Below are 72,089 nucleotides of genomic sequence, written 5' to 3' on the forward strand. Positions count from 1 at the left end.
TTTTAAAATTTCACCCCCCTTTTCACCCCCTTAGCGACGGAATATCCAAAAATCCTCTCTTAGCGAGCACCTACATCTTAATATGAATATATCTCCAAAATTTCATTTCTTTATGTCCAGTAGTTTTGGCTCGGCGATGATGAATCAGTCAGTCAGTCAGGACAAGCTACTTTATATATATAGATGTAATATATTTCGATGCGAATCTAGTTCCTAGCATTAATTCTACTGTATAGTTTGGCTTTGCTGTGTAATCAACAACAATACTAGTACGTAAAGTGTACGCCAGATGTCGCACAGGGATGCAGAAGCGATTCATAGTTTGTGTTTCAAAGGTTGCCAATATGAATCTCGAAGATTGCCGAGGTTGACCTATTCAGCATTAGGATGTTGTATTGGAACTGGGTGTTAGTTAAATACCGAGCCCAATCAAATATCAAGAATAAGAAGAATTAGGGTGTCCATCTATCACAAAAAAATGTGCGAGTATATACTTCACTTCAGTGTTCCTATTAACTTTTGTCTCGTTACGCAAGATCCTGAATTGCTCGTAATCACCTGAGGGGTATGTTTTAATACATTTTTTCCTGGCTCTGTCCCGTTTACTTACAATTCCTTAATATTATCCTTATTGAACTATGGTGTTCTCTTTAGGGGCGTATGCATGTCACAGAGAGAAAGTACAAAGCTGTTGAAGAGAGAGACTTTTTCATCTACGTTATTGGACTGAAAAAACACATTCCAGGGCAATAATTTAGCGTCAAGACGGAAATTGTTTACGTGAAATTTACTGAAGTCTCGAACAAAAATTGTTTGAGGAATTTGTTTTTGCGTGGATAAAGTGAATACAGCATAGAGCAAGTCAAGACCAGAAAAACCGGCAGCCGGTTCCAGCCCATATTCTACATTGCAGTTGGATGAGATTATGTCGAGAGTGTTATCGGAAACGGCAGTATTAAAGGCTGGATTGAATGGAAGACCGTCGTGGTTTTCGATTTCAAACGTCCCAGTACCGAATCGAGCATTAACGCCGCCCACAACAAATATATATATTTATATTTCACAACATGGGAATGTCCGCCTCTACGGTGTAGTGGTTAGTGTGATTAGATGCTACCCCCGGAGACCCGGGTTCGATTCCCGGCTCGGCCACGAAATTTGGAAGGTGATACGAGGGCTGGAACGGGCTGGAACCTCAGCCATCCTGGAAGTGGTTTCCCACTTCTCCGTCAGGCAAATGCCGCTTCCTTTTCTTTTCCTTGCCTGTCGTTTCCAGTCTTCATATCCCCCACCAAGGCCCCTGTTCAACATAGCAGGTAAGGCCGCCTGGGCGAGGTACTGGTCATTCTCCCCCGTTGTATCCCCCGACCCAATGTCTCATGCTCTAGGACACTGCCCTTGAGGCGGTAGAGGTGGCATCCCTCGCTGAGTCCGAGGGAAAAACCGACCCTGCAGGGTGAACAGATTAAGAAGAAGAATGAGTGAGAGAGAGAGAGAGAGAGAGAGAGAGAGAGATTTGTCAAGTAAGAGTGCAAGACCAATATTGGTAGTGGAAGAAATTCTCTCGCTGGTGTGGTGACGCAATGGAGCGGATGACCTGCATAGCTTTAAAACGCTAAAACTTCATCTGAAGCATTGTTGTCTGAAGCATCGGTGGTTCAGTGGTAGAATGCTCGCCTGCCACGCGGGCGGCCCGGGTTCGATTCCCGGCCGATGCAGACATTCTTAAGTACTGACATGGCTATTTTTAATATTAATTTTGGTTTCTGTATCTTGCGCTTACCTGGCTACTACATCCTGTTTGTTGAAAACCCCAGTCTGCAGGCTATATTTTATTTTATTAGCACACATACGTTTTCTTTCTTTCTTTCTTTCCTTCTTAATCCGTTTACCCTCCAGGGTTGGGTTTCCCTCGGACTCAGCGAGGGATCCCGCCTCTACCGCCTCAAGAGCAGTATCGTGGAGTGTGAGACTTTGGGTTGGGGGATACAACTGGGGAAGAGGACTAGTACTTCGCCCAGGTGGCCTCACCTGCTATACTCAACGGGGTCTTGTGGGGGGATGGGAAGATTGGAAAGGATAAACAAGGAAGAGGAAAGAAAGCGGCGGTGGCCTTACGTTAAGTAACATACCGGCATATGCCTGGAGGAGAAGTGGGAAACCACGGAAAACCACTTCGAGGATGGCTGAGGAGGGAATCGAACACCCCTCGACTCAGTTGACCTCCCGCAGCTGAGTGGACACCGCACCAGCCCTCGTAACATTTTCCTCAATTTCCGTGGCAGAGCCGGGAATCGAACCCGGGCCTCCGGGGGTGCACATAATACTGTCAACTCTTTTTATTTCAATTGGCTTTACGTCACACAGACACACATAGGTCTTACGGCAACTGAGGGATAGGAGAAGTATAGGGATGGGAAGGAAGTGACCATAGTTAAGGTACATCTCCAGCATTTGCCTGATGTGAAAATGGAAAACCAAGGAAAACCATTTTCAGTGCTGCTGACAGTGGGACAAGTAATGTTCATGAAATTTTTAACAGATATTTATGGTAAGTTTAAGTGTAAACTGTATATTCTGTTCTAATTTTAATTGTTCATAACGGTAATTACACATGTGTATGAGTCTTGATAAACAAATCGTATATCTGAGAGAGTAAATTTTCTTCCTATTGTACCCTACCGGGCTTCGAATGGAAGACCCACGCATAATAATGCCTCAGCATAACCTAGTAAATAACCACGGATGAGACTATAGTGAAGAGCGGCCCGAATTGCCAACACGAGCTTCGAACCACTCCCTTCCTACTTTCTGTGCTAGCCTAGGCAACTTGAGCACTTGGGGGGTGGTTACGTTCGAAAGAAGAAAAATACTTATGATGGAGCCTTATCTGATGTGAAAGTAGGATTTCTGGGCTCAACTGTCTACTGGATACTGCTTAACACAGCTAGAAATGACAAGAATCATGTAACGGTTCAAATCCCGTTACAAAGTGATATCTGTATTTTTATTATTATTATTATTATTATTATTATTATTATTATTATTATTATTATTATTATTATTATTATTTCATATGTGATATCATTATTATTATTATTATTGTATCATTATTATTATTATTATTATTATTATTATTATTATTATTATTATTATTATTATTATTATTTTATCTGTGAGATTACTATTATTGCATTATCATTCTTATTCAATTCAATTCTGCAATGCTTGCCGCTTGCATGATTGTAGTTAACTGTATGCATATATAGGTGTGTGTAGATTAACCCTAAAGACATGTACAGTGAGAATTGTTATATATCAGATGTTGGATGTGACATTGTTACATTGTGCAATACTGCTGGAGTAAATGCAGAGTCATTGCTACGTCATGGCTACGTCATCGTGAGCATTTAGCAATGCGTTCAGTTTCTTTGAGTAACCCAAGCCGCCCCGGGCTGTTTCACCATTGTATGCAACAGTTTGAGGCGGGTGGGAGTAGATCATTCTTTCTTTCTGGAGATTACGTATGTGCGTCAACCAATGCCTATATAAGGTGGGTGTATCTTGTAGCGTCAGTCATTATTCGACTGGAAGGAGAGGCACAGTTGGCCATTAAGTGAACGAAGATGGTGTGGCCTCAGTTAGTCAACGGGAGTCAATAGTTAAACGGAAGGTGAAGAGAGAAGAAGTGGATGGTGAACTGATGGAGTCATAGAGGGACACACGTGCAAAGAAGTTATACAATACAGACTTACAAAGAGGTCATATGATATGGAGAAGAAGCAGTCACACGGATATATCACCAAATTAGGCGTGACACATCTACAGTAAACACCAGATTTAAGCAATACGTCGTAATTTCACTCAAAGTGTTGAAGGTACAGTCAAGTGAAACAGTGAGGGATATATTTTGTATAAATTGTTAAATGTCCGGTCAAGAAGAATTCAAATTCATGCCTAATTTCTTACAGTTGCAATGTCATAATTTCATATTTTCATCTGTTTTAATCGCAGCAGTTCTCACTATTTTATATATTGTTTCCAGAATATATTTTGTTCTATCAAATTAATTTAGCTTTTCATTTCTACAGTAAAATTACTTAACCTCAAATTTAATGGGGAAACCGAACGCCAATCTCCTTTTCCCAGAACTTATATGGTATGTTGTCAAAAATAAGCTTATTACCCCACACCCTGTTAGTAATTAGTTTAAGATAATCACAATGGGGTCACGAAGACTAATTTATTCTGAATTGTGACATAAGAGAAACAACCCTATACTATAAATCCTCTGCCTACGGAGGGGGAAGGAAAAAAATAAGTACTTCAATGTAACTCGCCGGAGGGGCGTTCACTGACCTCACTCAGCATAAACTTCATTTAGCGGAAAAAAGTATAATTGTGATCCGGCGATTAATATCGTCTATCTTTCCCTCGTTAATTTCGTACTTCTGTCGTTAGTTTCATTCTTCTGCCGATCACACCGTGTAATATGAGAAGATGTCCCCTACATAATACGTTATATCTTTAGCACGTAATTAACTTGTCCCTACGCTACATAATTGTCACACAAAAAATATTTACACAACACACAAAGAAACACACGACACTGAGCTCAAATCCCCGGACTCCCTAATATGACACCAAGAGAGACAACGTTGGACATCGGTTCTGTTTGAACTCAAAGAAATACACACTTAGCACTAAACACAATCATATGTACACATCATGTATAAATAGGGCCATTCCTGAAAGAAAAACATGACTATCAATTACTTCTGTCCTGGGGAAAGCTTAAGGCAAGCTCGCACAAGCCGGCCCATTCTGACCTGGGCTCAAAATGGGCGCCTTCCGACTGCGAGATACATATCTGAAAATACCTAGACTATCCGTGGTCTCATACTACAGGATATTGGGCGGATATATAATATATTAACTACCATGTAAATCATCGTGATATTATCACTTACACAAGTGTTCTTGGCCCGAACCATTGAAAAATAAGACGCAGTGCGAGATCCAGCGCCCAGAGCCTTTAACTTCAATAAACATGGTATGTAGCCCTCCTACTAACGGAGAAAAAGAGAAAGGGGAGGTCTCTCCTCTATTGTGTGCAACTGCGTCAGCCCATTCTCTGGCCGCGCGGGGTTCGTGACCCTCCACAATTATAACGGCCAATTCCCCTTTTAAGGATACACATATCTCGCCCACTTCATTTGTTTATTCAATTTATTTCATCTTACCGCAGAATTCCCAAGAAATATTATTCATTCTCTGCTCTCTCATTCTTCACGTTGAGCGCCTAACGTGGGGCAACATATCTCATCGGAGACTATTTTGGGCGTTCGGCCCTCTCATTACTCCTCATATCATGTATCCTAATTCCTTGGGGGCATAAGGCTGTTATTATTCCTCTCTCATCCCATCATATTACTTTTTGCTCATCGCAAAAATATTCAGACCACCCCTTCAAGCCTCTGGCACCTCCGCATCTCACACTGGTTACGGATAAAGAACACTCCAGACAAATAATCAAGGGAAATTTGCATATTGTCCCTAAGATAATTGCCCTAAAGAACGCAGTTCTGTATCTCTCTCAGTCAGGACTTCTTCTTTCTGGATGTTCATGCCTTAATTGTACGTATCAGCTACGAGTGCATTGTCTAACTGACCAGTGTTTCTCATACTGGCTAGGATATTATTCATATTAACAATAACTACTACTCACGAAAAACTAATCAAAAAGAAAGAAATGTGTTGTCCGAGGAGTTAGCTCCCTTGAGAGTGTTATCCTTCGATCCTGGCCTGCAACAGTCCATCATCCTGGTTGGCTCGTTCACTGCTACAATCTTAAAGTAATCCAAAGGGGTGTCAACACCAGAACTCGTCACACGTTCCTCGGCCACAGCGACACACACACAGAATTTACACAAGGTTTTTCCTTATTGCAGGCAGGTCATTCTAACCACAAGCGGCACGCATTCACAGAATGAGTCGGGTGGCTCACAGGATTAGAAGAACCCGCACTCTGAATAGCGGATTGGATATCACCAATTTATTGATACCGCCTGCTCATTTAGGCCGGCATTGTTCATAGCCGACTCTCGCTATCCATTAACAAATTTTTCTAGCAGTCTACTTAATTGACACGCGGCACTGAGACATTTGCCTAGACTCGCTTGGCTATTGTTCGACTTCCTAAATACAATTGACAAGATTTTTAGAATTAACGGCCGCGACGGACACAATAACTTTGTCTTTGTAAGCGGTCAATAAACGGTGGACGGTAGACTGTAAAAACTGTAACACAGTGTGACACACTGCCCTCTCTCAACTGCTCCCTATGATCTGCCCTCAGCGAGGGTCGGACCGGCTTATATTGTCTCCGCGCCGGAAGACTGGGGGAGGAGGCCTTTCACGCTTCATTCAGGAAATCGGTTCCGTTCATCACGGGAATTCCAGACATTTAAAGGGCGTGTACTGTGACTCTCGATTTCCTCTTTCACTTGAGCCAGGTGTGATGGGAATCCGGTCGGCAGTTATTAGGTAATCAGTCTCCCGCCTTTAATTATCTCACTCGCGTCCACTCAGGGGAGGAGCTATCTTTGAGCGCAATTTTTTGGCTTGGGAGACGCTCTACATTAACACATGTTAGCAATACATTAGAGCTGGACATCTGGTGACTTCATTTCGCCCATTGAATAAAGTATTCCATATTTTCTGTTTGGGATACGCAGAAAATTCAGCTCTATTCATTGGTGTGCCTCACATAATTTTCCTATGTCAGGATCAAAACTCGACGTTGGCATCCGTGGAACGTGCTTAAAAACCGGATGTTCCTTCTGTTAGTGTGGAACCTGAGAAACTAGGCCACTCTTCTGGGTGTATTAGACTATCGTTGCGCCGCATCGTATCTCCAACTCTGTCTAGAACTTGAGAGGGCTTTTTCTCTAGGGCTTGGCTTAAGCCCCACCTTTTCTTTGTCTGGCAGGCTGTCTTCGCTGGTCTGGTTCTGGCCACACGCCGCTCGAGTCCCAGGGATGTTTCTTTTACCCATCATGCTACAAATAACGCGACTTTTGAAATGCTTTTGAATAGGGTGGAAAGACACTGATGCCATCAATGAGCTGTATAGGACAGTGTACGGTTTCACTATTGTTTCACGTACACCAAGGGTCACATTCGATTCCCTTAAGCAACAGAACATTATCCAACATCCAAATGTATATATTACGTTTTCAACATCTAGCAATATGGACAAGAATCTCCTTCTTTTCTCCCTGGGCTTTACATAAATTACCTGAGGCTAGCTCTATGCGGATTGAGCTCAGTTTTATGGCTGGGTGCCCTTCCTAACACCAACCATATAAGGAGGGTTGTATGTTGTGTGTACGAGCCGCGTAGTTGTTTCGGGAGATAGTAGTCTGTATCTTAATTACGGCCAGAGCCGCTTCCTTACTTGTCCTAGGCCATTTCATCCGATTACATGACAATGCCCCACACTGACACTTCCACACACTGCCAGAAATACTGCCACTTCCCCACATCCCTAGGACGCAGCTATCTGATTAATGACTCAGAAATAATCTCGACTGACAATTCCACACAAATTCCCCCCCCTGCCAGGCTAAAGCATGACGTCCCCCCAAACTACCTCCTGCCGTCCCAAATAAAATAGATTAATAATAGATTATTACGTCCCTCACAATTATACCTAAATAATACATTTATGTGCCTCTCTCAGTCAGGATCCCTTCTCTCTTGCTGCACATGCAATTATTATATGTATAAGTTACGCATGCATCGTCTGACTGACCCATGAGTTTCCTCACCATATCCGATAGCCATCTTGGACATTAACTTACAGCCTTCGGACATGGTTTTCCCTGCTCATCAAGACTATTGTTTCAACCACCCCTAGGGGAACTCAAATATTCTCCTATCCTTGTTTCCCATACTTGCTAGGATATTCTACATATTACTAAGAATAACCACCTCACGATAAACAAATCATTAAGAAAAAAATGGTCGTCTCGGGGAGTTAGCTCCCTTGAATCTACGTTAACATGATAAAGAGCAATAAAATTTCCATATTAGGACATGCATTATTTTACAGCATTTAGGTATTACAAAGGAAAAGCTCATCCTCCGACCCGGTTGTACTATAACGTGCTAAGAAAAATTATATTTTGACATCAACTCATCTGTTTGGTGGCCGTGGTTTTTCCTTCCACGGGAGACCCTAGGCGGAGCTTACTGCTGCATGGCCTCGGCGCTGGAGTCGAGCGTGCTGTCCTTCGATCCTCGTCCACACAAGTCCGTCATCCTGGTTAGCTCGTCCACTGTTGAAATCTTAGAGTAATCCAAAGGATAACACTCCACAACTCGTCACACGGTCCTCTGTTTACCGCGACACACACACAGAATTTACACCATGAACAAGCAGGTCCTTCTAATCACAGCGGGCGCGTTCACAGCATGAATCGGGTGGCTCACGAGACTTGAGAACCCTGATTCAGAGTAGCGATTTGGATGATACCAATTTATTGATATCACGTACTCATCCAGGCCGGCATTGTGCATAGCCGACTCCCGCTACTCATTTATGAATTATGCTCGCGGCTTAATTAATTGACACGCGGCACAGAGACATTTGCCAAGGCTCGCTTGGTTTCCCATCTACACTTCACGAGGCTTTTGTATTTCACGGCCGCGAAGGACACAGTAACACTGTCTTAGTAGGCGGTCAATAGGTTTCGAACTGTAAAAACTGGAACACAATGTAACACACTGTCCTCTCTCAGCGACCCGCTAGGAACTGTCTTCTGCGAGGGCCCGCCCGGCCTTTATTATCTTTACACCGGAAGACTATGGGCGTAACGTTTCACGGTTCATTAAGGACAACAGCTCCTTTCATCCCAGGAATTCCAGACATTTAAATGGTGCGTATTGTAACCCTCTCTTTCCGCTTCTATTTGAACCAGGTGTGATCTACCGACGATCGGCATTCTTACGTAATTTGGTTCCCGCCTTTTAATTATTCCATTAGCGTCTTCTGGTGGGTGGAGTCATCTTTGAGCGCGATTCTTAGCTTGGGGGACGCTTTACATCCACACGTGTTTGCAATCTGTTACCGCTGGACATCTGGTGACCTTTCGTCCCTTGAATAAAGTATTCCATATTTTCAGTCTGGGATACGCAGAAAATTCGGCTCTATTCATTGGTGTGCCTCCCATAATTTTCCCATGTCTGAATCAAAATATCCTATAATTTTTACGCGCCAAATTTCGACGTTGGCACCAGTGAAACGTGCATAAAAAACGGAAGTTCCTTCTGTTAGTTTGGAACCCTGGGAAACTAGGCCACACCTCGGGGCGTGTTTGACTACCGTATCGTCGCGTCATATCTCCTACTCTGTCTGCGTGTTGAGAGGCTTTTTCAAGGGGGCTTGGCTTCTGCCCAAACTTTGCTTTGTTTTCCAGGCGATTTTTCGCGGGTTCCGTTCTGGCCAGACGCTGCTCGATCCCCATCGCCCATCATCCCACAATGACGCGACTTTTAGAAGTGATTTTAATAGGGTAGAAAGGCACCTATGATTTCAATAAGCTGTACAGGACACTGTACGGTTTCAATAGGGCATATTTTTGTCTCATAGTTGCTACTCTCAAAATCGGCATGAGTGGTATATATTTGACTAAACTGCTTGCTTGTGCTCTTGAAAGTACTATCCATAAAAATTGGCAAAAGCACTTCAAAATATCCTTTCCCTTATTGCCGGAAAAAAAACAATTATTCTGTCTTCATTTCAGTTGTCAGCCAAAAGGAAAGACGAACCTTCAATCATAGTCGACGTATCGTTATCAAAACTATATTTTCTCTCTGTTCCGGCTCTTTTGCGTTTCCCTGGGCGTTGCTTCGGTGTCGATACAGTGACCTCATCATAGACTCTGTCTTAGGCATTTCGGTAACGAAGTCATAATCTAAACACAAGCCATATTTAATAAAATCTCTCGGTAGAACTTTCAAAAAAGTATTTTTATATACTTATTTTTTGCTTAAACGATCTAAAATACTCCCATACGTTAAAAAATGATATTATTATGGTTCAAGAACATAGAAAACATCGGAGACTGTCTGAGAAAAAAGTCAAATTTTTAGAAATTTTAGAAATTTTTAGAAATATCAACATACTATTTAAGAGTCTGCAGAGGCTGCTGGCCATGTTGGATTTACCACCATAAGAACAATGCTAGTCCGCCTCTGTGGTGTAGTGGTTAGTGTAATTAGCTGCCACCCAGGGAGGCACGGGTTCGAATCCAGGCTCTGCCATGAAATTTGAAAAAATGGTACGAGGGCTGGAACGGGGTCCACCCAGCCTCGGGAGATCAACTGAGTAGAGGTGGGTTCGATTCCCACCTCAGCCATCCTGGAAGTGCTTTTCCATGGTTTCATACTTCTCCTCCAGTCAAATGCCGGGATGGTAGCTAACTTAAGGCCACGGCCGCTTCCTTCCCTCTTCCTTGTGTATCCCTTTCAATATTCTCATACCCTCGCAAGGCCCCTGTTCAGCAAAACAGGTGAGGCCACCTGGGCGAGGTACTGGTCATCCTCCCCAGTTGTATCCCCGACACAGAGTCTGAAGCTCCAGGACACTGCCCTTAAGGTGGTAGAGGTGGGATCTTCCTCTGAGTCTGAGAAAATAACCGAACCGGGAGAGTAAACAGATTTAGAAGAAGAGGAAGAAGAAGAACAATGCTATATAGTGATCCAAATGACACCGTTATTCATGGTCCAAAATTTGTGATTGAGGCGAATTAACTCAAAAACCCCTGAACCGATTCAGCTGAAACTTTGTATGAAGTTTGATACTAAATATACCAGATGAGTAATTTCAAATTAACAGTTTTTTAAAATTTACATAATATGTGTTGCTTGAATGAGTGTACTAAATTCACTCAGTGGAACAACTAAAACTAATGCTAAGAACACATAGGCCTACCTGTATCATGAAGGTCACCCATGGCATCGTCGTAAATTTGACTAACGCTGGCATCATCTTCACGCGCTCTCTTCACTGCCTTTTTGGACTCGCTTCGAAACCTGTAAATGGGACACATCAGGAAAACCAGACTGATGCTCACTATTTGGTCCTACCGTTTATCTTTGGACTGAATTGATGAATAACTGTTTTTCGAATACTTGAAAACACACGCCCACGTCACAACGCCGCTTTTCACCATTCTTAACCTTCATGGTAAACGCACACCCTTCCCTTAGATGTCCGACCACATTCTAACTCCATAGTAGTCACGATGCTAACAGGGCAGGAATCAAAACGGCAATGCTGGTAGACTGCCTAGATACTCGTTTCCCAAAGAATTTATACCTGCTACCCCACTGGCTAATCCATAACACGGAATGTGACCGCATAATCCAGGAATCCAACAACAACAGCTTACTGCCCCAACCAGAGCGGCATACATTGGTGGCGTGCAGAATGCGCTGAACTTATACACTTCAAACGCTAGTATTGGAGGGAGATCTTGTAAATTTCTCATTTTTAATATAATACTACACATAATAATATATACCTGAAGAATATTAAATAGACGCAGAGATGTGTGTGGAATTGTCAGTCGAGGTTATTTCTGAGTCATTAATCAGGTAGCCGCACCCAAGGGCTGTGGAGAAGTGTTAGTATTTTTTGCAGTGGTGTGGGGAACTGTCCAGACACCTTCCAACCTATCATCACTGAAAATCTGTCTGAATTAATGCAACGTTAAGTACTAGAAAATGAGTCTTCATATGGTTTTGAAAGTATTTAGTGGTTGTAGTAAGGATGTAGTCGGCCTCTGTAATTAGCTGCCACCCCGGAGGCCCGAGTTCGATTCACGGCTCTGCCACGAAATTTGCAAATTGGTAAACGGCTGGAACGGGGTACACTCAGTCTCGGGAGGTCAATTGAATAGACGGGTTCGATTCACACCTCAGCCATCCTCGAAGTGGTTTTTTGTGATTTCACACTTCTGTATCGTTCACTTAAGACCACGACTGCTTCCTTCCCTCTTCCTTGTCTACGAGTCCCCTTTACAGCATAGCAGATGAGGCCGCCTGGGCGAAGTACTGGTCCTCCTCACCAGTTGTATTCCCCAACCAAAAGTCTCACGCTCCAGGGCACTGCCCTTGAAGCGGTAGAGTTGGGATCCCTCGCTGAGTCTGAGGAAAAGGCCAACGCTGGAGGGTAAACAAATTAAGTAAGAAGAAAGAAGTAAGGATGTAAAAGAGAGGGCATACACTGTCTCTGGTAAGACCCCAATTAGAGTAAGATTCCAGTGTATGCGAATCACGAAAACTGGAAAAGATCCATAGGAAAACGGCGCGATATGTCCTGGGTGATTTCCAACAAAAGTGTAGAGTTACGAAAACTTTCTTACCACGAAAAAAAATGTTTTAATCTGCGAAGATGAATGCTATATAATTTGTGTGAATGCTTTGTTGTATTTTCTGTAATATTACTATCATTTGGTTACACGTTTCAAATAGGCTATGCACTAAAATCTACATATAAAAATTATATTTTCACTAATTGAAAATTATATATTCCGCCTCTAGTGGTGTAGTGGTTAGAATAAATAAATTAGTAAAAATTTAATCTGGCGGGATCTCTCACTGAGTCCAAGGGGAAAATAACCTTGGACAGTAAACAGATTAAGAAAGAAAGAAAAAGGATTCCTCATCAGCCTATTTCAATTGTTCTAGATCCTAAGAAACGTCGGAATGTCCCGGAGGAATGTCGCGGTGGATCGATGGCCGAATCATCATCATCAGAGCTGATGAAAATAAACCGAGCTTGTTGCTTTAGGAGGATGTTTATGACGTGACCATAGTCACGGGGTTCTTCAGTTTTGTGTGGAATCCAAACAACCGGGATATGACATTTAATTTCGAAGATCACGAATTGAATTGAATTGAATTGAATTGAATTGAATTTATTGCTTGCTACAGGATTTTCATCTCAATTACAGCAGCATTATTTGCGACACACAGAGAACTTACAATTAATTATTACTTAATATTAACTAGCCTAACGTAGATCTGTTCTAAACTAATCTTAATCTAATCCTTTTTATTGAAAAATTGAACTACTTTCTAGACATTCTACGTTGCCATATGAACAAAGTTGAACTACATAAATTAAAGCATCACAATGAATAACAATAACACAGTATACAGTCTACAGCATTAATATTTGGAAACACGCACACAAAATATTAATCAAAGAACAATACATTGCTTACTAGGACATAAACGGAAATATAAAAGCTGGCCGGTGTGATGCTGCATTCAGACTGTGGGATCAATTAGCTACATGGCCTTTCTTGCTGTCATGAATTCTTTCAAAACTATTGTTATGTTTGTACTGAAATCAAGTATTCTTTTTCCGCGATGGACTGTTATGGATAAGTTACTAGATAGTCTGTAAAGTGGTGAATTTTGATGGGCAGTTGTTCTAGCTTTTTTATTTGAAAATGTAAATGTAATCTTGAATTTGGGCGTGGCACATGGGAATTCAGGAGGGAAAGAACTCAGGATTATCAATTTGCATTGGTGAGAAGAAAGTGGCAATTATTATTATCATCATCATCATCTGTTTACCCTCCAGGTTCGGTTTTTCCCTCGGACTTAGCGAGGGATCCCACCTCTACCGCCTCAAGGGCAGTGTCCTGGAGCTTCAGACTCTTGGTCGGGGGATACAACTGGGGAGTATGACCAGTACCTCGCCCAGGCGGCCTCACCTGCTATGCTGAACAGGGGCCTTGTGGAGGGATGGGAAGATTGGAAGGGATAGGCAAGGAAGAGGGAAGGAAACGGCCGTGGCCTTAAGTTAGGTACCATCCCGGCATTCGCCTGGAGGAGAAGTGGGAAACCACGGAAAACCACTTCGAGGATGGCTGAGGTGGGAATCGAACCCACCTCTACTCAGTTGACCTCCCGAGGCTGAGTGAACCCCGTTCCAGCCCTCGTACCACTTTTCAAATTTCGTGGCAGAGCCGGGAATCGAACCCGGGCCTCCGGGGGTGGCAGCTAATCACGCTAACCACTACACCACAGAGGCGGTAATTATTATTATTATTATTATTATTATTATTATTATTATTATTATTATTATTATCATCCCTCCAGGGTCGGCTTTTCCCTCGGACTCAGCGAGGGATCCCACCTCTACCGCCTCATGGGCAGTGTCCTGGAGCTTCAGACTCTTGGTTGGGGGATACAACTAGGGAAAATGACCAGTACCTCGCCCAGGCGGCCTCACCTGCTATGCTGAACAGGGGCCTTGTGGAGGGATGAGAAGATTGGAAGGGATAGGCAAGGAAGAGGGAAGGAAGCGGCCGTGGCCTTAAGTGAGGTACCATCCCGGCATTCGCCTGGAGGGGAAGTGGGAAACCACGGAACACGGGAATCGAACCCACCTCTACTCAGTTGACCTCCCGAGACTGAGTGGACCCCGTTCCAGCCCTCGTACCACTTTTCAAATTTCGTGGCAGAGCCGGGAATCGAACCCGGGACTCCGCGGGTGGCAGCTAATCACACTAACCACTACACCACAGAGGCGGACCTACACATTACAATAAACAACCAATATTCACTCTCATTTATCCCATTCACACTCAAGAATGTCTGGAAGGGCTTATAGGATGACGCTGGCAAAGGATTTTAAACTTTGTCTTAGATTTAGTTTCCCTGATGTCATTGGGGTAAGCCGGCCCCGTGGAGTAGGGGTAGCGTTCCTGCCTTTTACCCGGAGGCCCCGAGTTCGATTCCCGGCCAGGGCACGGATTTTTACCTGGACCTGAGGGCTGGTGGTTAGAATTGAGGAGCTATCTGACGGTGAGGTAGCGGCCCCGGTCTAGAAAGCCAAGTATAACGGCCGAGAGGATTCGTCGTGCTGACCACACGACACCTCGTAATCTGCAGGCCTCCGGTCTGAGCAGCGGTCGCTTGGTAGGCCAAGGCCCTTCAAGGGCTATAGAGCCATGGGGTTTGGTTTTTGATGTCATTGGGGAGTTCATTCTACCAGCTCGTGGCAGTGATTGTGAACGATCTGTTGTAGGTTGCGGTTCGATACTCTGGAATTTCTAGTGTACAACCTGACCGGGTATTGAACAGATGTAGTGAACTAAGGTAGCGAAATTTGGTCGATAGGTACGGCTGCAATGTCGACAGGCTACAATTTTCTTAATTAAAGTAACGGCATTTCTGAACAATAATGCGTTACACACTGTTTTATGTTCATATTTTCATGAAAAATTTTCATAGTCTAAACGTTTACCTATTGTTAGGGTTAGTAAAAAGCTTTCATACTGTAAAAATCTACCCCGATTTTGATGTAATACCGTGTAAGAAATTTATGAATATCTAAAGTTTCCAGTTCTGTTCTCCTTTATCTGTACGTAGACGTGTTCAACCTGGGCGAGATACTGGTCCTCCTCCACAGTTGTGTTCCCAGGCCCAACGTCTCACGCTCCAGGACTCTTCCCGTGAGGCGGTAGGGGTGGAATGCCTCGTAGAGTCTGAGGGTAAAACCAACTCTGGAGAGTAAACAGATTAAGAAGAAAGAAAGAAAGAAAGAAAGAAAGAAAGACGATATCTGGTAATGCCACTTGCTGCAAATTTAGTCTGACATAAAATCGTTAAATAACAGAGTTTAAAAAATACTGATCTGCCGTGACCAGGATTCGAACCTGGGTTATTGCGGCCACAACGCAATGTCCTAACCACTAGACGATCACGGCTACGAACAATACACTGCATTGAGCTCCTAGTACAGGTATCTCCCTGGACCACTTTCGAATGCTCAATGGCAGACTTCTCGGATGATTGCAGCCAAGCTATGGAACACCAATGCAGCGATTGGGAAAATTGACTGTTGAAGTACGGTAAATCACTTTCATTCGTGGATTCAAACTATAGGTGAGCTCGAAATGTTCTACTTGTCTCCCTTGCAACGTTTCTGTTGTTTCTAGAAGGACCTACTTCCAGCCAAGAATTTAAGGGACTTTTGGCCCCGATAAAATGTATGAACAGTTGACCTCCCGAGACTGAGCGGACCCCGTTCCAGCCTTCGCACAACTTTTCAAATTTCGTGGCAGAGCCGGGAACTGAACCCGGGCCTCCGGGGACGGCAACTAATCACACCGCAGAGGCGGACATACATGAAAATGAAAATCCACAGCCTGTTTCCAGTCATTCGACCGGGTCAGGAATGAAATGAATGAAGCCCCCATCTAGCGGCGAGGATAGGAATTGTGCCGGCTGCCGAAGCCTGTAGGCGGACTTACATACATAATTATCAATATCATTTAATCCGTTTACCATCCAGGGTTGCTTTTTTCCTCTGACTTAAGGAGGGATCCCACCTCTACCGCCTCAAGGGCGTGTTCTAGTGCGTGAGCCATTTAGTCTGAGGTACAACTGGAGAGAAGGACCAGTACCTCTCCCAGGCTGCCTCACTTCCCATGCTGAACAGGGGCCTTGTGGTGTATGGGAAGACTGAAGGGGATGGACAAGGAAGAGGGAAGGAAACGGCCGTGGCGTTAAGTTAGCTATTATCCCGGCATTTGCCGTCGGAAATAATTGAGAAATCGTGGGAACCACTTCGAAGATGGCTGGGGAGGGAATCGAACCCCACTCTACTCAATTGACCTCCCGAGGCTGAGTACATCCCGTTCCAGTCCTCGTACCACTTTTCAAATTTCGTGGGTGGCAGCTAATCTCACTGACAACTACACCACAGAGGCGGACGCTAAACATTTCCCAAATTCGGAGTCGGTATTTGAATTCCAGGTCTGCTAATTGTGCAGCTTCTCATTTTGATCATGAGGTATGACAACAAGACCAATATTTCATGAAAATGCTGATATGCTGATAAACACTTCTAACGACTCTCACGTCTACCACAACACATCAAGAATGCTGAGTAGCCACATTCCCAGCACGAACACGACTACGCTGAAACATGCTACTGTACATGCTTTTAGTCATTAGATTTGTATTTCAAAGAGAGTTATGGGAAGCATCGGTGGTTCAGTGGTAGAATGCTCGCCTGCCACGCGGGCGGCCCGGGTTCGATTCCCGGCCGATGCATTTCATTTTCGACAATTTGTTTGGAATTATGAAAAACAGTCATTTCTTCATAGAGAGTATGTATGTAGTGGTTAGTGTGATTAGTTGCCACCGTCAGAGGCCCGGGTTCGATTCCCGGCTGTGCCACGAAATTTGAAAAGTGGTACGAGGGCTGGAACGAGGCCCACTCAGCCTCTGGAGGTCAACTGAGTAGAGGTGGGTTCGATTCCCACCTCACCGGGCGAGTTGGCCGTGCGCGTAGAGGCGCGTGGCTGTGAGCTTGCATCCGGGAGATCGTGGATACGAGCCCCACTGTCGGCAGCCCTGAAGATGGTTTTCCGTGGTTTACCATTTTCACACCAGGCAAATGCTGGGGCTGTACCTTAATTAAGGCCACGGCCGCTTCCTTCCAACTCCTAGACCTTTCCTATCCCATCGTCGCCATAAGACCTATCTATGTCGGAGCGACGTAAAGTAACTAGCAAAAAAAAAAAAAAAAAAATTCCCACCTCAGCCATCCTGGAAGTGGTTTTCCGTGGTTTCCCACTTCTCCTCCAGGCAAACGCCTGGATGGTACCTAACTTAAGGCCACGGCCGCTTCCTTCCCTCTTCCTTGTCTATCCCTTGCAATCTTTCCATTCCCACGAAGGCCCCTATTCTTCATAGCAGGTGAGGCCGCCTGGGCGTTGTACTGGTCATCCTCCGCTGTTGTAGCCACGGCCCAATGTCTCACGACACTGCCCTTGCGGCGGTAGAGGTGGGATCCCTCCCTGAGTCCGAGGCTAAACCAACCCTGGAGGGTAAGCAGATTAAGAAATAAATAAATAAAAGATTAAACATAGAAATTAAAATGCAGGTACCAAATCCAGTAAAATTAAAACATACATTTTATAATAAGCAAGAAAGTAAAACGTTAAAGCCTATTTAGTACTTTAGACTACAAGAATCTACAGAATCTAAAGCTGAAAAAGAGAGTAAAACAATTTTCTAAGAAATATACATATTTCGCCGCCTCTGTAGTGTATTGGTTAGCGCGATTAGCTGCCACCCCCGGAGGCCCGGGTTCGATTCTCGGCTCTGCCACGAAATTTGAAAAGTGGTACGAGGGCTGGAACAGGGTCCACTCAGCCTCGGGAGGTCAACTGAGTAGAGGTGGGTTCGATTCCCACCTCAGCCATCCTGGAAGTGGTTTTCCGTGGTTTCCCACTTCTAATCCAGGCGAATGCCGGGATGGTACCTAACTTAAGGCCACGGCCGTTTCCTTCCCTCTTCCTTGCCTATCCCTTCCAATCTTCCCATCCCTCCACTAGGCCCCGGTTCAGCATAGCAGGTGAGGCCGCCTGGGCGAGGTAGTGGTCATACTCCCCAGTTGTATCCCCCGACCAAGAGACTGAAGCTCCAGGACACTGCCCTTGAGGCGGTAGAGGTGGGATCCCTCGCTAAGTCCGAGGGAAAAACCGAACCTGGAGGGTAAACAGATGATGATGATGATGATGATATACATATTTCGGGTTGTTAGTCACAAGAATGCCTGATCTCAGTCCCTTGCCTACTCCTCCAGGGAGATAGATGTTAAAGACTGCTTAAATTAAGTACATTTACTGTTATTTGCGAAACGGTGAAGATGAAGACGTTAAAGGTACGTGATCCAGTGCAAACAAAGTATGTATTAAATTTAGTAGTACGATGGAGGGGAATTTGAATTGTAGTTTTTGTACGCCTATTATCTTTGTTATGTATCGAATTCATAGTTTTAAATCTATACATATAAAATAAGGGTTTTGTCTATACATTGCTCAAAATTTGAAAAGATTGGTATATCTGTATCGGCCATGTCCACAGTAACAAGGAAATTCACTTTTTACTTTTCCGTAATTTCTTTCTGTCTGTCTGTCTGTCTGTCTGTCTGTCTGTCTATACGTATGTACACACATCACTAGAAAACGGCTAAAGAGAATGTAATGAAATCGGTATGCAAATTCGCGAATAAGTCGCTGCAATTTAAGCCATGACTAATTTTATTCACGCTGATAGAAATGGTAGTTTAGGGCAAGGCCTAAAATTTAATTCTTAAATATTTACGTTATTAGTAGTACTATGCCATTGAAAACTGGTATACAAAGTCGGAGAATGTACAACTACAATCTAGGCTATAAATCATTTTATTCACGCTGAATGAAATGGCAGTTTAGGGGAAGGACTAAAATTTAATTCTTAAATATTTATATTATTGGTGGTCGTATCGATAAATACTACATAACCAAAGTTATATAGAAATAAGTTTCCGACCATTTATGTCTTATACATTTTTACCGTACCGGCTATGATAACACATATATTCACGAATTTGTATTTTTGTTGCTAAGTCCATATCGACGCCGAGCCACGAGAGAATGGGTTAGCAGAATTTAGTGAAAATCGATATATTAAGTCGGGGAATAAGATACTCCGCCTCTGTGGTGTAGTGGTTAGCGTGATTAGCTGCCACCCCCGGAGGCCCGGGTTCGATTCCCGGCTCTGCAACGAAATTTGAAAAGTGGTACGAGGGCTGGAACGCGGTCCACTCAGCCTCGGGAGGTCAACTGAGTAGAGGTGGGTTCGATTCCCACCTCAGCCATCCTGGAAGTGGTTTTCCGTGGTTTCCCACTTCTCCTCCAGGCGAATGCCGGGATGGTACCTAACTTAAGGCCACGGCCGCTTCCTTCCCTCTTCCTTGCCTGTCCCATCCACTCTTTCCATCCCTCCACAAGGCCCCTGTTCAGCATAGCAGGTGAGGCCGCCTGGGCGAGGTACTGGTCATACTCCCCGGTTGTATCCCCCGACCAAGGGTCTGAAGCTCCAGGACACTGCCCTTGAGGCGGTAGAGGTGGGATCCCTCGCTAAGTCCGAGGGAAAAACCGAACCTGGAGGGTAAACAGATGATGATGATGATGAATAAGATACTACAGTCTAAGATATAAACAAATTTATTCACCCTGAATAAAATTGTAGTTTAGGGGAAGGCGCCTAAAATTAAATTTATAAATATCTATGTTTTTGGTCGTATCGAAAAGTACTACGTAACAAAAGTTACAGGGAATATAATTAATAATAATATTTTTATTTGTTTTACGTCCCACTAACAACTTTTTTATCTTCAGAGACACCGAGTTGCCGGAATTTAGTCCCGCGGGAGTTCTTTTACGTGCCAGTAAATCTACCGACACGAGGCTTACGTATTTGAGCACCTTCAAATACCACCGGACTGAGCCAGGATCGAACCTGCCACGTTGGGGTCAGAAGGCCAGCGCCTTAACCGTCTGAGCCACTCAGCCCGGCTTGGCGGGGGGGGGGGGGGGGGGCGGTGATATAATTGCTGATCATTTTTGTTTTATTCAGTTTTACCGTACCGACTATGATGAGTGGTATTTCAGAGTCAGAAGAAAACTAAGTGTGAAGGCCTACAATATCGAAAGCGCATAACATTCATCAACAATAACATTACATTTACCATTGTTTGTTGTGATGTTATTTGTCTCTTATGCTGCCTCTCAACTCCGATAGATGGGATTGCTGCTGCGTACCGAGTATAATAGCCTGACTGAATGTTGGTGGGAAATAGCTGGGGAGTTAGAAAACTGTCTTCTTTAGCATGCCTTCCTCTGGTTCATACATTCTCTGATAGAGCTGGTACGTAACACACTGATTCTTCATAGTATTCCAGTTATTCGATCCCTACTCTGACGAGCTGTTTAGAATGAGCAGTCTGCATACTTAAGGCAGATGCTGACTTAGTAGTAGTAGTAGTAGTAGTAGTATGGCTTGGTCTAGAATAACAATTTAGACCTATTCCAATTTATAGCACTACAGTTTACTAAACAACTCGAATTTCAACCCTGAAATGAGCTTTTTCTTAATAAAAGCTTTTTCGTCTTCACTTTTATTAAAATCTACATTCATTTTATTCCAAATCATGAAGTGAAGAGGAGGTTTCTCCTCTGGATTGGAGGAAAAATTTGTCTCCAAGTCGGATATATTTTTCCGCCGCCAGTGTAATGAACTGATATCATCCGACTCACCAGGTACTCCTAGGAAACAGATTAGTAAAAGGGCATAACTTTTGCCCTGGGAGGATCCACTATTCGACCCTTTCCCCGCCGAAGAAAAAACGAAAAGTGTTCACGAATCACGGCTGTCTGCGGGTTGGTAATTCCAGCTCTGGAACTTTGGGCTGTTAGATCGGCAGTGTAGTCCTGTTCGTTAAAAGTGAGAAAATGTATGGTGTTTCATTTGATCGAGTACCGGTATTTCATATGAAAGCCTTGCTTTTAATCGCACCGTTCCTACTGACGTCATTGTAATATATGTTCATGTCAGTTGGGAAAACCACTAAGACAGTCTTTCTGAGGATGTAAAAAGGCAGGTGGTGAGTGAGTGTCTACCATTATAATGAAAACTCGCCAACCTGATTGTGACTGATGGTATGCAAGCGGGTCTACCATTACAGTAAAAATACCCTAACTCAGTCTTCATATGAGAAAAGACGTTTGGTAACTTCCCCGTCGCGTTTCTAGGGTAACATTAAGAGCTACGCAATTTAATACAATCTTGCTCACAACGTGTACACTACAATTCCGTATACAGTGCAGAATTCCCTAGAGAAGCACGGGTTCATCAGCTAGTACATTATAAAGGTAGGATGGGCTCCTCAGTTTGAGAATTTTATTTCCCGACGTTCATGGATTTTCAGCCATTGTAGCTGTATGTAATAGGATATTATGTGTTCATCAGGCCTGACATTTGTAACCTAACGAACACACGCGTTCTGTACCGACTGCAGTTTTATTTTCTTTCTTTCTTTCTTTCTTTCTTTCTTTCTTTCTTTCTTTCTTTCTTTCTTAGTCCGTTTAACTTCCAGGGTTGGTTTTTCCCTCGAACTGAGCGAGGGATCCCACCTCTAACGCCACAAGGGCAGTGTCCTAGAGCTTCGGTCTCAGGGTCGGGGATACAACTGGAGAGGAGGACAGTACCACATCCAGGCGGCCGCACCTGCTATGTTGAACAGGGGTCTTGTGAGGGGATGGGAAGATTGGAAGGGATAGACAAGGAAGAGGGAAGGAAGCGGAAATGGCCTTAAGTTAGGTACCATACCGGCATGGAGGAGAAATGGGAAACCACGGAAAACCACTTCGAGGATGGCTGAGGTGGGAATCGAACTCCCCTCTACTCATTTGACCTCCCGAGGCTGAATGGAGCCTGTTCCAGCCCTCGTACCACTTTTCAAATTTCGTGGCAGAGCCGGGAATTGAACCCGGGCCTCCGGGGGTGGCAGCAAATCACACTAACCACTACACCACAGAGGCGGACCAGTTTTATTTTCAAAGTTTGAAATATGTAGTTGTGGACGACTGAACCGTAGTCAATGATTGGGAATATAAGACTTTGAACAAGCAGTTTTCGCATGAAAGGTGGTGTACACGCGGCGTTACGTTCCAAAATATGCATGGATGACACAACTTTTCGGATCAAATTTGACGTATGATCAGACAAGGATAAGATTCTGTTGTAAATGAGACCTGAATTGTTAACGGTGTCACTATAATGGATTTCTGTATCTCGAATTTGTGTTGGTAGGATTGATTTGGGATCAACGTTTTCAGGAGTTTTGTGTAACCTATACAAATAAGCTGAGTCTTAGTCTTATTTAATTGGAAGTTATTATTTGTGCTTCTTTCTATCAGTCGAGAGATGTCATGATTAAAATGCATTATTCAAGAAAGTGCTTTAGTGAGACTAAAGTGGAAGTAAGCCTGTAGTCATCAGCATACATGTGAAAGCACTGCTTTTAAAGACTTGAGAGATATCATTAATATAAATAGCAAAACATACTGGACCGAGGATAGACCCTTGTGGTACGTCACATTTTACTGATTCCCAGCTGGAAGATCGTCCGTCCACAAATCACGAGAGCACTCTGCGAGAATCCAATTGACTTCGGCTTAGCAAGAAACAACCTATTGTTAAGAGTGTCGAATGCCTTAGAGAAATCAAAGAGACATAAGACAGGAGCTGCCTCTTATAGGTGACCGCGCGTACATCATCTGTAACCTTCAACTGAGTAGTAGTACCATGGCCCTACTTGATTTAGAAAGTGGTATTTAGGCAGATATTCACATATCTTCTCATGAACAATATTTTCTTGTGCCTTACGAAGTGCACAGAGGATGTTGATAGGCCTAAAATAACTACAGACTGCTGGGATTTTATTTTTGGGCACAGGACCTACATTGGCACGCTTCCATTCTGAGGGATAAAATGCATTCTGCAGAGAGAAGTTAAATAAAGGCACAAGGGCAGGAAGAAAGAAACCAATGCAGGTAGAAATCGTGGATATTGATTTATTATCTGGATTTTAGCTTTAGTTCGATTTGAACTGCCTTTTTTTCTGGCCATGAAGGGTGTACGTACGCGAAATAGAATTTATCTCTGTTACTTAGAATGGGAAATCTATAATGTTTGGCAATCTATGATACTTTTGGAGAATTGGAGTTAGAGCCTGATGTCATATAATATTTGCTTAACTTAGAAGGAGTAAAAGGCTAAGTACAGAGTTACTGACTCCACTACTAAGTGATTTTGCAGCACGCCAGGAAGCTGAGGTGCTCTTAGAGTTACGGAAGAAGTTGTACGTATATTACTCGCACACTATGTAGTGATATATTTGTGTTCGGGGATGAGGAGTAAGGAAGGGGCTGTCCCGGTTCCGGTAATACTGCCAACTGAATGGAAATGAAATCTGAATTGAATCGATAACATGATCGATCGATATGAATTTTCTAAACCTTTATTACCTCAAGCCAACAACTGTGTTACACACATAATATAACATTATATAATATTTGTCGATGCGAATCTAGTTCCTAGCATTAATTCTACCATATATTTTGGCTTTGCTGTGTGAACAACAACTGTACTTGTACGTAAAGCGTACGCCAGATGTCGCACATCGATGCATAAGCGATTCATATTTTGTGTTTAAAAGGTTGCCAAAAAAGAATCTCGAAGATTGCGGAGGTCGAGCGATTCAGCACTGGGGTGTCCATTTATCACTGAAAAATGTGTGCGAGTAAATACTTCACTTCAGTGTTTCTAACAACTTTTACCTCGTTACCTAAGATCCTGAATTGCTCGTAATCATCTGGAAGGTTTGTTTTAATAAATTTCTTCCCGGCTCTGTCCCGTTTACTTACAATTCGTAACATGCTCATTGAACTATAGTGTTGACTGGTGTTTTACGAGGATTCTTTTTAGGGGCGTATGCTTGTCATAGAGAGAAAGTAAAAAGCTGCTGAAGAGAGATACTTGTTGATCTACGTTATTGGACTGAAAAAAACACATTCCAGGGCAGTAATTTATCGTGAGCATGGAAATTGTTTAAGTTAATTTTACTGAAGTCTCGAACAAGAATTGTTTGAGGAATTTGTTTTTGCCTGGATAATGTGAATACAGCATACAGCAAGACAAGAACCGAAAAACCGGCAGCCGGTTCCTGTCCACATGCTACTATCAATCAATCAATATCAATCAATCAATACTGATCTGCATTTAGGGCAGTCGCCCAGGTGGCAGATTCCCTATCTGTTGCTTTCCTAGCCTTTTCCTAAATGATTTCAAAGAAATTGGAAATTTATTGAACATCTCCCTTGGTAAGTTATTCCAATCCCTAACTCCCCTTCCTATAAATGAATATTTGCCCCAGTTTGTCCTCTTGAATTCCAACTTTATCTTCATATTGTGATCTTTCCTACTTTTATAAACGCCATTCAAACTTATTCGTCTACTAATGTCATTCCATGCCATCTCTCCGCTGACAGCTCGGAACATACCACTTCGTCGAGCAGCTCTTCTTCTTTCTCTCAATTCTTCCCAACCCAAACATTGCAACATTTTTGTAACGCTACTCTTTTGTCGGAAATCACCCAGAACAAATCGAGCTGCTTTTCTTTGGATTTTTTCCAGTTCTTGAATCAGGTAATCCTGGTGAGGGTCCCATGCACTGGAACCATACTCTAGGTGGGGTCTTACCAGAGACTTATATGCACTCTCCTTTACATCCTTACTACAACCCCTAAACACCCTCATAACCATGTGCAGAGATCTGTACCCTTTATTTACAATCTCATTTATGTGATTACCCCAATGAAGATCTTTCCTTATATTAACACCTAGATACTTACAATGATCCCCAAAAGGAACTTTCACCCCATCAACGCAGTAATTAAAACTGAGAGGACTTTTCCTATTTGTGAAACTCACAACCTGACTTTTAACCCCGTTTATCAACATACCATTGCCTGCTGTCCATCTCACAACATTTTCGAGGTCACGTTGCAGTTGCTCACAATCTTGTAACTTATTTATCACTCTATAGAGAATAACATCATCCGCAAAAAGCCTTACCTTCGATTCCACTCCTTTACTCATATCATTTATATATATAAGAAAACATAAAGGTTCAATAATACTGCCTTGAGGAATTCCCCTCTTAATTATTACAGGGTCAGATAAAGCTTTGCCTACTCTAATTCTCTGAGATCTATTTTCTAGAAATATAGCAATCCATTCAGTCACTCTTTTGTCTAGTCCAATTGCACTCATTTTTGCCAGTAGTCTCCCATGATCCACCCTATCAAATGCTTTAGACAGGTCAATTGCGATACAGTCCATTTGACCTCCAGAATCCAAGATATCTGCTATATCTTGCTGGAATCCTACAAGTTGAGCTTCAGTGGAATAACCCTTCCTAAAACCGAATTGCCTTTGGATTGAATGGAAGACAGTTGAGGTTACAAGCGTTGAGCACATCACGTATGTTTTCGCTTTCAGACGTCCCACTACCGAATCGTGCATTAACGTCTCCCACAACGAATATCTATTTACATTTCATAACATGAGAATACATATCGTTCAGGAATGCATCCATGAACCCGAATGTTGGTGGACTATATATACAAGCGAAAAGAATTTTAGAGTCTGAAAGGGCTAAGTTATATCAAAGATGATGTTCTCAGGTTTCTTACTGTACTCTCCAGGAGATTTGCTAAGTACACTACATCTTATGCTGTTCTTCAAGTAAACTGCAACACCACCAGCGGCTCTGTTTATTTGGTCATTACGGAAAATATTATACCCATCGAAACAGAGAGAGGGACAGAGAATTGTCAAGTAAGAGTGTAAGACCAATTGGTAGTGGAAGAAATTCTCTCGCTGGTGTGGTGACGCATTGGAGCGGATAACCTGCATAGGCTTAAAACGCTAAAACCTCGTCTGAAGCATCGGTGGTTCAGTGGTAGAATGCTCGCCTGCCACGCGGGCGGCCCGGGTTCGATTCCCGGCCGATGCATACGTTTTTAAGTACTGACGTTGATATTTTTAATATTAATTTTGGTTTCTGTATCTTGCGTTTACTTAGGCTACTACAGCCCGTTTGTGGAAAACCTCAGTCTGTAGGCTATATTTGTGTTTATTAGCCCACAATACGTTTTCTAACTTTCTTTCTTAATCTGTTTACCCTCCAGTGTTGGGTTTTCCCTCGGACTCAGCGAGGGATCCCGCCTCTACCGCCTCAAGAGCAGTATCGTGGAGTGCGAGACTTTGGGTTGGGGATACAACTGGGGAAGAGGACTAGTACTTCGCCCAGGTGGCCTCACCTGCTATACTCAACGGGGTCTTGTGGGGGGATGGGAAGATTGGAAAGGACAAACAAGGAAGAGGGAAGAAAGTGGCCGTGGCCTTACGTTAGGTACCATTCCGGCATTTGCCTGGAGTAGAACTGGGAAACAACGGAAAATCACTTCGAGGATGGCTCAAGAGGGAAGCGAACACCCCTCTGCTCAGCTGACCTCCCGCAGCTGAGTGGACTCCGTACCAGATCTCGTACCACTTTCCTCAATTTCCGTGGCAGAGCCGGGAATCGAACTCGGGCCTCCGGGGGTGCGCATAATACTGTCAAGTTATATTCACTCTCTATTTTCATTTCAATTGATTTACGTTGCACAGACACACATATGTCTTACGGCAACAGAGGGATAGGAAAATTATAGTAATGGGAAGGAAGTGACCGTGACCATAGTTAAAGTACTTTTTTTTTTTTTTTGCTAGTTGCTTTACGTCGCACCGACACAGATAGGTCTTATGGCGACGATGGGACAAGGAAGAGCTAGTAGTGAGAAGGAAACGGTCGTGGCCTTAATTAAGGTACAGCCCCTGCATTTGCCTGATGTGAAAATGGGAAACCACGGAAAACCATCTTCAGGGCTGCCGACAGTGGGGCTTGAATCCACGATCTCCCGGATGCAAGCTGATAGCTACGTGCTCGGTGAGGAATAATTACATTGTAATGCCCCACACTGACACTTCCACACACTGCCAGAAATACTGCCACTTCCCCACATCCCTAGGACGCGGCTATCTGATTAACGACTCAGAAATAAACTGTACTGACAATTCCACACAAATTCCCCCGGCCCCCGCCAGGCTAAAGCGTGACTTCACCCCAAACTACCTCCTGCCGTTCCAAATAAAAGAGATTAATAATAGATTATTATTAGTCAATACGGTACTGTACTAATAATTATATATCTATACTGATAAAGCAGTTGTACGTGCGTGCTTTAGTGTGTGTGTGTCCGGATTATCTCGAAAACGGCTGTTGAACGCCATGTGTTTTCTTTCGTCAGAGGTCAGCACAATCAGACTGCTACAGCCCCAGTGGAAGGGGGACAGAGTCACGCGCCTCACCGGCGTCAGTGAGTTCCGACACTTGGACGAGCGTGGGTGACAGTATTGTGTTTGGGCGCTACAACTTTGACCACGGCGTCCTAATGTATATTTTGTACAGTGTAAATAGTTTTGTAAATAAATGAAGTATGTAATGTACATTATGTTGGCCTTTCCTTTGCACTTAATGAAGAACATTTCGTGGACTGTGGGAAGAGCTAGGCCTCGTTCAACACGAGTAAGCAACTCTAAAACGAGACCGAACATTTTGGTCCTCCAGTGCCCGATGTGATTCAGTGACGATATTACATCTCATAATCTGCGCATTTAGGCCTATTAGTGATAACAGTTTATTTACAAGTGTTTACATTTGTGAAGTACGAATGTGTTCGTTTTACCGCCAAACTTACAACCACCCACGTGCTAAGTACTGCGCAGTAAGGTACAAATGAGTGACTTCAACTAACGTGCCGTGTATGTGATTCACAACCATTTTCTACATGAAACACTGTGACTTGTGATGTGATTAACTGAGTTCTAATACAGTTCTCATTCATTTTAAACTTCGAGATTGAAGCGTGTGTTGCCGCCATCTTGCGCGGACGAATACAGTCTTGCCAACCCAATTGATGGAAATTCCAAGGAATAGTAATCCAGATCCGTAGCAGTAGTTCCAGAAGTGACCACCAGAGTGCAACCCAGCCGCGCAGTGCTCTTTGGTTTTTAGCCCTGCTGTGGAAGGATACATTCTCCTGATCTGTAAGTAATCTGGCATTCCCAGTCCTTTATAATATATCCATTATTTCTTGTTATCCTTCACCATGGATCCTGTCCAGCGAAAAGGTCTCATAAAAAGGAGAGCAGTTATTAAGTCTCGTATAAAACGTATAGCTAGTTTTGTCAGTACATTTAATGAAGGCTCAAATCTGAATGATATTCGAGTTAGGCAAAGGCTGCTATGTTCAAGTAAGGAGGAATACAACGATGTTCAAACCCAGTTAGAAATTAGCGATACCGAAGAAGTTCATGATGCAGATAGGGAATCCACTGAAGAACTCATCCTAGAAATAGAATCTAAGATGGAAACTCTGTTGAATGCAAATTCGAATGCTACTTCCCCCGCAACATCTAGTTCTTCAAATACCAGTAGCATACATGAAATAAGACTCCCTACAATTTCACTGCCAACATTTACAGGAATTATTTCTGAATTTATTCATTTTCGAGATACCTTCCAGAGCCTAGTAATTAATAATCATGCCTTAACAGACATACAGAGGTACTATTACCTACTATCATGCTTATCGGGAGAACCTCATAAATTAATTGAAAGCTTGCCCGTCACTGAAAGCAATTTCAAGGTAGCTTGGGAATTAATCTTTCAGAGAGATAATAACCCGAAATTGATTGTAGACCTACACGTTAAGCAACTGCTAGATCTGCCGTCAGTTAAAACAGAGTCAGCTAAGGACTTAAGAGTGTTGCTAAATCAACTGCTGAGCAACCTGAGCGCTATTGAAGTAATGGAAATAGATGTGCCTCTGCATGAAATTTTGTTATCTCGCTTAGTGCTAGATCGAATCAGCCTCGGTCTAAGAAAACAGTGGGAAGTTAAATCTTCAGATAAGAAGTTCCCTCGCTTGAAGGATTTAGTAGCTTTCTTGGAGAATAGTTGTCAAACTCTGGAGCTAATCAAGCCCGAAAAACACCAAAGCGACCAGCAACAGGTCGTATCCAAACATGGTGGTGATAAGAGCAGTAAGAAGTCCTTTGTCACAACAGCAACTCATTGTGAGTTTTGTAAGGCTTCTCACACCCTAACAAAATGCCCTAAGTTTCGTGAAGCCAGCGTTGGAAATAGAATAGATTTCACCAAGAAGTGTAATCTTTGCTTTAACTGTCTGGGTGCTAATCATACCTTAATGGAGTGTAGTTCAGGAAATTGTCGAATCTGCAATAATAGACATCATACTCTGTTGCACAAGGAGCAGAGTACATCCTACAATGCTTCTACTACATCAGAAACCAACCAGACTCAGCAGCAAACCTACTGTGCTGTGAAGAGCAACTATACTCATGTAGAAGTTCTATTGTCAACAGCTCTCGTAGTGGTCACAGACAAACGTGGGAATGCACATCAGTGCCGAGCTCTACTTGATAGTGCGTCTCAAATGCATTTCATGTCCAGGCGTTTGGCAGATCGCTTAGGGATTGAATTGAGTCGGCACTCAATGCCTATAAGGGGAATTAGTGATACTAAGGCAACTGAATCATCACATATTTGTCAAATCCAAGTTACATCTAGGGTCACAGACTACACTACCCCTATAGTTTGTGCTGTACTTCCTCGCATAACTGGTCAGCTCCCTACAGTACAGCTTGACACGTCTGACTGGCAGCTACCACAGGACATTTTCTTGGCGGATCCTCAATTTAGTACACCAGGTGAAGTTGATTTACTACTGGGGGCTTCTGTGTTTTTTGACATACTGCGTCGTGGTCAACTCACGAGAGAAAATCATCCTGTACTACAGGACACTGAATTTGGTTGGATCTTATCAGGCAAGATACCACCACACTCTCTCAAGTCTACCAGCAAGAAAGTAATGTCTTGTCTTGTGCGCGGCAATGAACTGCACGTACAGGTCGAACGATTTTGGCAACAAGAGGAAGTAAAGATGTCTCCCCCGCGTTCTAAGGAAGAAAGTCAGTGCGAAGAACACTTTGTGAACAACACTACTAGGGACAGCACCGGAAGATATGTTGTAAGACTGTCTATTAAACCACACCATGAGGAACTTGGGGATTCATTTAAATACGCCACTCGTTGCCTCAGTCAAATTGAACAGCGGTTACATCGCCAACCAGACTTGCAGAAGGACTATGTTGAGTTCATGACAGAATATGCTGATCTTCATCACATGGAACTTGTGACAACGCAAACCAATAAGCCAACATATTACCTGCCGCATCATGCTGTAATTAAGCAGTCCAGCACTACCACTAAGGTCAGAGTCGTCTTCAACGCCTCTGCTAAAACTACTAGTAACTACTCACTGAACGATATCTTGATGGTTGGACCTACGGTGTAAGAAGACCTGTATTCTATCATCTTGAGATTTAGAACACATAAGTATGCCTTCACTGCAGATGTTACAAAAATGTACAGGCAAATTCTAGTTCATCCTGATGACCAAGATCTGCAACGCATTGTATGGCGTTCATCTCCGAATGAACCTATCCAGATTTATCGACTTTCCACTGTAACTTATGGTACCTCAGCAGCGCCTTTTTTAGCCACGAGATGCCTGGTACAACTTGCCAACGATGGTGCACTGCAATACCCAAGAGCGTCGGAGACATTACGAAGAGACTTCTATGTTGATGATGTTCTGAGTGGAGCAGATACCATTGGAGATGCACTCAGTCTGCAACAAGAGCTGATCGAACTACTCAGTAGCGCAGGCTTTCCTCTTCGTAAATGGTGTGCTAACCATCCTTCTCTTTTAGAGCACATACCTCTTGAGCACCAAGAATCACAACTGCCCTGGAGTCTGGATGACAAGGAAGAGGGTACCATTAAGGCCTTGGGACTACTGTGGCATCTTCTAAAGGACATCTTCCAGTTTGTAGCTACCAGTCACACCCAGAAGACCACAACCTGGACAAAACGTAGTGTGTTATCCTGCATTTCATCCATTTTTGATCCTTTGGGCCTCTTAGGTCCAGTAATAATAAAATGTAAAATTTTCTTGCAACATTTATGGCAGGTGAAAGTGGACTGGGATCAGAGTTTGCCTTCTGAGCTATTAACTACTTGGGAACAGTTTCATGCATATGTGCCATCACTCAACGACATTCGCATCCCTCGAAGAGTGACGGGAGACGGAGAGATTAAACAATATGAGTTACACGGATTCTCTGATGCTTCAGAAAGGGCCTTTGGAGCATCTGTTTACCTACGGAGTATAGATGTCAAGGATAATGTAACAGTAGTGCTGTTAAGCTCCAAATCCAGAGTAGCACCACTGAAACAGATTTCCCTCCCTAGACTTGAACTATGTGGTGCATTACTCCTTGTAAAATTAATGGATAAGGTTAAAACTGCACTTAACCTCAAAATTGAACAAAACTACTATTGGACTGATTCTACCATAGTACTAGCTTGGCTTGCAGGAGAGCCCGCATCTTGGAAAACGTTTGTTGGTAACCGAGTGTCTGAGATACAACAACTTTCATCTGTAGAACAGTGGAACCATGTGACGTCACAGGATAATCCAGCTGACATCATTTCGAGAGGGATTGAACCACATCTTCTTCAAGACAATCTGTTATGGTGGGCGGGACCATCCTGGCTCTACCAGCCACCGTCAACCTGGCCTGTCAGCGACATGAAGAAAACTTCCGAACTCACTGATGTACCAGAGCAACGGAAACCAGCTGTTTGCTTACTTGTTGTCAGTCATTTCCTTGAAGACTTAGTCCAACGCTTTTCTTCTTGGTCACGGCTGGTGAGAGTCATGGCCTTCATACTGAGATTCATAAACAACCTCAGGCTTGCTGCTTCAAGGAGACAGATGGGAAGTCTGACTGTAGTAGAACTTCAAGAGGCATCGCACAGGATCATTCGTACTGCCCAAGAACGAGAATATGGTAAGGAGCTTCAAGATCTGCGACTTGGCAGACCGATCGCAAAGGACAGCAAGTTGAAGTCTCTTCATCCCTTTGTAGATGCAAACCAGATGCTTAGGGTGGGCGGCAGATTGGAACAATCGCAAGCTCCGTACAGTCAGAAACATCCCATCATCCTACCACCTAATCATCATGTGACCAGGTTGTTAGTAATGTGTGAGCACATGCGACTTCTGCATGCTGGACCCCAACTTTTGCTTGCAACCATTAGACAACGATATTGGATACCTAATGGTAAGTCTGTCATTAGGCACATAACACACAAGTGTCTCCCTTGCTACAAGTTGAAGGCAAGTACATCAACTCAACTCATGGGCCAGCTCCCACACCACAGGGTAGAACCCAACAGACCATTTTTGAACTGCGGAGTTGACTATGGGGGTCCACTTTACATTAAGCAAGGAACTCGTAAGAGCAAAACAAAGCTAAAATGTTATATTGCTCTATTCATCTGCATGGCTACCAAGGCGATCCATCTTGAACTTGTCTCTGACCTGTCTACTGATGCGTTCCTAGCTGCTCTGCGTAGATTTACATCGCGTCGGGGTATCTGCCAGAATATCTACAGCGACAATGGAAGTACCTTCGTGGGAGCAAGAAACGAGCTACGGGAGCTTCACACCCTTTTCAGATCTCAAGTACATCAGAGGAAGGTGTATGACTTCGCATCTCAATGTGGAATCCAGTGGCATTTTATTCCACCGAATGCCCCTCATTTTGGTGGGCTGTGGGAGGCTGGCATAAAGTCTACTAAGTCCCATTTGAAGAAGGTTGCAGGAAATCTTGTACTGACTTTTGAAGAAATGTCCACGTTGTTAGTTCAAATTGACGCATGCCTGAATTCGAGACCAATAACCAAATTGTCTGATAATCCTGATGACTATTCATTCCTGACTCCCGGTCATTTCCTGATTGGAGAACCCCTCACAACCATCCCAGAGCCAGATTTACTTACAGTTTCAGGTTCTCGTCTGTCCAGGTGGCAACTACTTCAGCGTTGCAGACAGTACTTCTGGAAGCGATGGTCAAGGTACTATCTGTGTCAACTCCAGCAGCGGACTAAGTGGTCAGCAGAAAGGGTCAACCTTCAACCCGGAACTCTGGTTCTTCTCAAGGAAGACAACTTGCCACCTCTCGTGTGGCAGACAGGGATCATGGTAGATACGCACGCAGGTGCTGACGGCTTGGTGCGAGTTGCCACTATTCGCACGCCCAAGGGGACCTTCAAACGGCCAATTACAAAACTTTGTGTCTTCCCAGAAGAGGTTGAAACTGTATATAGTGAAAAAATATAATTAGTGAAAAGGTGTAATCTTTGATGTGCTAAAACTTTGGTTTTTTCATTTGATTTTTTCAGTGTGAGTGCTAATTTTTATTGTGCTTAATAATATTTGTTTGTAATTTATATATAAGTTAGGTGGGCGGTATGTTGAACGCCATGTGTTTTCTTTCGTCATAGGTCAGCACAATCAGACTGCTACAGCCCCAGTGGAAGGGGGACAGAGTCACGCGCCTCACCGGCGTCAGTGAGTTCCGAGACTTGGACGAGCATGGGTGACAGTATTGTGTTTGGGCGCTACAACATGGACCACGGCGTCCTAATGTATATTTTGTACAGTGTAAATAGTTTTGTAAATAAATGAAGTATGTAATGTACATTATGTTGGCCTTCCCTTTGCACTTAATGAAGTACATTTCGTGGACTGTGGGAAGAGGCCTTGTTCAACACGAGTAAGCAACTCTAAAACGAGACCGAACAACGGCTACTTATAATTGCTCCCAAACTATACTTTAAAATATATAGTGTACATTCAGTATATGTAATGTTTAAATTAGTTGTATATTTTATTTAACTGATGTGAACTAGCGCAGCGAGTTCGCCCTGGGGAATTGGCAAAGCGATTCGCTCGCCGGTAATATCAATGCTCGCCCCACTGTCCTTTAAATTTAACATGTTATTGTTTTGGAGTGAATAAAGGCGCTCAGTCTAGGTACTTCATTACTAATAAGGTCTCGAAACTATCATTGATGTAGTGTAATTTCCATCAAAATAAAATAAATGCAAAGAGTCTGATTTCCATCACACTTTATCCAGATTGTGGAGGGGCAAAATAATAAAACAATTGACATATTGGTGTTATCATTTTGGCGTGTTTAAAATCAGCTTTTTCGGCATCATCATTTTTCGTGTATTTTTATTTTTTCTATTTTTGGTTTTGGTCCAATTTTCCCAGCAACAATAATTATTAACCTACTCTATTTTCTGTGAATATGCACTGACTTCAGGAAACTTTTCATTTTGGATTTTTTTCTGGATTGTCTCAGTTTGTGCGACTAGTTGGCATACTTTCGTCTCCTTTTTTCCGTTCCATGTTGAGCTCGGCCTTCAGAAATTCGCAATTGGTCTTCTCAGCTTCCGTTTTCAACACTTTAACAACCTCTTTTAATTTGGGGTGGTGTCTGCCCGACAAGATTGTTTAGTTGGTTGTTCCAGCCCTCAGCAACGTTCGTTATCCTGTGCCGTGCTTGGTGGCAATTTCACATCTCGATTGGAATGTCTTGGTTGTCTAGCCAGTTTTCAACAAAGTAGTCAAAAACTGGCTAAGTTTGAAACTTAACCATCGCGCACATCTTCAGGCCTTAAAACAGAAAGTGCTGCGCACATACGGATATGAAGCCTGATTTCGCTATTCTCTCGGTACTCCACCGATAATCCGAGATCCTGTACTTTTCTCCATAAACATTCTGTCATGTGAAAATGACAGCCATGTATTTTTGTTATTGGAAAAACTTCTTGCAGAGAAGAAATGACAGCAGTTTCAAAATCCACGCTCGTACTTTCTGGTCTCCAGTCCGGAACAGCCTGGAGGAGGAGTCTGAACTGTCTCGTATACGTTTGCTTCTTGTTTGGTAGAAGGTCGAATATATAGGACATATTTTTGTCTCATCGTTGCTACTCCCAAAATCGGCATGTATGGTATATATTTGACTAAACTTCTTGCTTATACTCTTGAAAGTACTATTCATAAAAATTGGTAAAAGCACTTCAAGCTCTCTTTTCCCTTATTGCCGCAAAAAAACAATTATTCTGTCTTCATTTCAGTTGTCAGCCAAAAGGAAAGACGGACGGTCAATCATAGTCAACGTATCGTTATCAAAAACTATATTTTCTCTGTGTTCCGGCTCTTTTGCGTTTCCTATGGGCATTGCTTCGGTGTCGATAAAGTGACCTCTCCATAGACTCTGTCTTAGGCATTTCGGTAACGAAGTCATAACCTAAATACAAGCCATATTTAATAAATTTTCTCTCGTAGAACTTTCAAAAAAGTATTTTTATATACAGTATCTATTTTTTTTGCTAAAACGTTCTAAAATACCTCCAGACGTAAAAAACATATTATTGTTCACGAACACGTCAGGAAATCAAGGATAAATTCACTTTTTAAAACATTATTACATGGATACACAAATTGTGCGGAGTTGTATTCTGAAAAGAACATAGAAAAAGAAAAAAAGAAAAAGAACGTAGAAAAACTACGGAGACAGTCTGGGAAAAACTCAATTTTTTAGAAATATTACATTGGGTAGGGCTACCAAAATCTTGAAATTGAATATCAACATACTATATAATCTGCAGAGGCTGATGGCCATGTTGGATTTACCACCATAAGAACAATGCTAGTCCTCCTCTGTGGTGTAGTGGTCAGTGTGATTAACTGCTACCCTCGGAGTCTTGCTTGAATGAGTGAACGAAATTCACTCAGTGGAACAACTAAAACTAATGCTAGGAACACATACCTTTATCATGAAGGTCACCCATGGCATCGCCGTAAATTTGACTCACGCTGGCATCATCTTCACGCGCTTTCACTGCCTTTTGGACTCGCTTCGAAACCTGTAAATGGGACACATCAGGAAAACCAGACTGATGCTCACTATTTGGTCCTACCGTTTATCTTTGGACTGAATTGATGAATAACTGTTTTTCGAATACTTGAAAACACACGCCCACGTCACAACGCCGCTTTTCACCATTCTTAACCTTCATGGTAAACGCACACCCTTCCCTTAGATGTCCGACCACATTCTAACTCCATAGTAGTCACGATGCTAACAGGGCAGGAATCAAAACGGCAATGCTGGTAGACTGCCTAGATACTCGTTTCCCAAAGAATTTATACCTGCTACCCCACTGGCTAATCCATAACACGGAATGTGACCGCATAATCCAGGAATCCAACAACAACAGCTTACTGCCCCAACCAGAGCGGCATACATTGGTGGCGTGCAGAATGCGCTGGACTTATACACTTCAAACGCTAGTATTGGAGGGAGATCTTGCAAATTTCTCATTTTTAATGTACTACTACACATAATAATATATACCTGAAGAATATTAAATAGACGCAGAGATGTGTGTGGAATTGTCAGTCGAGGTTATTTCTGAGTCATTAATCAGGTAGCCGCACCCAAGGGCTGTGGAGAAGTGTTAGTATTTTTTGCTGTGGTGTGGGGAACTGTCCAGACACCTTCCAAACTATCATCACTGAAAATCTGTCTGAATTAATGCAACGTTAAGTACTAAAAATGAGTCTTCATATGGTTTTGAAAGTATTTAGTGGTTGTAGTAAGGATGTAGTCGGCCTCTGTAATTAGCTGCCACCCCTTAGACCCGAGTTCGATTCACGGCTCTGCCACGAAATTTGAAAATTGGTAAACGGCTGGAACGGGGTACACTCAGTCTCGGGAGGTCAATTGAATAGAGGGGTTCGATTCACACCTCAGCCATCCTCGAAGTGGTTTTTTGTGTGGTTTCCCACTTCTGTATCCTTCACTTAAGACCAAGACCGCTTCCTTCCCTCTTCCTTGTCTACGAGTCCCCTTTAAAGCATAGCAGATGAGGCCGCCTGGGCGAAGTACTGGTCCTCCTCCCCAGTTGTATTCCCCGACCAAAAGTCTCACGCTCCAGGGCACTGCCCTTGAAGCGGTAGAGTTGGGATCCCTCGCTGAGTCTGAGGGAGAGACCAACGCTGGAGGGTAAACAAATTAAGACAGAAGAAAGAAGTAAGGATGTAAAGGAGAGGGCATACACAGTCTCTGGTAAGACCCCAAATAGAGTAAGATTCCAGTGTATGCGAATCACGCAAGCACTACTCGGCACGAAAACTGGAAAAGATCAATAGGAAAACGGCGCGATATGTCCTGGGTGATTTCCAACAAAAGAACAGAGTTAGGAAAACTTTCTTACCACGCAAAAAAAAAAAAAATAAATGTTTTAATCTGCGAAGATGAATGCTATATAATTTGTGTGAATGCGAATGCTTTGTTGTATTTCCTGTAATATTACTATCATTTGGTTACACGTTTAAAATAGGCTATGCACTAAAATCTACATATAAAAATTATATTTTCACTGATTGAAAATTATATAGTCCGCCTCTAGTGGTGTAGTGGTTAGAATAAATAAATTAGTAAAAATTTAATCTGGTGGGATCTCTCACTGAGTCCAAGGGAAAAATAACCCTGGACAGTAAACAGATTAAGAAAGAAAGAAAAAAAGATTTCTCATCAGCCTATTTCAATTGTTCAATTGTTCTAGATCCTAAGAAACGTCGGAATGTCCCGGAGGAATGTCGCGGTGGATCGATGGCCGAATCATCATCATCAGAGCTTGTTGAAAATAAACCAAGCTTGTTGCTTTATGAGAATGTTTATGACGTGACCATAGTCACGGTGTTCTTCAGTTTTGTGTGGAATCCGAACAACCGGGATATTACATTTCATTTCGAAGATGACGAATTGAACTGAATTGAACTGAATTGTATTGAATTGAATTGAATTGAATTGAATTTATTGCTTGCTACATGATTTTCATCTCAATTACAGCAGCATTATTTGCGACACACAGAGAACTTACAATTAATTATTACTTAATATTAACTAGCCTAACGTAAATCTGTTCTAAACTTATCTTAATCTAATCCTTTTTTACTGAAAAATTGAACTACTTTCTAGACATTCTACGTTGCCATAAGAACAAAGTTTTTTTTTTGCTGGTTGTTTTACGTCGCACCGACACAGATAGGTCTTACGGCGACGATGGGACAGGAAAGGGCTAGGAGTGGGAAGGAAGCGGCCGTGGCCTTAATTAAGGTACAGCCCCAGCATTTGCCTGGTGTGAAAATGGGAAACCACGGAAAACCATTTTCAGGGCTGCCGACAGTGGGGTTCGAACCTACTATCTCCCGAATACTGGATACTGGCCGCGCTTAAGCGACTGCAGGTATCGAGCTCGGTAGAACAAAGTTTAACTACATAAATTAAAGCATCACAATTAATAACAATAACACAGTATACAGTCTACAGCATTAATATTTGGAAACACGCACACAAAAAATTAATCAAAGAACAGTACATTGCTTACTATGACATAAACGGAAATATAAAGGCTGGCCGGTGTGATGTTGCATTCAGACTGTGGGATCAATTAGCTACATGACCTTTCTTGCTGTCATGAATTCTTTCAAAACTATTGTTATGTTTGTACTGAAATCAAGCATTATTTTTCCGCGATGGGCTGTTATGGATAAGTTACTAGATAGTCTGTAAAGTGGTGAATTTTGATGGGCAGTTGTTCTAGCTTTTTTATTTGAAAATGTAAATGTAATCTTGAATTTGGGCGTGGCACATGAAAATTCAGGAGGGAAAGGAACTCAGGATTATCAATTTGCATTGGTGAGAAGAAAGTGGCAATTATTATTATTATTATTATTATTATTATTATTATTAAAGCGACTTTTATGTGGCGAAGTTAGGGCTCCCGGCCCTTTCTTACACTTAACCACTCAATGTATATAAATTACTAATTTACGTTAAAATTTTTACAGGTTTACAATGTTAGAATTTCAACAATTTTCATTTTAATATATGATTACAGTATAAAAACAGAAATATTCTCATTCCAACATAGGCCCATTAAAGATTTACAACCTAAAGTATAAGTCCGCCTCTGTGGTGTAGTGGTTAGTGTGATTAGCTGCCACACCCGGAGGTCCGGGTTCGATTCCCGGCTCTGCCACAAAATTTGAAAAGGGGTACGAGGGCTGGAACGGGGTCCACTCAGCCTCGGGAGGTCAACGGAGTAGAGGTGGGTTTGATTTCCACCTCAGCCATCCTGGAAGTGGTTTTCCGTGGTTTCCCACTTCTCCTCCAGGCAAATGCCGGGTTGGTACCTTAAGGCCACGGCCGCTTCCTTCCCTCTTCCTTGTCTATTCCTTCCAATCTTCCCATCCCCCCGCAAGGCCCCTGTTCAGCATAGCAGGTGAGCCCGCCTGGGCGAGGAACTGGTCATTCTCCCCAGTTGTATCCCCTGGCCAAGTGTCTGAAACTCCTGGACACTGCCCTTGAGGCGGTAGAGGTGGGATCCCTCGCTGAGTCTGAGGGAAAAGCAGATTAAGAAAGAAAGAAAGAAAGAAAGAAAGAAAGAAAGAAAGAATGTATAGGCCTAAACTAACTAAATTAAGTAAAGTATAACTAAAGTATAAACTGGAACACATTACAATAAACAACCATATTCACTCTCATTTATCCCATTCACACTCAAGAAAGACTGGAAGTGCTTATAAGATGACGCTGGCCAAGGATTTTAAGTTTTGTCTTAGATTTAGTTTCCCTGATGGGTAAGCCGGCCCCGTGGAGTGGGGGTAGCGTGCCTGCCTATTACCCGAATGCCCCGGGTTCGATTCCCGGCCAAGCACGGATTTTTACCTGGACCTGGTGATTAGAATTAAGGAGCTATCTGACGGTGAGATAGCGGCCCCGGTCTAGAAAGCCAAGTATAACGGTCGAGAGGATTCGTCGTGCTGACCACACGACACCTCGTAATCAGCAGGCCTCCGGTCTGAGCAGCGGTCGCTTGGTAGGCCAAGGCCCTTCAAGGGCTGTAGAGCCATGGGGTATTGAACAGATGTAGTGAACTAAGGTAGCGAAATTTGGTCGATAGGTACGGCTGCAATGCCGACAGGCTACAATTTTCTTAATTAAAGTAACGGCATTTCTGAACAATAATGTGTTATCATCATCATCATCATCTGTTTACCCTCCAGGTTCGGTTTTTCCCTCGGACTTAGCGAGGGATCCCACCTCTACCAGGGCAGTGTCCTGGAGCTTCAGACTCTTGGTCGGGGGATACGACTGGGGAGTATGACCAGTACCTCGCCCAGGCGGCCTCACCTGCTATGCTGAACAGGGGCCTTGTGGAGGGATGGGAAGATTGGAAGGGATAGGCAAGGAAGAGGGAAGGAAGCGGCCGTGGCCTTAAGTTAGGTACCATCCCGGCATTCGCCTGGAGGAGAAGTGGGAAACCACGGAAAACCACTTCCAGGATGGCTGAGGTGGGAATCGAACCCACCTCTACTCAGTTGACCTCCCGAGGCTGAGTGGACCCCGTTCCAGCCCTCGTACCACTTTTCAAATTTCGTGGCAGAGCCGGGAATCGAACCCGGGCCTCCGGGGGTGGCAGCTAATCACGCTAACCACTACACCACAGAGGCGGACATAATGTGTTATACGCTGTTTTATGTTCATATTTTCATGAAAAATTTTCATACTCTAAACGTTTACCTATTGTTAGGGTTAGTAAAAAGCATTCATACTGTAAAAATCTACCCCGATTTTGATGTAATACCGTGTAAGAAATTTATGAATATCTGAAGTTTCCAATTCTGCTCCCCTTTATCTGTACGTAGACGTGTTCAGACTGGGGCGAGGTACTGGTCCTCCTCGACAGTTGTATTACCAGGCCCAGCGTCTCTCGCTCCAGGACTCTTCCCGTGAGGCGGTAGGGGTGGAATGCCTCGTAGAGTCTGAGGGTAAAACCAACTCTGGAGAGTAAACAGATTAAGAAGAAAGAAAGAAAGAAAGACGATATCTGGTAATGCCACTTGCTGCAAATTTAGTCTGACATAAAATCGTTAAATAACAGAGTTTAAAAAATACTAATCTGCCGTGACCAGGATTCGAACCTGGGTTATTGCGGCCACAACGCAATGTCCTAACCACTAGACGATCACGGCTACGAACAATACACTGCAATGAGCTCCTAGTACAGGTATCTCCTTGGACCACTTTCGAATGCTCAGAAGCAGAACTTCTCGGATTATTGCACCAAGCTATGGAACACCAATGCAGCGATTGGAAAAATTGACTGTTGAAGTACGGTAAATCACTTTCATTCGTGGATTCAAAATATAGGTGAGCTCGAAATGTTCTACATGGCTCCCTTGCAACGTTTCCATTGTTTCTAGAGGGACCTACTCCCAGCCAAGAATTTAAGGGAGTTTTGGCCCCGATAAAATGTGTGTACAGTTGACCTCCCGAGACTGAGCGGATCCCGTTCCAGCGTTCGCACCACTTTTGAAATTTCGTGACAGAGCCGGGAATTGAACCCGGGCCTCCGGGGGCAACTAATCACACCGCAGAGGTGGACATACATAATTATCAATATTATTTAATCCATTTACCATCCAGGGTTGCTTTTTCCCTCTGACTTATGGAGATCCCACCTCTACCGCCTCAAGGGCGTGTTCTAGTGCGTGAGACATTTAGTCTGAGGCAGAACTGGAGAGAAGGACCAGTACCTCGCCCAGGCTGCCTCACTTACCATGCTGAACAGGGGCCTTGTGGTGTATGGGAAGACTGAAGGGGATGGACAAGGAAGAGGGAAGGAAACGACCGTGGCGTTAAGTTAGCTATTATCCCGGCATTTGCCGTCGGAAATAATTGAGAAATCGTGGGAACCACTTCGAAGATGGCTGGGGAGGGAATCGAACCCCACGCTACTCAGTTGACCTCCCGAGGCTGAGTGCATCCCGTTCCAGTCCTCGTACCACTTTTCAAATTTTGTGGGTAGCAGCTAATCTCACTGACAACTACACCACAAAGGCGGACGCTTAACATTTCCCAAATTCGGAGTCGGTATTTGAATTCCAGGTCTGCTAATTGTGCAGCTTCTCATTTTGATCATGAGGTATGACAACAAGACCAATATTTCATGAAAATGCTGATATGCTGATAAACACTTCTAACGACTCTCACGTCTACCACATCAGAGTGCTGAGTAGCCACATTCCCAGCACGAACACGACTACGCTGAAACATGCTACTGTACATGCTTTTAGTCATTAGATTTGTATTTCAAAGCAAGTTATCGGAAGCATCGGTGGTTCAGTGGTAGAATGCTCGCCTGCCACGCGGGCGGCCCGGGTTCGATTCCCGGCCGATGCATTTCATTTTCGACAATTTGTTTGGAATTATGAAAAACAGTCATTTCTTCATAGAGAGTATGTATGTAGTGGTTAGTGTGATTAGTTGCCACCGCCAGATGCCCGAGTTCGATTCCCGGCTGTGCCCCGAAATTTGAAAAGTGGTACGAGGGCTCGAACGGGGCCCACTCAGCCTCGGGAGGTCAACTGAGTGGAGGTGGGTTCGATTCCCACCTCAGCCATCCGGGAAGTGGTTTTCCGTGGTTTCCCACTTCTCCTCCAGGCAAATGCCTGAATGGTACCTAACTTAAGGCTACGGCCACTTCCTTCCCTCTTCCTTGTCTATCCCTTCCAATCTTCCCATTCCCCACGAAGGCCTCTCTTCAGCATAGGAGGTGAGGCCGCCTGGGCGAGGTACTGGTCATCCTCCGCTGTTGTATCCACGGCCCAATGTCTCATGCTCCAGGACACTGCTCTTGCGGCGGTAGAGGTGGGATCCCTCGCTGAGTCCGAGGCTAAACCAACCCTGGAGGGTAAGCAGATTAAGAAAGAAAGAAATAAATGGTTAAACTTAGAAATTAAATGCAGGTACCAAATCCAGTAAAATTAAAACTTACATTATATAATAAGCAAGAAAGTAAAACATTAAAGCCTATTTAGTACTTTAGATTACAAGAACCTACAGAATCTAAAGCTGAAAGAGAGAGTAAAACAATTTTCTAAGAAATATACTATTTCGGGTTGTTAGTCACAAGAATGCCTGATCTCAGTCCCTTGCCTACTCCTCCAGGGAGATAGATGTTAAGGACTGCTTAAATTGAGTACAGTTACTGTTATTTGCGAAACGGTGAAGATGAAGACGTTAAAGGTACGTGATCCAGTGCAAACAAAGTATGTATTAAATTTAGTAGTACGATGGAGGGGAATTTGATGGGTAGTTTTTGTACGCCTATTATCTTTGTTATGTATCGAATTCATAGTTTTAAATCTATACATATAAAATAAGGGTTTTGTCTATACATTGCTCAGAATTTGAAAAGAATGGTATTTCTGTATCGGCCATGTCCACAGTAACAACGAAATTCACTTTTTACTTTTCCGTAATTTCTTTCTGTCTGTCTGTCTGTATGTATGTACACGCATCACTAGAAAACGGCTATAATGAAAATCGGTATGCAAATCGGCGAATAAGTCGCTACAATCTAAACCATAAATAATTTTATTCACGCTGATAAAAATGGTAGTTTAGGGGAAGGCCTGTTGTCCTATCTTAATAAAAATTGGTATGCAAAGTCGGGGAATAAGTCACTATAATATAGGCTATAAATAATTTTATTCACGTTGAGTATAATGGTAGTCTAGGGGAAGCCCTAAATCTATATATATTGTTACGGATTTTTCCGTGGTAGGTAGAGGTGAAAGAAGGTGCGGGTGTGAATAGGTCTCCAGCTACGAAAGCAAAATTAATTTAAAATTTAACAAGGTTATATTTTCTTTTCAAAACAAAGAAATAACAAGCATGGCAGGTACAAAGTAGCAAAAAGGGTAGTTACAATATTTTCAGGAATTGGGCTTCGCGCCCTGATTTTACACTGCTTGGGCAATTAGCTCAGTTTTACCCCAAACACGAGTTTTAACAGAGGGGCAGAAAACCCCATTCATACCTAGGAGCCCTTGCTCCAAATTACACAGAAAAGCCTCCACGAGGCATACAACACTCAAAAAGAGCCACTCGCTCTCAAAATTTAAACCAAACTCCACCTTCAAGTTGTCCTCACTGGACATAGACACAGGGGTAAAATACCCAACCTACTGAGGTCTATTAAATAAAAATGGGCAATTACATGACCTCTAAAATAACAATTTGAGAGGAGGCGATCTTGCACTCCTAATACACTTTGATTAAGACCTACTTGGCACTAGGCCGTTAATACAAGGGCTAATCCCACGCTAAAGAGGTGACTTAAGAAAAGAACAATTTGTTTTACATTAACGAAGAATAGGTTGAGAAAATAAGTTCACCTCAAGACAATGTGAGTGGGAGCTCGAGAGGGTTAGCACTCTCTATCCCAATATGCAGCTTAAAAGAGAATAGAAGAAAAGATCGTTACATTTTAGGAAAAGGTTACATGGAGGAAAGCTTCGCACCCGCCCCGAGAGTTAAACTGCTGAGCTAGCAAAGAAAGAATTTATTAATCGGCCATTACCTTATTGATGACCGCTGCCGAGGAAAGAGGCGCTTCCCGCCTCCTGCAATGTACTTTATACACTGAAAGATGGAACAGAAGTGGCCCGGAGACCCTAAAATCAGCAGTTTATATCCTCTCGCGGAAGGTTCTAGGCGTTAGGGGAATGAAAACACCCTCCCACAAACTTTTTATTGGCTCGGGTACAGAAACATATCCAAGTTGGGGGAAGATACATCGGATTGGTCGGAAATAACTCAAAGAAACTCAGGATTGGTTAAATGCAAAACAAGGGGAAATAGAGGGGTATACAGCCAACTTAAGCAATAACTGAAAACAAATTTAGCAAAGACAAACATTTGAAATAAAAATTTCTCCAACAAAATAGTTCTTTGACTTCGCACTAGGTTGCACTATTGTTGATCTTCAGTAGTGTCCTCTAGAAGAGAAAGTTCACACTTCTTACTTCAAGCGAAACAAAACCACATCAAAAATGACACAGTTCAAAAACTCAAAATTTTCCACGTGGTGACATCTTCTGAGAAAGTAGAGAATCAATAGCGTAGATAAGGTTCAGACTTCCTCCAGCAGAGGAGTTTCAACTGGCGCACATTTTAAATTAGCGGAGTGGAGGTGTACCGCCCGGTACAGACCTCCCCCCCCCAAAAGTTCCTCCCGGGGTGACACATGAAATTGTTTGAAAACAAGGTCCAAGTTTTGATGTAGATATGGAGATAAATTGCCAAAAAATTTTTTTAAGATTTTCTTAATTTGGTTTGATTTAGTTTCAAAATTTTGTTGTTGCAGATGAAGAATAGTTTTTAAGTTTTAGAAGTAGAATTCTGAGGATAAACTTTTAATACTTAAAAGTGATGAAAAATTTTGCAATGTCCACCAAATATTGCTGTTGAATTCCCGAGTGTAGTCATTGCTTATCGTAACTGTCCATGTAGTTGAGGTTGATGAAGTTGGATGGCCAGACCGGCCATTGCAGCTTGCGTCCAAAGGAGGCCGCTCGGACCCCTCAAGTACCCTGAGATACCGCTCGCCCGCACTATGAGGGGAGCAGAGGTGTTGAAACACGCCGCGCCCGCGGTGAACATATACAGGCTGCGGGCAAGTAGCAGGTCGTGCGCCGCACATCAGCCTAGGCCGGGAGGAGAGCTCCGGCTCGCCGTGCACATGTCGTCCTCGCTGGGGCCGAGGGGGCCCGTCCTCGAACCCAGCCGCGGCACAGCGCCGCGCGGCTGCGGGGGCACTGAAACATTAAAGCTAGGCGGCAGAATTGTGTTGGACCATCATGTTTCTTTTGAGGGCACAGGTATGTAGAGAGATTGAGGGGCCAGCGGCGTGCAGATATCCATGGCATTTCATCTAAGCCAGCCACTGTGCATAGTGGAACAGGAGACGGGAGCGTGGTAATGGCCGTGGCAAGGACAGGATGGCAGTTTAACAACTCGGGGGAGGTTTCACAGAAATGCTTACATATAAAATAAAATAGAAGGAGCAGAATGCCTTAAGAGTGGAACTCAAAAAAAAAAAAAAAAATATAACCTTCATATTCCTATCAAATTATATGAAGCAAGTTAACACGGAAATTACACCGGTTTCACCTGTGACCGGTGAACTCTAAATATCCTCTCGGTGGCTGGATTACTTAACAATAAGGTAACTGGCGTAAGGAAATCCAGAATAATACATGGCCCATGGAATCTGGGGGCAAGCTTGCCCGCGGGAACAAAATTCTTGACCATCACCTGGTCACCTACCTTCAAAGTGGTGGGTCTCCGTCCACGATCATACTTTTCCCTAACCTTTTCATGAGATACCTTAAGATTGGCTTTAGCCTTCTTCCAAAGATCTTTAATATTATCCGGATCTATTGTCTCGGGTAGAATGTCACTCAGAGACCAGAGGTTAGAGAGTGGCGAGTTGGGAACAAACTTGAACATCAAAGAAGCTGGAGTGAACTTATGAGATTCATGAACCGCCGAATTCAAGGCAAAAGCTAACCAATGCAGGGACGTGTCCCACCTGGAATGATCTTCATGATGATAGGCAATAAGTGCGGACCTGAGATTACGATTAACCCGTTCAGCCAGAGATGGTTGAGGGTAATAAGCAGAAGTAGTTACATGAGAGATGGATAAGTCAAAACAGAATTTACGAAATAAGTTAGATGTAAAAGCCTTAGCATTATCAGATACAATATATTGGCACGGACCAAAAGAAGCAAAAATAGAATTTAAGCAAGTAATGGTAGACTGAGCGGTAGCCAGCTTAGTCGGAAATAACCAAGAAAATCTGGTAAAACCATCTACACATACAAAGATGAATTTGTTGGCATTACCCTTTGACTGGGGGAAGGGTCCTACATAATCAATGTACAGGCGTTCCATGGGGCGCGACGCTTGATGGGAAGACAAAAGGCCTACCTTGGTGGACATGGTGGGTTTACTAATTAAACAGGATTTACAAGCCTTTACCAGTTCACGGATTTCACCGTCCATACCTTTCCAGATGAACATTTCACGAATCTTTTCACGAGTTTTAAAGATACCCAGATGCCCTCCTAATGGGGTCTCATGATAATACTTGAAGATCATAGGTACAAGAACCGCTGGAACAACAACTTTCATCATCTTATCATGCCTCGAAGGGCAACATAGAACACCATTCCTCAGAACATAAGGGACAACATGTTCCCCAGAAGAAAGGGTTTCCATTATCGGAGCCAGCGTCGGATCTTCACGTTGGTATTTCTCGATATCCCTAAAGAGCATGGGAGCATCTGTTAGGATGGCATTAACCTTAGATAGTATGGACTCGGAAGGTGATGAACTGTCGACCGGTTCGTGGGTCTCGACGTCGTTAGAAAACATACGGCTGAGTCCATCAGCAACAACATTTTCGGTACCTCTGATATGTCTAACATCAAACTGGAAGGCGGAAATACGGATGGCCCAGCGGGCTATACGACCAGTACGACGCGGCCTACCTAAGACCCAGCTTAAGGCTTGATTATCTGTCTCCAGGTCGAATTTGACATGTTCCAGATAGAGACGGAACTTCTCTAAGGCGAATAAGACTGCCAAACCTTCGAGCTCATAGATGGAATACTTGGCTTCTTGAGCCGACAATGTCCTAGACGCATAGGCGATGGGGCGCCTCCCTAGTTCAGTCTCTTGAAGAAGGACTGCAGCTACTGCTGACGACGACGCGTCGGTTTGGACAATGAATTTCTTCGAGAAATCAGGCATAGCAAGTACAGGGGCATTACAAAGAGCTAATTTAAGGTCTTCAAAAGCGGCTTGTTGAGAAGGTCCCCACTCGAATTTGATGCCTTTCCTACGAAGAAGGTTTAAGGGCGCCGCTCTATTAGCGAAGTTAGGAATAAACTTCCTGAAGAAATTCACCATACCAATGAACCTGGCGATACCTTTAATGTCCTTGGGAGGTTTGAAATCACGGATGGCCTGTGTTCTAGAATGATCGACCGCTACCCCATCAGGTGACACAATATGCCCTAGGAAAGACATAGAGGGCTTAGCAAAGGCAACCTTGGACAACTTAACAGTTAACCCAGCCTTACGAAGGCGATCGAGAACCTCTCGCAGATGATCTAGATGTTCTTCAAAAGTCTCTGAAAATACGACGACATCATCCAAGTAGTGATATAAGTACTCAAATTTGATGTCGGAGAAGACCCTATCTAGTAGCCTAGTGAGTACAGCTGCTCCGGTGGGGAGCACGAAAGGCACGCGGTTGTATTCGTATAAATTCCAGTCCGTGGCAAACGCTGTAAGATGTTTAGACTCTTCGGCAAGGGGAATTTGATTATAGGCCTGATTCAGGTCCAAGATAGTAAAGAACTTGGCCTTACGAAACCATGAAAAACAAGAATGAAGGTCGGGAAGGGGCACAGATTGTAACACCACCTTCCGATTGAGAGCCCTGTAATCAATGACAGGCCTGAAGCCTCCTTGGGGTTTCGGGACTAAAAAAATAGGTGAAGAATACGCTGACTTAGAGGGCCTAATAATACCGTCCTTCAACATCTGATCGATGATTTCTTTTAGAGCCTTCATTTTAGGTGGAGATAGCCTATAAGGTGGAAAACGGACAGGAATCGAATCCGTGACCTCAATTTTGTATTCAATAAGATCAGTAACACCAAGAGTATCAGAGAACACCTCGGGAAACGACTGACACAATTTGCGAATACTATCAGCCTGCTCCTCAGGTAGGTGTCTAAGGTCTAACAACATCTCATCCTGGGTAGGCGAAATAGAAGAACATGATGCAGAATTACACTTTAATAGAGGGATATTATAATTAGAGGCAAATTTGAAAGTGCAAGACCTACTCTGAAGATCGAGCACAAGACCAGTGTGAGAAATAAAGTCCGCTCCCAATATAATGGGGCAAGACAAATGCTTGGCCACAAACAATTTAACTTTCCATGTGAATTGAAAAATACGGATTTTGACATATAAGGAACCGAGAATTTCTAATGGAGAGGAATTAGCCGAAACATATTGGATCGCCGACAAACAATAGTTAGGAAGCTTACAAACAGATTTCAATTTTGAATACCAATCAGCCGAAATAATAGAACAAACACTACCTGAATCTAAGAGAGCTGTTATAGGCTCGTTATTTAACTCAATTTTGAGAAAGGGGACCGGTGCGGGGGAATCCGCCGCAATCCTAAGACACTCTTTGGGACCTTCAAAAGATGAATTTGAAAATTGCTCGTTCCCTGAATTTACAACCTGTTTACCAGGGGCTGAGTCTCGGGAAGATGGATTAGTCGACTCAGCCGAAGCCACTAGTCACTTTTTATTATTGGCATAGTTGGAATTTGCACCCGAAGTTGAGCAGGAGGGGGTGCTATTCGAATTGGGACAATTCTTGGCGATATGTGAGAAAGCCCCACATTTAAAACAGCCTTGTGATGACCCGGCTCCATTCCTTGTCCCACTTGACTTGATCAGTGGACACTTGTTGCGCAGATGGTCAGGCGACCCGCAAGCATAACATTTACGGGGATTGACTGGTCGGCGAGGTGGAGGCCGAGTATTACTAAAGGAAGGCGGGGGTTCTTTCGCGACACGCAAAGAATCGGCGTATCTAACTCCTTCCGCTGAGACGGCCAATGCTTCAAGTTCAGAGAAAGTTTGCGGGCACGCCGCGAAACACAAATATGACCTGTAGGGTGGTGAAATCCCTTCCACAATAGCTTGTACAATCTGATCCTCAGGGAAATGAAGAGCAAACACCCTAGTATAAAACTTAATGTCCTGTATGAAATCAGCCAAGTTTTCATCCAAGCGTTGTACACGGTAATAGTACTTCTGAATAAGGGAGGACCTGGCCCTAGCCGGGATGAAGTTAGCTAGCAAATGGGCATGGAAATCCTCAATAGATGATTGCTCGGCAATGGCTCTTACGATTTTATCTGAGAGAATACCAATGGCATACGGATAGATAATTTGCAAAATTTGACATGGAGAAAGGGAAAACACAAGTGCATGATCCTGAAATTCAACTAGAAATCTTAAAAATGAAATTACATCACTGGTGGTATTAACAGAAAACTTAGAGATTCCTCTGAGCAACATTGCCAATGGATGAGGCAAGCTGCTAAACCCGGGTGACATAGTAGGTAACGGTTTCAATGGCAAGGAAGTTAATTCAGAACGGATGTTGCTCAATGATGCACGACGTTCAGATTCGTTGTCCAATGGGGCAGGGATAGTTTGAGCAGCAACGGTTATCCTATTAACTTCTCCCTTGGGAGGCGCTTCCTCACTACCTGCATTCACTGTGGTGGGTAGATCGCTTTTGGGAGGAACCTCCCCTGTTAACAATTGAGTGACCTTGCTAGATAATTCAGACATATTTTCAAGCAGCGTACTAGCTTCCTTCTTCTGAACGTCATTCAACTTTAGAGACAACAGATCGTTAACCCTATTCGAAAAATGATATAGCCTAGCTTGCACACGCTTAATTTGATTAGGAGAAGGATCATTTTCATCAAAAAAACTAACTACAGAAGCTAGCCCAGTAATATTCTCCGTGATCGTGGAAAGAGAGTCGTCAATTTCTTTCTCTCCCAAATTGGGGATGGAAATGGGCAAATCAAGGGAGTCTCTAAGCTTGTTTGTGTCTACTGCAACCGTGCCTCCAGATTGTACATTTCTAATAGTCAATTCATAGATCAACTCCTCCTTGCGCAAATAGTTAAGATGGAGAACATCGCGAGGGCCGGGCATGGTGACAGAACAATTTTGAAAAACTCAAGAAATTCCAGCAACTGGGAAAATAGTTAGAGTTCGGAACAAACAATGTTTAGCCGTCAAAAGGGGCTAAATTGAGACCCATCAACCACGCTCTGCTACCACTTGTTACGGAGGTTTCCGTGGTAGGTAGAGGTGAAAGAAGGTGCGGGTGTGAATAGGTCTCCAGCTACGAAAGCAAAATTAATTTAAAATTTAACAAGGTTATATTTTCTTTTCAAAACAAAGAAATAACAAGCATGGCAGGTACAAAGTAGCAAAAAGGGTAGTTACAATATTTTCAGGAATTGGGCTTCGCGCCCTGATATTACACTGCTTGGGCAATTAGCTCAGTTTTACCCCAAACACGAGTTTTAACAGAGGGGCAGAAAACCCCATTCATACCTAGGAGCCCTTGCTCCAAATTACACAGAAAAGCCTCCACGAGGCATACAACACTCAAAAAGAGCCACTCGCTCTCAAAATTTAAACCAAACTCCACCTTCAAGTTGTCCTCACTGGACATAGACACAGGGGTAAAATACCCAACCTACTGAGGTCTATTAAATAAAAATGGGCAATTACATGACCTCTAAAATAACAATTTGAGAGGAGGCGATCTTGCACTCCTAATACACTTTGATTAAGACCTACTTGGCACTAGGCCGTTAATACAAGGGCTAATCCCACGCTAAAGAGGTGACTTAAGAAAAGAACAATTTGTTTTACATTAACGAAGAATAGGTTGAGAAAATAAGTTCACCTCAAGACAATGTGAGTGGGAGCTCGAGAGGGTTAGCACTCTCTATCCCAATATGCAGCTTAAAAGAGAATAGAAGAAAAGATCGTTACATTTTAGGAAAAGGTTACATGGAGGAAAGCTTCGCACCCGCCCCGAGAGTTAAACTGCTGAGCTAGCAAAGAAAGAATTTATTAATCGGCCATTACCTTATTGATGACCGCTGCCGAGGAAAGAGGCGCTTCCCGCCTCCTGCAATGTACTTTATACACTGAAAGATGGAACAGAAGTGGCCCGGAGACCCTAAAATCAGCAGTTTATATCCTCTCGCGGAAGGTTCTAGGCGTTAGGGGAATGAAAACACCCTCCCACAAACTTTTTATTGGCTCGGGTACAGAAACATATCCAAGTTGGGGGAAGATACATCGGATTGGTCGGAAATAACTCAAAGAAATTCAGGATTGGTTAAATGCAAAACAAGGGGAAATAGAGGGGTATACAGCCAACTTAAGCAATAACTGAAAACAAATTTAGCAAAGACAAACATTTGAAATAAAAATTTCTCCAACAAAATAGTTCTTTGACTTCGCACTAGGTTGCACTATTGTTGATCTTCAGTAGTGTCCTCTAGAAGAGAAAGTTCACACTTCTTACTTCAAGCGAAACAAAACCACATCAAAAATGACACAGTTCAAAAACTCAAAATTTTCCACGTGGTGACATCTTCTGAGAAAGTAGAGAATCAATAGCGTAGATAAGGTTCAGACTTCCTCCAGCAGAGGAGTTTCAACTGGCGCACATTTTAAATTAGCGGAGTGGAGGTGTACCGCCCGGTACATATATAATAAGAGTTTTGTCTGTACATTGCTCAGAATTTGAAAAGAATGGTATTTCTGTATCGGCCATGTCCCCAGTAACAAAGAAATTCACTTTTTTACTTTTCCGCAATTTCTGTCTGTCTGTCTGTCTACCTGTCTCTATGTATGTAGGCCTACACGCATCACTAGAAAACGGCTAAAGGAAAATTTCATGAAAATCGGTATGCAAATTCGGCAAATAAGTCGCTACAATCTAAGCCATAAATAATGTTATTCACGCTGATAGAAATGGTAGTTTAGGGAAAGGCCTAAAAATTAATTTTCAAATATTTACGTTATTAGTGGTCCTATCTTAATAAACATTGGTATGCAAAATCGGGGAATAAGTCAATATAATATAGGCTATAAATAATTTTATTCACGATGAATGAAATGGTAGTTTAGGGGAAGGCCTAAAATTTAATTCTTAAATATTTAAGTTATTAGTGGTCCTATCTCATTGAAAACTGGTATACAAAGTCGGAGAATGCACCAATACAATCTAGGCTATAAATCATTTTATTCACGCTGAATGAAATGGTAGTGTAAGGGAAGGCCTAAAATTTAATTCTCATTAAGCATGCCATTCCCCTGGTTCATACATTTTCTGATAGATCTGGTACGTAACACACTGATTCTTCATAGTATTCCAGTTATTCGATCCCTTCTTTGACGCGCTGTTTAGAATGAGCAGTGTGCATACTTAAAGCAGATGTTGACTTAGTAGTAGTAGTAGTAGTAGTAGTAGTAGTAGTAGTATGACCTGGTCTAGAATAACAATTTAGGCCTATTCCAATTTATAGCACTACAATTCACTAAATAACTCGAAATTCAACCCTGAAATGAGTCTTTTCTTAATAAAAGCTTTTTCGTCTTCACTTTTATTAAAATCTACATTCATTTTGTTCCAAATCATGAAGTGAAGAGGGGGTTTCCCCTCTGGATTGGAGGAAAAATTTGTCTCCATGTCGGATAGATTTTTCCGCCGCCAGTGTAATGAACTGATATGATCCGCCTCGTCGGGTACTCCTAGGAAACAGATTAGTAAAAGGGCGCAATTTTTTGCCCTGGGAGTATCCACTATTCGACCCTTTCCCCGCCGAAGAAAAAACGAAAAGTGTTCACGAATCACGGCTGTCTGCGGGTTGGTAATTCCAGCTCTGGAACTTTGGGCTGTTAGATCGGCAGTGTAGTCCTGTTCGTTAAAAGTGAGAAAATGTATGGTGTTTCATTTGATCGAGTACCGGTATTTCATATGAAAGCATTGCTTTTAATCGCGCCGTTCCTACTGACGTCATTGTAATACACTGACTGACAGAGCAAATGCAACACCAAGAAGGAGTGGTCAGAACTTTATGCCAATCGCAGGGTAGCCTGACGTCACTGAAGTATGCTCATGATGTGAAACGCGCCGCTGTGCTGGGCACGTAGCGAACGATAAATGGGACACGGCGTTGGCGAATGGCCCACTTCGTACCGTAATTTCTCAGCCGACAGTCATTGTAGAACGTGTTGTCGTGTGCCACAGGACACGTGTATAGCTAAGAATGCCAGGCCGCCGTCAACATAGGCATTTCCAGCAGACAGACGACTTTACGAGGTGTATGGTGATCGGGCTGAGAAGGGCAGGTTGGTCGCTTCGTCAAATCGCAGCCGATACCCATAGGGATGTGTCCACGGTGTAGCGCCTGTGGCGAAGATGGTTGGCGCAGGGACATGTGGCACGTGCGAGGGGTCCAGGCGCAACCCGAGTGACGTCAGCACGCGAGGATCGGCGCATCCGCCGCCAAGCGGTGGCAGCCCCGCACGCCACGTCAACCGCCATTCTTCAGCATGTGCAAGACACCCTGGCTGTTCCAATATCGACCAGAACAATTTCCCGTCGATTGGTTGAAGGAGGCCTGCACTCCCGGCGTCCGCTCAGAAGACTACCATTGACTCCACAGCATAGACGTGCACGCCTGGCATAGTGCCGGGCTAGAGCGACTTGGATGAGGGAATGGCGGAACGTCGTGTTCTCCGATCAGTCACGCTTCTGTTCTGTCAGTGATAGTCACCGCAGACGAGTGTGGCGTCGGCGTGGAGAAAGGTCAAATCCGGCAGTAACTGTGGAGCGCCCTACCGCTAGACATCGCGGCATCATGGTTTGAGGCGCTATTGCGTATGATTCCACGTCACCTCTAGTGCGTATTCAAGGCACGTTAAATGCCCACCGCTACGTGCAGCATGTGCTGCGGCCGGTGGCACTCCCGTACCTTCAGGGGCTGCCCAATGCTCTGTTTCAGCAGGATAATGCCCGCCCACACACTGCTCGCATCTCCCAACAGGCTCTACGAGGTGTACAGGTGCTTCCGTGGCCAGCGTACTCTCCGGATCTCTCACCAATCGAACACGTGTGGGATCTCATTGGACGCCGTTTGCAAACTCTGCCCCAGCCTCGTACGGACGACCAACTGTGGCAAATGGTTGACAGAGAATGGAGAACCATCCCTCAGGACCCCATCCGCACTCTTATTGACTCTGTACCTCGACGTGTTTCTGCGTGCATCGCCGCTCGCGGTGGTCCTACATCCTACTGAGTCGATGCCGTGCGCATTATGTAACCTGCATATCAGTTTGAAATAAACATCAATTATTCGTCCGTGCCGTCTCTGTTTTTTCCCCAACTTTCATCCCTTTCGAACCACTCCTTCTTGGTGTTGCATTTGCTCTGTCAGTGAGTGTATATGTTCATGTCAGTTGGGAAAACCACTAAGACAGTCTTTCTGAGGATGTAAAAAGGCAGGTGGAGAGTGAGTGTCTGCCATTATAATGAAAACTCGCCATCCTGATTGTGACTGATGGTATCCAAGCGGGTCTACTATTACAGTAAAAATTCCCTAACTCAGTCTTCTGATGAGAAAAGATGTTTGGTTACTTCCCCGTCACACGTCTAGGGTAACGTTAAGAGCTATGCAATTTAATACAATCTTGCTCACAACGTGTACACTACAATTCCGTATACAGTGCAGAATTCCGTAGCGAAGCACGGGTACATTAGCTAGTACATTATAAAGGTAGGTTGGGCTCCTCAGTTTGAGAATTTTATTTCCCGACGTTCATGGATTATCAGCCACTGCAGCTGTATGTAATAGGATATTATGTGTTCATCAGGCCTGACATTTGTAACCTAAGTAACACACGCGTTCTGTACCGACTGCAGTTTTATTTTCTTTCTTTCTTTCTTTCTTTCTTTTTTTTTTCTTTCTTAGTCCGTTTAAATTCCAGGGTTGGTTTTTCCCTCGGACTGAGCGAGGGATCCCACCTCTAACGCCTCATGGGCAGTGTCCTGGAGCTTCGGTCTCAGGGTCGGCGATACAACTGGAGAGGAGGACCAGTACCACATCCAGGCGGCCGCACCTGCTATGTTGAACAGGGGCCTTGTGAGGGGATGGGAAGATTGGAAGGGATAGACAAGGAAGAGGGAAGGAAGCGGAAATGGCCTTAAGTTAGGTACCATCCCGGCATGGAGGAGAAGTGGGAAACCACGGAAAACCACTTCGAGGATGGCTGAGGTGGGAATCGAACTCCCCTCTACTCATTTGACCTCCCGAGGCTGAGTGGACCGTGTTCCAGCCCTCGCACCACTTTTCAAATTTCGTTGCAGAGCCGGGAATTGAACCCGGGCCTCCGGGGGTGGCAGCTAATCACACTAACCACTACACCACAGAGGCGGACCAGTTTTATTTTCAAAGTTTGAAATATGTAGTTGTGGACGACTGAACCGTAGTCAATGATTGGGAATATAAGACTTTGAACAAGCAGTTTTCGCATGAAAGGTGGTGTACACGAGGCGTTAAGTTCCAAAATATGCATGGATGACACAACTTTTCGGATCAAATTTGACGTATGATCAGGCAAGGATAAGATTCTCTCGTAAATGAGACCTGAAATGTTGACGGTGTCACTATAATGGATTTCTGTATCTCGAATTTGTGTTGGTAGGATTGATTTGGGATCAACGGTTTTCAGGAGTTTTGTGTAACCTATACAAATAAGCTGAGTCTTAGTCTTATTTAATTGGAAGTTATTATTTGCGCTTCTTTCTATCAGTCGAGAGATGTCATGATTAAAATGCATTATACAAGAAAGTGCTTTAGTGAGACTAAAGTGGAAGTAAGCCTGTAGTCATCAGCATACATGTGAAAGCACTGCTTTTAAAGACTTGAGAGATATCATTAATATAAATAGCAAAACATACTGGACCGAGGACAGACCCTTGTGGTACGTCACATTTTACTGATTCCCAGCTGGAGGATCGTCCGTCCACAAATCACGAGAGCACTCTGCGAGAATCCAATTGACTTCGGTTTAGCAAGAAACAACCTATTATTAAGAGTGTCGAATGCCTTAGAGAAATCAAAGAGACATAAGACAGGAGCTGCTTCTTATAGGTGACCGCGCGAACATCATCTGTAACCTTCAACGGAGTAGTAGTAGTACCATGGCCCTTCTTGATTTAGAAAGTGGTATTTAGGCAGATATTCATATATCTTCTCAATATTTTCTTGTGCCTTACGAAGTGCACAGAGGATGTTGATAGGCCTAAAATAACTACAGACTGCTGAGATTTCCTTTTTGGGCACAGGACCTACATTGCACGCTTCCATTCTGAGGGATAAAATGCTTTCTGCAGAGAGAAGTTAAATAAATGCACAAGGGCAACAAGAAATAAACCAATGCAGGTAGAAATCGTGGATATTGAATTATTATCTGGACCTTTAGCTTTAGTTCGAATTGAACTGCATTTTTTTTTTCGGGCCGTGAAGGGTGTACGTTCACGAAATATAATTTATCTCTGTTACTCTGTTACCTACCTATAATGTTTGGCAATCTATGATACTTTTGAAGAGTTGGAGTTAGAGCCTGATGTCATAAAATATTTGCTTAACTTAGATGGAGTAAAAGGCTAAGTACAGAGTTACTGACTCCAATACTAAGTGAGTTTGCAGCACGCCAAGAAGCTGAGGTGCTCTTAGAGTTGCGGAAGAAGTTGTACGTACACTGACTGACAGTGACAATGCAACACCAAGGAGGAGTGGTTCGAAAGGGATGAAAGTTGGGGAAAGAACAGAGACGGCACGGACGAATAATTGATGTTTATTTCAAACCGATATGCAGGTTACACAATGCGCACGGCATCGACTCAGTAGGATGTAGGACCACCGCGAGCGGCGATGCACGCAGAAACACGTCGAGGTACAGAGTCAATAAGAGTGCGGATGGGGTCCTGAGGGATGGTTCTCCATTCTCTGTCAACCATTTGCCACAGTTGGTCGTCCGTACGAGGCTGGGCAGAGTTTGCAAACGGCGTCCAATGAGATCCCACACGTGTTCGATTGGTGAGAGATCCGGAGAGTACGCTGGCCACGGAAGCACCTGTACACCTCGTAGAGCCTGTTGGGAGATGCGAGCAGTGTGTGGGCGGGCATTATCCTGCTGAAACAGAGCACTGGGCAGCCCCTGAAGGTACGAGAATGCCACCGGCCGCAGCACATGCTGCACGTAGCGGTGGGCATTTAACGTGCCTTGAATACGCACTAGAGGTGACGTGGAATCATACGCAATAGCGCCCCAAACCATGATGCCGCGATGTCTAGCGGTAGGGCGCTCCACAGTTATTGCCGGATTTGACCTTTCTCCACGCCGACGCCACACTCGTCTGCGGTGACTATCACTGACAGAACAGAAGCGTGACTCATCGGAGAACACGACGTTCCGCCATTCCCTCATCCAAGTCGCTCTAGCCCAGCACCACGCCAGGCGTGCACGTCTATGCTGTGGAGTCAATGGTAGTCTTCTGAGCGGACGCCGGGAGTGCAGGCCTCCTTCAACCAATCGACGGGAAATTGTTCTGGTCGATATTGGAACAGTCAGGGTGTCTTGCACATGCTGAAGAATGGCGGTTGACGTGGCGTGCGGGGCTGCCACCGCTTGGCGGCGGATGCGCCGATCCTCGCGTGCTGACGTCACTCGGGCTGCGCCTGGACCCCTCGCACGTGCCACATGTCCCTGCGCCAACCATCTTCGCCACAGGCGCTGCACCGTGGACACATCCCTATGGGTATCGGCTGCGATTTGACGAAGCGACCAACCTGCCCTTCTCAGCCCGATCACCATACCCCTCGTAAAGTCGTCTGTCTGCTGGAAATGCCTCCGTTGACGGCGGCCTGGCATTCTTAGCTATACACGTGTCCTGTGGCACACGACAACACGTTCTACAATGACTGTCGGCTGAGAAATCACGGTACGAAGTGGGCCATTCGCCAACGCCGTGTCCCATTTATCGTTCGCTACGTGCGCAGCACAGCGGCGCATTTCACATCATGAGCATACCTCAGTGACGTCAGTCTACCCTGTAATTGGCATAAAGTTCTGACCACTCCTTCTTGGTGTTGCATTTGCTCTGTCAGTCAGTGTATATTACTCGCACATTTTTTGGTGATAGATTTATGTTCGGGGTTGTGGAGTAAGGAGGGGGCTGTCCCGGTTCCTGCCAACTGAATGGAAATGAAATCTGAATTGAATCGATAATATGATCGATTGATATGAATTTTCTAAATCTTTATTATATTAAGCCAACAACTGTGTCACACAAACACTATATAACATTATATAACAATTCTCGATGCGAATCTTGTTCCTAGCATGAATACTATAGTTTGGCTTTGCTGTGTAAACAACAACAGTACCAGTACGTACAGTGTACGCCAGATGTCGTACAGCGATGCATAAGCGATTCATAATTTGTGTTTCAAAAGTTGCCAGAAAGAATCTCGAATATTGCCGAGGTCGACCGATTCAGCACTAGGGTGTCCATCTATCACTAAAAATGTGTGCGGAAAATACTTCACTTCAGTGTTTGTAACAACTTTTGCCTCGTTACGCAAGATCCTGAATTGCTCGTTATCATCTGGAAGGTTTGTTTTAATAAATTTCTTCCCGGCTCTGTCCTGTTTACTTACAATTCCTTAACACGCTCATTGAACTATAGTGTTGACTGGTGTTTTTACGAGGATTCTTTTTAGGGGTGTATACTTTACATAGAGGGAAAGTAAAAAGTTGCTGAAGAGAGATACTTGTTGATCTAAGTTATTGGACTGAAAAAACACATTCCAGGGCAGTAATTTATCGTGAGCATGGAAATTGTTTACGTTAATTTTACTGAAGTCTCGAACAAGAATTGTTTGAGGAATTTGTTTTTGCGTTGATAAAGTGAATACAGCATACAGCAAGACAAGAACCGAAAAACCGGCAGCCGGTTCCTGCCCACATGCTACTGCCAATTCATTGCAGTTGGATGAGATTATTTTCGAGAGTGTTATCGGAAGTGGCAGTATCAAAGGCTGGATTCAATGGAAGACACTTGAGGTTACAAGCGTTGAGCACATCACGTATGTTTTCGCTTTCAGACGTCCCACTGCCGAATCGTGCATTAACGTCTCCCACAACGAATATATATTTATATTTCATAACATGAGAATAGGAGCCTACGTGGCTCAGACAGCAACGCGTCGGCCTCTCACCGCAGGATACCGTGGTTCAGATCCCGGTCACTCCATGGGAGTTTTGTGCTGGACAAAGTGAAGGAGGAGCAGGTTTTTCTCCGGGTACTCCGGTTTTCCCTGTCATCTTTCATTCCAGCAACACTCTCCATTCTCATTTCATAGCATCTATCATTCATTAATAAATCACTTTGGGACTGGCGACCCCATCGTACTAATAGCCTATATCTGCTTCATTCATTACATCCCTGACCCGGTCAATGACTGGAAAACAAGTTGTAGGTTTTCATTTTCATTTTCAACATGAGGCCGCCTCTGTGGTGTAGTGGTTAGCGTGATTAGCTGCCACCTCCGGAGGTGCGGGTTCGATTCCCGGCTCTGCCACGAAATTTGAAAAGTGGTACGAGGGCTGGAACGGGGTCCATTCAGCCTCGGGAGGTCAACTGAATAGAGGTGGGTTCGATTCCCACCTCAGCCATCCTCGAAGTGGTTTTCCGTGGTTTCCCACTTCACCTCCAGGCGAATGCCGGGATGGTACCTAACTTAAGGCCACGGCCGCTTCCTTCCCTCATCCTTGCCTCTCCCTTCCAATCTTCCCATCCCCCTTCAAGGCCCCTGTTCACCATAGCAGGTGAGGCCGCCTGGGCGAGGTACTGGTCATACTCCCCAGTTGTATCTCCCGACCAAGATTCTGAAGCTCCATGACACTGCCCTTGAGGCGGTAGAGGTGGGATCCCTCGCTGAGTCCGAGGGAAAAGCCGAACCTGGAGGGTAAACAGATGATGATGATGATGATGATGATGATTTTCAACATGAGAATTTTGGTGGACTAAGTTATACCAAAGATGATGTTATCAGGTTTCTTACTGTACTCTCCAGGAGATTTGCTAAGTACACTACATTTTATGCTGTTCTTCAAGTAAACTGCAACACCACCAGCGGCTCTGTTTATTTTGTCATTACGGAAAATATTATACCCATCGAAACAGAGGGAGAGAGAGAGAGAGAGAGCCATGTGTTAAGTAAGAGTGCAAGACCAATGTTAGTGGATGACATTCTCTCGCTAGTGCGGTGACGCAATGGAGCGGATGACCTGCATAGCTTCAAAACTCTAAAACATCTTCTGAAGCTTCCGTACTTGTAGCATCGGTGGTTCAGTGGTAGAATGCTCGCCTGCCACGCGGGCGGCCCGGGTTCGATTCCCGGCCGATGCATACGTTTTAAAGTACTGACATTGATATTTTTAATATTAATTTGGTTTCTGTATCTTGCGTTTACTTAGGTTACTACATTCCGTTTGTTGAAAACTACAGTCTGCAGGCTAATGGCGTTTATTAGCACATAATACGTTTTCTATCTTTCTTAATCTGTTTTCCCTCCAGGGTTGGTTTTCCCCTCGGACTCAGTGAGGGATCCCGCCTCTACCGCCTCAAGTGCAGTATCCTGGAGTGTGAGACTTTGGGTCGGGGGATACAACTGGGGAAGAGGAGCAGTACTTCGTCCAGGTGGCCTCACCTGCTATACTCAACAGGGCCTTGTGAGGGGATGGGAAAATTGGAAAGGATAAACAGGGAAGAAAGTGGTCGTGGCCTTACGTTAGGTACCAGCCCGGCATTTGCCTGGAGTAGAAGTGGAAAACCACGGAAAACCACTTCGAGGATGGCCGAGGAAGGAATCGAACACCCCTCTACTCAGTTGACCTCCCGCATCTGTTGGACCCCGTACTAGCCGCGTACCACTTTTCAAATTCCATGGCAGAGCCGGGAATCAAACTCGGGCCTCCGCGGGTGCACATAATACTGTCAAGTAATTTTCTCTCTCTCTCTCTCTCTTTGTTTCAATTGGCTTTACGTCGCACCAACACAGATAGGTCTTATGGCAACAAGGGGATAGGAAAGTTCTAGGAATGGGAAGGAAGTGACCGTGCCCATAATTAAGGTACGGCTCCAGCGTTTGCCTGATGTGAAAATGGGTAAACACGGAAAACCATTTTCAGTGCTGCTGACAGTGGGGCAAGGTATGTTCATGAAGTATTAACCAGGTATTGATATACTGTAATATCATAACAGCAACATGGCGGTGTGAAGACGTATGTGGGTAGTGCTCCGATTAATATGTATAATATAGATGTAACATGTGCTGTTCATTAGCTGTAAATGGTGTCTTCTGCTGTTGTAAGTAGTACATAACAAATTTATATCATTGGCTCATGTGGTTAACTTCGATATAAAAAGTTATGAGATCAAAATTCGCTTTGTATAGTTGTGACAAACTCATTTTTGGAGGTAATGTGATCTCGATAATGGAAGACTATCGACAGTGATTATTCTGCCAATTTAGCGCATGCTACCACCTTTGAAACATCATTTTTCTCGCAAGGTTGAGTTTCAGTTGTTGCCGCTATATGTCGCTGTATACTCCGTGTTACTAAATTTATTCTACATTGCATGTGACGTATTTCTTGCCATTACAGCTTTGTTTTTCAATAAACATTTCAGTTAAACAATAAGAACGAACGTTAGGAATTACTTAGGAGTATCCTATAAATCTAAATAACAATGAGCGATTGCTGCGTGTGTAATTTGAAACTACCAAACAAATCAGACGAATCTGATAATTTACAGTGTTCTGAATGCAAAAGAACATCGCATGCTAAATGTGTAAGCTTGAATAAAGGGGAAATTGAGCACCTTAGAGCAGTCGGTGGCCAGTGGAAGTGTCCAGAATGTTTTCCTAGTAGAGATGAGAAAGCCAAAACTGAAGACACAGAGACTTTGAAGGAAGTGTTAACAATTCTGAAGGATGTTAGAAAGGAAATGGTAGATTTAAGGAAATAAATTCAACAAATTAAGGACACGCAGAAAATTCAGGAAAGGGAAATGGGCATATCTTTAGCTTTAGAACAATGTCATGAAAAACTAGACAGTAACTTCGCTATGATTGCTGAGCATGGGAGAAAATTTGACTCATTTCTACTCATGATCGAGTCTCTGAAAAATGAAAATAATGAGTTAAAAATAGGATTGGAAGCTTAAGCGAGAGACTGTGAACAATATTCCAGGGCGAACACCTTAGAAATTCATGAAGTTCCTCATCAACAGAACGAAAATGTGAGTGAAAAAGTGGTGGATGTTGGTAGAGCACTCAGTATCAGTATTGAAGAAACTGACATTGATGCTTGCCATAGGCTCCCTAACAGCAACAGTCTGAACTCCCCCACCATAATTGTTCGATTTTCCTTGCTGCTTTTTGTTTGAAGGGGCCTAACATCGAAGGTCATCGGCCCTCTTCGATTTTGCCGTAGGTATTTCAACGAATAACTTCTCCGTCAAAGGAGAATAAAAAGGAACTTTTCTACATTGGATATTGGCCTATCTATATAAACGAGAGTGTCCTACTCTTAGGAAACTGTTTTCAAAAGCTAGGGAAGTCAAGATTTCCAAAAATGTCGATCAGAAACGGAAAAAAAATTATGAGGAAAGAAGATTGCTTACAAATAATTATAATTCAAAGCGAAAGTGATTTACATAAGTTTAAATGTTAACTTCACTCTATGATATTTATTATCAGAATGTCAGAGGTCTCAGATCAAAGGCAAACTTATTTTATAACAATGGGCTGTGTAATTCTTACGATATTATTGTATTTACTGAAATATGGCTCCATAATTCTAGTTATGATTCCAAAGTGTTTGACGATAGGTAACATGTATATCGCCAGGACAGAAATATACAACTCACTAGTAAGAGCAGAGGTTAGGGGGTGGGGGTGGGGGTGTTGATTGGTGTAAAGAATAATATCATCACTGAAAGAATAATTCTGGGTGAAGGAAATGCTGATTCACTATGCATTTCATTCTTTAGTAACAATGTAAGGTACAGTACTTGCGTAGGTTATTTTACACCAAACTCAGATCTGACAGACTATAGTTTCTTCTTTGATAATCTAATTCAAATCAAAAGTATATTTACATCGAATATTTATAATGGGTGATTTTAATTTACCTGTAATAACATGCAGCAATTATGATATGAGTCAAGATAGCAACAAGGTTAAAGAAGTCCTAAAGTATTTACACTTGTTTAATTTAAAATAAATTAATTATGTACGGAATAAAAATGGAAGAACCCTTCACCTTGTGCTTCCAAATATAGATACAATCGATCTGAGCGAAGAATCAGAGATACTTATTCCCATTGATCAACACCATCCTCCTTTGTTAGCCTCTATCAAATATACAGAAAATAAGACAAAGAAAATTCACGGATGTGAAAACAGATTTAATTTTAAACTAGCAGTTTTTTACACCTTTATGTTATGCTTAGGGAAGAAAACTGGAATGATATTCTGAATTGTGATGATCTAAATCTAGCTGTAAATGCTGATGATGATGATGCTTGTTGTTTTAAGGGGCCTAACATCGAAGGTATTTTAAGATAAGTTATATTCAATTTATAGTAAATGCGTTCCAAAAACTAAGCACTATAAACGGAGGTATCCGGTCTGGTTCACTAAGGATTTGATACGTAAACTGAAGCTTAAAGAAAAATTTAGGAAAATAAAAGGAAAAAAATAGTTTTAATTTGGTTATGTATGAATAATTACAAGCAATTATTAAAATGGAAATGAATATTGCGCTCAAACAATACACTGAAATTATTGCATTAGAAATACCAACGAACATACATTTATTCTGGAATTTTATAAAGAAAAACAAAAGAAAAAACTGGAATAATAGTACAGTGATGAAACTAGATGGTAAAGTATTCAATAATAATGAAAGTATTGGGAATTGTTATGCAGAGTATTTTTCTAAAGTGTTCTCAGTAATACTGCATTATACAACCCGTTCTCTTCAAATGGTAACTCAAACGCACAGTTGGATTTGCTTCTCTTGGATAGAATAACTATCTATGAGATGGAGAAAGCAATAACGAAACTCAAGCCAACGAAATCATCAGGACCAGATGGTATTCCTCCGTTTATTTTCAAGGGGTGCAAAGATTTATTTATTTATTTATTTATTTATTTATTTATTTATTTATTTATTTATTTATTTATTTATTTATTTATTTATTTATTTATTTATTTATTTATTTATTCACGAAGCACAAGATACAGCTACACTGAGCAAATTTGGATGAGAGAGAGGTCAAGTTGATGTTGTATTTATTGACTTTCAGAAAGCTTTTGACAAAGTAGATCATGATATACTTTTGAAGAAAATCGACTCCTTGAATTTCTCTCAGGGCTTTTACTCCATGATAAGGTCTTACCTTGTTAACAGAAAACAATATGTGTGTTATAAAGGATATTCATCTCACAATTTTATAGCCAATTCAGGTGTACCTTAGGGCTCAAATCTACGACCTTTGCTGTTTCTAATTTATGTTAATGATGTAGATGTCGTGTCTAAGTCTGAAGTATTACTCTTTACCAATGATCTGAAGGTATTTTCTTCAATTAAATCCACTGATGACTGTATGAATTTACAAAATGATCTGAATGCTATATCATTGTGGAGTAAAGAATATAAATGACCATTCAATGTAAATAAATGTGCAAAAATGTCTTTTACAAGATGTCGCCAGCATATCGGGTATACTTATAACATCAACGGTTCCGTCTTGAAAGAAGTCAAACAAAAGATGGATTTAGGTATTCAGTTCAACAAAGATTTGAAATTTGGAAGTCATATTGAATATTGAATCCTTGGAGGTCCATAAAGGATACCTACCTTTCTTACCTATCAGCAATTAGCAAGAGATCTGTCTCTTTGATCGTTACGGGCTCTTCGTCACTTGCTTAGGTAAGAGGTGGGTTTCAGTATATCTAATATATCTACCAAATGAAAGATCAAATCTAGAAAATGTATGGTTTATTTAAGAAATATTTAAATGAGGAAAATTCAGAAATCAACATTATACAGTAATTCGAACTTGTCTTGTCCAGTCAACACAACACTAATTACAACGCAGAGGAGAGATATACTGGTTTGAGAAGCTTTGACTTAACTGCCTGATGGACATCCTTACTAAAAACCATTGTTACAAGTAAAGAGTGAAGAAGACAAAGTCTGGAAATCCTTAAATTCGGCTTCCATGTGAGACTACATGTACCATCATAATGATTCGTGATGGTCCAGCCCTGGTAACACAAACTCTGGACTCTTGGTATAATTAAGGCAGTCCAATCTGTATGTGCCACACAGTGGTTGTACGGCATGGACCCTTAATTGAATCGATGTGACCTGTGACTGTGGCATATACCGGCATCTAACCTTCTAATTTACTTTAAAGTCATTGTGGATGATGACCGCAAGGAAAGTGATGCTATAATGGCATATGGCCTTAATCTAAGTCACTGAGGCTGATAACCCCATGACCATCCAAGTTTCTAAGCTGAAGGCTAAACACAATTAAGTTACATTGGTTGATGACCAAGGTTACCACTTTACTAATCGCAGTACATTTAATCAATCAAAGTTAAATAATACAACAACAACAATGCTCACATAACTTTGCGGCAGTAAAATCCATTACATTCGGACATGTCCCCTTAAGCGTTACGTTAAGAATTGAACTTTCCCAGCAAAATAAACTAAGATTTCCAGAATACATCTTCAAGTTAATCACTTGGATTTAAGTTATTTCTCAAATACGGCTTCCACTGAGTTTAATAATATAATAAATTGAAATGATTTTTATAAATCTTAATTAACAACAAATTCTACCTCCGCGGATGAATGGTTTCTTTAACAAGTCCCTACTCAAATTTATTTACGTTTTATTTTATAATGTTTATCGTCGCTTGATACCGTGAACGCTGAAATTAATTTACATATCACTTATTTCCATTATTATATCTTGTTTCATGAGTGGTGGTGGTGGTGGTGGTGATTATTGTTTTAAGAGGAAGTACAACTGGGCAACCATCCTCTCTATAACACTAATCAGAGGAAAAAGTGGAAGGGATCCGACACTTCGAAAAATGAAGGTATCGGCCAAAAGAAGACAAGGGCCACGAAGGGCGTGAAAATGAAAGACACCCTAGCCCTCGCAAACCTAATAGCGTCGGGGTCGGAAAAGAACAAGAGTTGACCAAGGGAGGTCGGATAGGATAGATGAAAGTGAGGAGCCTGGCACAAGTAAGTGGAAGCAATGCCAGGACTCAGAGGGCCCCATGGTCGCCAATAAACGCTCCAAAGTTCAGAGCCCCTGGGGCCTCTTGTTTCATGACATCACACCATAAGTTTAATCTAACACTAGCAATTATTAACACTTGGGTAACTAATTATTAAGTACTAAAAATCTGCGTAAGTAACTCGACGTAAATATAAGCCAATACTATGTCACATCCCATCATGACATTTAAATAAGGCTTTGTGCACCCATAAAAAATAAATCAATAACTACCACCAACATTCTATTTTGGACACCCTGAAAATGGTCAAATTCGCTCATTATAGTCTAACTTCCGTGGTTTCAAATATACGTTCAGATCTCGGTTAAACAAGTTAATATTATAGAACGCTATCTAATAACATACACGTTATTCATGGTTGAAAATTTTAATTAGTTTCTTGCAAAATATGAACTCCCTTCTAAAGAACAACACGGTCTGATTTTCAACACGTTAAAAGACAACACAGATACCGTTACTCCCAGCGGCGATCTCTCCGATCAGCTGTCTAGCGGAATGAGCTACCCTCTGCTGTCATAGCTTTGACTGAAAACACCTGTTGTAGTCACGTTTAACTGGTCTCAAAAGAATGAAATCTGCGATCTCGCTGATAAAATTACAAATACGACATTCCTGGCCAAAACAGATTATGCACATTTACTTTAAGATGTCATTCAATAATTATACATGTCACGAACTTACACTTACGTGGATTCCCTTACAAATTCCATCTCAACCAATATACAAATAACTTCCTCGGGTTCACACAGAATCTCCAGGTATAATTACAGGCTTCCAATCACCTGATTCACAAAAATCCTACCTCAACTCATATCTAACGAGCCTTAAACCACTTGCTTCAAACATGACATAACTCAATGGCAAAAAGAATGGAATAATAATCCTCAGAATCCACAACGCATAACCACACACAATACTCTGATAATTAAACATCTTCGCATAACGTGGCCTCGTACTTCTGAACTGGATTTTACAAAAATAAATGACACATTTTACTGTTATTTATAGTCAATTATACACAGTTTAAAAGACGTAGAAATAGCAGCTCTTTCGTGACAGATATCCACCGATCTACATTGCTCAACACGACAACGCGCCTACGCCCTATTGAAAATGGGTAACCACGGATTTCTTGCTCAACTTCCGTCATAATTCAAACAGTAAATTTTTACGTCAGATAAACAACTTAACTTGACACCACAAAATACAGGAAATAAGATCACGGAAGTGACGTGCTACTTTAGACGTGATATCGCTTCACAACCCTCAAATTGACTATTTAAAACACATTACACGGCACTCGTAATACTTTATAAATTTTATCCAAGCATGAAAAACAAATGATATTTCGTCATATTTTCTGACATTTCACAAAACAAATGGGTGACCAAACTGCGTCATAAATGCCCATTACAAAATATAAGTGTGACATCATAAAACAGATACATAGGCCGAGATGGTGACATTTCACCTACCTTTACATAACTTCCTCGGGTTCACACAGAATCTCCCGGTATAATTACAGGCTTCCAATCACCTGATTCACAAAAATACTACCTCAACTCATATCTAACAAGCCTTAAAACACTTGCTTCAAACATGACAAAACTCAATGGCAAAAAGAATGGAATAATAATCCTCAGAATCCACAACGCATAACCACACACAATACTCCATCGTGTTAGCTCACCAGTAACCTTCCGGTGTTTATTTGGCCATTTCAACACTTCTGGCTTCACATTTTATTTTATTCATTATTTCTCTCCTGGAATAAAGGCACAAAAAATAAATACCCTTCACTCGATATTTTTGCGGACCGAACACGACTTATGTCGACCGCACACCGATACCCTCTTACAACAAAATATTATTTAAAGCTTCACTAATACTATTGCGGCATAGGTATTACCGTCTTTACATGTGATTAACACTCTCTAACGAACTAAAACTATCTCCACTTGGAGACAATATTCCAGCCACATCGACCAAAATCTATGTTTCTGCTGGACTTAGTCTGTTACTCGCCGATCAATTTACCCAACAGTATGACCTTCTCTCTCGAGCTCCAATGATTCAATGCAGGATGATTTCAAGATGACGCGTCCCTTTATTTATAGTTTTCCATCCCCTCTCTTAGGCATTTTCCCTTGCCGCCAAGAAATTTTGCGTAAATTTTCCGACCTTGTGGAAATGCATAGTATTTAAAGAAGTTTTTACTGTAACCAAGTACTTGCTAAATTGCTGGTGACGTTGTTCATGAACATTTAAAATTTTCTCGTACCAAATTGACTGGTTTAATGACGTTGTTTGCTAGGCACTATATTCTGACGAAGTGGCGTGGGTTGAATAGACATGCGCGTCTTGACGAGATTCCCTGGGAAACGGCTTAGCAATCTCAAATCTGTATTAGTAAAGACCAATTGTCTCACAGATAATTACAGGACACTCATTGCATTAGGTTCACTGCTAATTCCTTTTAATAAATATATTTATATAACTAACACTTTATTTTGTATTTATCCACCCTTGGCACGTGTGAGTGACGTCATATCTCATAGCGTGAGAAAGAAAGACGCAACCTTCTCGCCTCGTGTCGCCTCTGCGAGATAAAAATGAATGTATTAGAGCTTCTCATTACGATTAATATGGGGTCTCATGTGGTAACTTTAAGACTCTAATTTCTTGGGACACAAAGGTCATGGGTTCAATATATAGTTAATAGAGCCTATAAGAATTTGGGATTCATATTACGAAATTCGTTAAATTTCATCACAACATCAAGTCTATATTGTGGCATTCCGCCGCTCAAATATGCCGTTTTCCGCGCTTTCATACGTTAATTAGCGCCCAAGTCAGCGCACGTTCACCCTCCACGGGGTGCGAGTGGCGAGCTGTCAGCCCCACGCACCAAACTCTCTTTGCGCGTAAGTACTGTGCCGAGACATATTTTCGCCTCCGGCCAGAAGCGCTCTCACTCAGGCGCGACAGAGAAAGAAACACTCCCACAGCAAGTAGGTCACGGAGGTCGTGCCCAACGTTGGCAAATATCACTTTTTCGCGCCTTTTCCCGCGGAAACACCGCTGCCAGAAACCTGTCTTCAATTGTTTTCAGGAGAGAAATTAACATAACTCGCATACTACAAGGCAGATTTTCATGACTCAAGGTTCATTAAAAGCGGCGAATTTTGTAGAAAATTTTGACACCAAGAAGTCCTTTACATGATTCTAATGGGATAATCTACGCAGTTTGTGGACATCCCACAGGTGTTCACCATCTGGAGAAAGCTATCGGGGAGACCGAAGCCAAAGAACCGCCAAACCACAAGCCCCTCCCTCACTGGGATATCAAAGAACGCTTTCGAGATTAAAGCAAAACGCGTGAAGCGATCAAAATGATAAGTGATCAGTAGAAACTCGCGCAATTGAGCTTTAATTTGATGCATTGATCGATCCTGGAAACCACGTGCCACCGGACCGATTTCTCTCGAGTCTGACACGTTTCATGATAAAAGGGGGTGCGAACTGAGGCAAGCATCTTGTTCTATTCTGCCAGTGGCATAGTGAGGTGGTACTTAATGTGAGTGACTCTTCAGTATTCTTTGCTTCAGTGCTACAAAGTGTGACCAGTCAATAATCATTTGAATAGTGTTTATGTAGCTGAAGTTCTATCAGTGATATGATTATGTAACAGTGGAGTGAAGGTCTATTGATACTAACAGAGTGCGGTATTTAACCCTAACCATGACGGTCATATGATATGCAGAGTGCTTATGTGTACGAATATATGAGTAAAGAGAACGTAAATCAAACGCTAGTAGGCTGTGAAATCGTGTAAATTCACGAGTGTATTAACTGCCGAAGAAATAACATGGGAGATCCAGTAACCATATAATGATGGATGATCAGGTGTAGGAGAAAGTGCGGCTCAGTGGCGACGCGTAAACTCAGGGCGATATCGGTAAAAAAAAGAATCCCAGACATAGTAGCTAATCTGTACTCCCATATAAACTAGTGCTGAATTAGGCAAGGTCAAACCACGTTCGTAAGGGTAGCTTTGGGACTTCTAATAACAGTGAAAGTGTGAACGTGATAATTAGGGCCTAAACTGCCGATAGTGGAATAGACAGCCAATAGGGAAAGCAACGGGCTACAAACATTACCGGTGCTTGGTTAGAGGACTCGAGCCTATGAGTCTCTCTGATCATAGAGAATTATAATGTGTTGCCAATTATCACAATTATAATTAAGTCAGATTCCCTCATTGTGGTGTGCCAGTGACATCAGTCTCCGAGGAAGAAGAGAATCAACGGGAGGCCCGTACTTAATCAAGACGCCGTGGAACCTCAAGGACTTCCTACTGTGTACGGCGAGTCAAGACATCATGCCATCGACCCAGCGGCAGCCGAACACCGGACTCCAGGTTGCTGATGCAGTCGTAAT

General features: G+C 42.9%; 7 non-coding genes across 7 annotated transcripts; 5 read left to right on the forward strand and 2 right to left on the reverse strand.

The window, feature by feature from the left end:
- The first annotated feature begins 1,647 nt into the window (after positions 1-1,647).
- On the forward strand, positions 1,648-1,718 carry TRNAG-GCC (transfer RNA glycine (anticodon GCC)). Its single transcript has one exon. It is a non-coding gene; the product is annotated as a tRNA-Gly (tRNA).
- A 14,007-nt stretch (positions 1,719-15,725) lies between these two features.
- On the reverse strand, positions 15,726-15,797 carry TRNAH-GUG (transfer RNA histidin (anticodon GUG)). The gene has a single exon. It is a non-coding gene; the product is annotated as a tRNA-His (tRNA).
- A 1,280-nt stretch (positions 15,798-17,077) lies between these two features.
- Positions 17,078-17,148, forward strand: TRNAG-GCC (transfer RNA glycine (anticodon GCC)). Its single transcript has one exon. It is a non-coding gene; the product is annotated as a tRNA-Gly (tRNA).
- A 9,290-nt stretch (positions 17,149-26,438) lies between these two features.
- Positions 26,439-26,509, forward strand: TRNAG-GCC (transfer RNA glycine (anticodon GCC)). Its single transcript has one exon. It is a non-coding gene; the product is annotated as a tRNA-Gly (tRNA).
- Positions 26,510-41,579: 15,070 nt separating this feature from the next.
- TRNAH-GUG (transfer RNA histidin (anticodon GUG)) lies at positions 41,580-41,651 on the reverse strand. Its single transcript has one exon. It is a non-coding gene; the product is annotated as a tRNA-His (tRNA).
- Positions 41,652-42,790: 1,139 nt separating this feature from the next.
- On the forward strand, positions 42,791-42,861 carry TRNAG-GCC (transfer RNA glycine (anticodon GCC)). The gene has a single exon. It is a non-coding gene; the product is annotated as a tRNA-Gly (tRNA).
- An 18,728-nt stretch (positions 42,862-61,589) lies between these two features.
- TRNAG-GCC (transfer RNA glycine (anticodon GCC)) lies at positions 61,590-61,660 on the forward strand. Its single transcript has one exon. It is a non-coding gene; the product is annotated as a tRNA-Gly (tRNA).
- Positions 61,661-72,089: the final 10,429 nt, after the last annotated feature.

Source organism: Anabrus simplex, chromosome 1, assembly GCF_040414725.1.
Source record: "Anabrus simplex isolate iqAnaSimp1 chromosome 1, ASM4041472v1, whole genome shotgun sequence".
Classification (NCBI taxonomy): Eukaryota; Metazoa; Arthropoda; class Insecta; order Orthoptera; family Tettigoniidae; genus Anabrus; species Anabrus simplex.